General features: G+C 38.3%; 5 protein-coding genes and 2 long non-coding RNA genes across 9 annotated transcripts; 3 read left to right on the top strand and 4 right to left on the bottom strand.

Moving 5' to 3' along the window:
* Positions 1-5,388: 5,388 nt before the first annotated feature.
* On the bottom strand, positions 5,389-12,565 carry LOC137717701 (pleiotropic drug resistance protein 2-like). The gene is made up of 20 exons (XM_068457150.2): positions 11,988-12,565; positions 11,757-11,877; positions 11,569-11,657; positions 11,365-11,449; positions 10,958-11,248; positions 10,791-10,881; positions 9,666-10,566; positions 9,385-9,545; positions 9,129-9,232; positions 8,873-9,032; positions 8,696-8,770; positions 8,447-8,553; positions 7,903-8,235; positions 7,506-7,796; positions 7,332-7,415; positions 7,013-7,146; positions 6,701-6,928; positions 6,382-6,553; positions 6,050-6,304; positions 5,389-5,809 (listed from the first exon to the last, which is right to left on the bottom strand). The coding sequence occupies exons 1-20, from the start codon at positions 12,353-12,355 to the stop codon at positions 5,540-5,542; spliced, it is 4,320 nt and encodes a 1,439-aa protein (XP_068313251.2). The 5' UTR covers positions 12,356-12,565; the 3' UTR covers positions 5,389-5,539.
* Positions 5,742-6,633, top strand: LOC148694607 (uncharacterized). The gene is made up of 2 exons (XR_015965434.1): positions 5,742-5,869; positions 6,017-6,633. It is a non-coding gene; the product is annotated as an uncharacterized LOC148694607 (long non-coding RNA).
* An 8,324-nt stretch (positions 12,566-20,889) lies between the features above and the next one.
* Positions 20,890-22,369, bottom strand: LOC148694608 (uncharacterized). Its single transcript, XR_015965635.1, has 2 exons — positions 22,258-22,369; positions 20,890-21,989 (listed from the first exon to the last, which is right to left on the bottom strand). It is a non-coding gene; the product is annotated as an uncharacterized LOC148694608 (long non-coding RNA).
* Positions 21,308-23,582, top strand: LOC137717177 (glycine-rich domain-containing protein 1-like). Its single transcript, XM_088699082.1, has 5 exons — positions 21,308-21,565; positions 21,703-21,820; positions 21,910-22,164; positions 22,243-22,704; positions 22,806-23,582. The coding sequence occupies exons 1-5, from the start codon at positions 21,408-21,410 to the stop codon at positions 23,457-23,459; spliced, it is 1,647 nt and encodes a 548-aa protein (XP_088555208.1). The 5' UTR covers positions 21,308-21,407; the 3' UTR covers positions 23,460-23,582.
* A 2,696-nt stretch (positions 23,583-26,278) lies between these two features.
* Positions 26,279-30,127, bottom strand: LOC137717620 (uncharacterized). Its single transcript, XM_068457038.2, has one exon. The coding sequence runs from the start codon at positions 28,070-28,072 to the stop codon at positions 26,486-26,488; it is 1,587 nt and encodes a 528-aa protein (XP_068313139.2). The 5' UTR covers positions 28,073-30,127; the 3' UTR covers positions 26,279-26,485.
* A 5,609-nt stretch (positions 30,128-35,736) lies between these two features.
* On the top strand, positions 35,737-39,986 carry LOC137718407 (uncharacterized). The gene is made up of 11 exons (XM_068457949.2): positions 35,737-35,952; positions 36,024-36,239; positions 36,405-36,500; positions 37,109-37,197; positions 37,288-37,416; positions 37,827-37,947; positions 38,401-38,479; positions 38,580-38,689; positions 38,940-39,118; positions 39,212-39,308; positions 39,529-39,986. The coding sequence occupies exons 1-11, from the start codon at positions 35,872-35,874 to the stop codon at positions 39,823-39,825; spliced, it is 1,494 nt and encodes a 497-aa protein (XP_068314050.2). The 5' UTR covers positions 35,737-35,871; the 3' UTR covers positions 39,826-39,986.
* Positions 39,987-43,634: 3,648 nt separating this feature from the next.
* Positions 43,635-50,147, bottom strand: LOC137717441 (phosphoglycerate mutase-like protein 1). 3 transcript variants are annotated; one of them, XM_088698596.1, is made up of 11 exons: positions 50,045-50,147; positions 49,666-49,938; positions 48,985-49,046; positions 48,782-48,889; positions 47,583-47,662; positions 46,161-46,323; positions 45,568-45,642; positions 45,350-45,438; positions 44,467-44,586; positions 44,204-44,248; positions 43,635-44,119 (listed from the first exon to the last, which is right to left on the bottom strand). In XM_088698596.1, exons 2-11 carry the CDS (start codon positions 49,814-49,816, stop codon positions 44,005-44,007), a joined length of 1,008 nt encoding a protein of 335 aa, XP_088554722.1. In that variant the 5' UTR covers positions 49,817-49,938; positions 50,045-50,147; the 3' UTR covers positions 43,635-44,004. The 3 variants fall into 3 exon arrangements, with proteins under 3 accessions (XP_088554722.1, XP_068312917.2, XP_088554723.1); XM_068456816.2 differs by lacking the exon at positions 50,045-50,147 and having other exon boundaries at positions 49,666-50,028; XM_088698597.1 differs by lacking the exons at positions 49,666-49,938; positions 50,045-50,147 and adding an exon at positions 49,154-49,338.
* Positions 50,148-71,437: the final 21,290 nt, after the last annotated feature.

Raw genomic sequence — 71,437 nt, forward strand, 5'->3', positions numbered from 1 at the left:
ACACACACACACACACACACCCATCTCTCTTCGACGAACACCATCACCCATCACCGTTGTTGGGCCTTATTACCTCCCTCCTTCTCTATGAAGCACAGAGGCCACCTAAACTAGTTAAGTACACCCACACGCTAGCGAGATCCTATTTTTCTGACTAGGTGGGGCACTACTTCCCTCAAACCTTCCTTCAACATTTGGATTGTTTTTAAAGAAAATGAGTGTGTTTTTAGGGACATTTGTGATTGAAATAGCTCTGGGAAATTAATTCCCAAATTTCGACAAATACTCGGCAGTTTCAAGCCTTTTTCCGGCCAACTCCGACCATGATTGAGGAAACCAAAGGTATGGTTCGATTCCTTATCTCTCGGGCTTCAATTTGATATATGGAATGATTAGGTTTGGTTGAGTTTCAAGCTCGTTCGGAGCTCGACAATTTCCCGGCTAAAATTCCGGCCTTCTTCCTTATTGGGTTCAACGACCCACAAATCTAGCCGGGTTGACCCGACTTGTTAACCATTAACCCATGCAATCCAATAATCTAAAACTTAATCCACTAACATATTAACCCATTACCCAAACCTGGGCCCAGGCCTGGTTACTTAACCCAGCCCAAGCCCTTTTGATACCAGGCCCAAACACGAAACCTTAAGAGCCCAACCTAAGGCTTTGGGCCTAATACCCTTCGACCCAAACACAAGGAGAACCAACCCAACCCCTAGACCCAAATGGAATATTCCGTCAGGGAATATTCCTTAACGGAATATTCTTTGTGTTGATTTTTTCGAACTTTACCCGAGACCTTTCTTAGGGTAATTTGACATCCTGAATCTGTTTTTGGTGTTCATTTTCCCAAATTCAATCGTTTGAATAAAGTTTTATTAATTGGACCCTTTATGTGCTTAGGTGCATTTATTAGAGACGATTCCGTCATTCCTATTTCGTACTGCTCTTCGACGATGGAGTATCTGTGAGTGGACCCCTTCTAAAATGCTTATTTTAATAGTAGAAATGCATACATGAAAAGCATGGGTTAATAGTTACGCTTTATGAAACGTTTTATAAGTAAATTAGATTTACACTTTATGATTATCATGCTTACTAATAATATTTTGGAATATCATACTTCATTGAACTTATGTTCTTTGTAGTATATATCGTGGATGACTATATACTATTTATGAACATGTTTTCTTCACACTTCTTTATAGTATATATGATGGATGACTATATGCTATGAAGATGATTTTGAGATATATGTACTTATGTTTGGAAAGAGTATATTCAAGGTTTTGTGCGCATCTAGTGGTCAATGTTCTGCCTATGGGCAATGAAAACTTATCTATTGGCCTACGAGTCGGGTGATGTAGGGGCCTACATGTCGATTGAAGATTTATATATTGGTCTATGGGTCGGGAGATGTAGGGGCCTACGGGTCGATTATGATACCACTAGTTAGCATACTATGTACGATATATGTTTTATGAAGGTTTTATGGCATGCTAGGGTTTTCGAAAAACCTATTACATAGTATGTTATTGAGTTTTCATAAAACTTTGGTGGTTCGTATGTTGATAATTGATAATTGTTTCAGTATTTTGTGTGTGTGTGTGTGTGTGTGTGTGTATCAACTTGGTTCACTCATGTTTGTTTTGCGCCCCCTCAGGACCTAGGATCAAGGTGTACGACCCGCACTACGAGGCTTTCCCTTACCAGTGATATCGTATCATCATCTCTGCTTTGACATCATTGTAATAACGCCTTCCATTGTATTTTGAATTAGATGTATGCTCTAAACATGTCATGCACTATCACTATCTTCACACAGAAATGAATAGTCACCTCTTATTATTTTGCTACATTTCATAAACACCATATCGTACCCTAATAGTTCTTTTCGAACGATATATGTTGAATATTAGTATATTATTTTATGTTGTTCGAACAAAATTTATACGCATGTTTTACATGTTCTCAGCATATGCATTCATTAAATGGTTTGTGTCACCCTCAAGTGTCGACCATCACGTGGCCATCCCGATGTCCTCTGAACATTGAGATCAAAGCGTGTGACTTGGCCCGCTAAACCCTAAGCTCAACCCATTTAACCCTAAACCCAAACCCCTTTTTAATTAATTAAACCTCAAAACCCTTTATTATGGGTCGGGCCTTCAAGCCTAAGGCCCAATAAAACCCATCCCAAAACCCTTTTACCCTGGGCCGAGCTTTCAAGCTCAAACCATTTGACCCAAAACCCCTTTAAACCCCGGCCCAGTCCATTAAACCTGACCAACCCAAACCCCAGGCCCGTTTAACCCAGCTTGTGACCCGATCCGGTTGACCCGCACCTGTTGACCCGGTCTGACCCGTTAACTTTGGTTAACGCTGACCGTTAACTTTGACCTGTCAACGTTGACTTTTTTTTGACTTTTTTGAGTTTCGGTCGGGACCCCTCCTAGGCTAATTTCGACGTCTTAGATCTGTTTTTTACGTCCATTTTCTGAAATTCAATCGTTTGAGCAGAGTTTTATTAATTGGACCCCTTATGTGCTTAGGTGCAATTATTAGTGGCGTTTCCATTCCGACTATTTCGTACAGCTCTTCGACGACAGAGTATCTGTGAGTAGACCCCTTCTAAAATGCATGTTTTAATATTAGAAATGCATACATAAAAAGCATGATTTAATGATTACGTTTTGTGAAACTTTTTATGAGTAAAATAGATTTACACTTATGATTATCATACTTTACTAAGAATATTTTGGAATACCACACTTTAACGAATTTATGTTCTTTATAGTATATATGATGAATGACTATATACTATTTATGAACATGTTTTTACACTTCTTTGTAGTATATATGATGGATAACTATATGCTATGAAGATGTTTTTGAGATATATGGATTTATGTTGGAAAGAGTATATTCAATATTTTTGTGCTTATCTAGTGGTCACTGTTCTGCCTACGGGCGAAGATACTTGTTTATTGGCTTCAGGCCTGGAGATATAGTTATTGGCTTCGAGTCGGGAGATATAGTTGTTGGCTTCGGGCTAGGAAATGTAGTACCACGGGCCACTATGATACCACTACGTAGCACATTATACGATATATGTTTTATGAAGGTTTTATGGCATACTAGGGTTTTCAGAAAACCTATTACACATTATGTTATTGAGTTTTCATAAAACTTTGGGAGTTAGTATGTTGATAACTATTTCAGTATTATATATATATATATATATATATATATATATATATATATCAACTTGGTCCACTCATGTTTGTTTTGCGCCCCCTCAGGACATAGGAACGAGGCATACGATCCGAGCTATGAGGCATTCCCCTACTAGTGATATCATGCCATCATCTTTGCTTTGACATCATTGTAATAGCACCTTCCATTGTATTCTAGAATTAGATGTATGCTCTGAACATGGCATGCACTATCACTATCTTTATCATTATTGGCAGTTGAATATTAGTATATTATTTTATATAGTTCGAACGAAATTTATACGCATGTTCTCAGCATATGCATTTATTAAATGGCTTGCATCACCCTCTGATGTCGACCAGCACGTGGGACATCGGGATTGAGGCGTGTCAATTCAGCCGTCTGAATGCCGAACTTTTAAATGTACTTGCAAATATCCAATCATAAAATAAACTCAGCTTTCAATGTGCCGAGCCTGATAACACCTCACTTGGCCGAGAAAGCTTCTGAGATGACCTTTTCCAACAAGGACTCAGAAATCCTCGTTGACCGAGACTTGGATAGATAACCAGTCGGTCTCGAAGTAGTGTTGTTTATCCAAACTGAAGATGCTCGTTGGTTGGCTGATTCTATGGCAACACTGATGTGTTGGCGGAGAAAAAGAAAAATAAAAATCTCAAGATGTTTAAGAGGTTTGCACATGACAGTTGTGTGTTGAATTTATAGGACTATTGAATTATGATGCATCGCACTACAAGAGAATCTGACTCGTGGAATAATACCCTAATGCTAGCCGTATCATGCACTGACCTTTTTCCACACATCCCTAAAATGCATGCACTTGAAATTTCCCTTTCAAATAAGAGTAATGTTATTCTTACCACAATTGTATACCACATTTCTTTACCATCTTAGGTGGCACATGAGTTGGATAAGCTACATCATTTAATTTCAATCTTTTTATTAATTAAAACACTTAAATAATCTTAGGTGGTAGAAGAAGACTCCTCGTATACTACAGTCATCATTTAATTAACAATCTTTTTGTTAATTATTGATTAACATTTTGAAATTAAATGCTAATTAATTTAGATGATGTGGCTGTCCACATCAGATGCCACCTAAGGTGATATATAATTATCATACAAAAATATGGTAAGAAAAACATTATTGTTCAGATAATCTTCATGTGTATGCAATAATCTTCCACGTGGAGACCATAAAAGACTCCCCTTTTCATGTTCGTCTTGTCCATGTAAACCATTTGTAAATCAATTGCAAAATCTCCTATTATCACAAACTAATCATGATCACCATCATCCACCTGCTGCACTATTTCACCTTTATCCAATGCATGCATTGATTTTAAATGAAATTAATCCCTTTGTAGTTGTAATTGCCGCGTGAGTCGTACCAAACATCCCAAACCCGTTTGAACTGTACTTCCAAGTTGGAGGTATGATTTGTATCATCACTTATCTTTAAACAACCAGCTAGATATAGCTAATATTAGGTTTAGATAATCTAGTATATATTAAGAGATAATATCATGATTAAAACCACAATATTATTCTTCAATAATAATTGAAAATCATCTCAACCACTTTGTCATCCAACGGTCTAAAACTTACTCATCCAACAGCCTAAATTGCTCGGACCGATGGTGTAATTTTAGGTCCAAACAGTATGTTTCAATTAGGTTGTGTTTTCTGCAGAAGGAGGATTTGCGTGGTGAAGTATAAAACTTCTATTTCTAGCACAATCATTAGACACTACGTTTCACTGAAATTCAAGACGAAGGGGAAGGCGGGGGAAGGCGAAGGCGATCTCTGTATCCTTCCAAACATGCATTTCGGAAAGCTCGATAGTTCGCCTATATTCCATCAACAGTTTGTTCATTTTCTAAGTGGCATTCGATCATAAAATCTATTTTCTGAATTAATGGATTATGGTTGACAATGGTGTGACATTTTTTATTCTATTAGAGTTTGCCCATTTGGTTGATGTTCTTTTTAAATAAAGGAAAACTAACGAGACGGGTTTTGCCAGTTTGGTTGATGTTCTTTTGAAAATCTATGACGAGACGGGTTGTCTTTGACGATGATGTTTTTCCTGCGATTTCTTACTAATATAGACTAAATCTCTTACTACTTTGCTAATACCTCGTCCAAATGCAGCACATGTGCTGTTTTCATACGAACTCTTATTTGAAAAATGCATGACTTTTATTGATCATTCAAAGAATAAATAACTACACACAATAATTCCAAGGGAAAATGTTTTTGTGATCGTTAACTGACACATTTCTGCGGAGTGAAGTTGCTTATCTTCTTTGGAAGTTAAGGTACTTGATGCCGTAGGCAAAGAGAAAGAAGAAGAGAAGGACCCAACCAACATGAGCAAACACTACGGGGATTACAAAATCCTCTTCAAAGCCCAAATAGTCCTTAAGGAACTGATCCACTGGCTTAGACTTCTCACCAGGAATTTCGACTAGAGTCTTAACATCTCCCATTTGAGACGCAAAGAGGCCATAGATTGTCCAGGCGATTGGAGAACCCCAGTAGTACCACCTCCACCAGATGGGAATTAGCTGCAATATCGAGATTTAATTGTTAGGAATACACTAGTAACGGAGATCATCCGTAACAAGGTAAATAAGATATAAGTAAACTCCGATGAGCAATCTGCATATATTTGGCTTTTTTATGATCACTTGCTCAATCATGCAAATACTAATGACTTCTAACAACAATTTGTTGCATGTTGTCCTTATAATTCATTTGTTCAACATTCCAAGGCATAAAAGTAAGAAGAATAACTTATGACATACCGTTCGTGGGATGAGGAAACCAGAGAACAAGTTCCAGAAGCTCATGAAGAAGCCCATAACAATTGCAGCAATTTGGGGACCAGGAGTTAGGGCAACCGCCATCATCCCGTACATGGAGAAGTATGTGAAGCACATGAATATGAAGTAGTAGAAGTACAAAAATTTGTCCACCTTCCAATTGAACCCAATCATGCCATACAAAATAAGGGAATACGCAAAGGTTTGGATTAACACGTAAAATGTCTCAATAGCCACCTACAACACCAAAATCATGAATCAATACACAAAAGCAACCAAACACATAACCCTGAGCATAATTTCCAATATATTACCTGAGAAAATGCATAAGGCAACTCGGAATACATCCCAGCAGCTCTTTCACGGTAGAAAACTGTTCGTTCAACAGCAATAACAGATTGCACAGCAGAAGCATTGCCCGCTCCAAGGAAAAGAACAGCACCATATCCTGCCCCCAACAGATTCATAATGTCTTGCTGTGTGTTCCTGTTCACAAGTCAATATGCAGTTGAATATTATTTAACTAACAACTCTCAGAAATACAAAATTCTTAATTGGTGAAAGCATGCAAGTGGGTCAAAAAATCAAATTAAATTATAAGAATATAGGTGATCATAAAGTTCTTAAACTTACATTTTCTTTCCTTTGTTCCAGAAGATAATACCAAATATAATTCCAACGGAAACTGTCATGAAAAATCTAATCGCATTGTACTGCGAGTTCCTCCAGTATGACCAGTGTTGTTTCCAGAAGCACGCTTTGCATTGAGTTAAAAAGCTTTGGGAGAATTGGGTGGGGAAGTAAAGATCTTTGGAGCCTGGTTGTGGCGTGCTTAGTTCCTTGATAAGTTCCTGGTTTCTCCTGAACAGGTGAAACGAAGATGTAAATTTTTAAACACAAACAGAAAAGTGGAGGCTACGATTGAAATGTTTACACGTAACTTACCTATAGAGATCAGAGTCTGCAAATATTTCTGCAAAGTCTACGTCATTTTGAGCCTCAACGGCAGCAGAGCTAACATCTAACATCCAGGTAGCAGGATTGTAACCCTCTTTGATCTTCGGAACCCCTGGAAGAGCCTGCATGATGTTTTGGATAAGTCAAACATGTACCTGTTAATTACTTTGCTATATAACAAGTTTATCTGATGTTTGAAAATTTTTCTTCCTGAACTTGGCTTCAGCCCCGAGTCAGGATTCGATCAAATGGAGCAGTTTGGATCATTGGAAGGAAATTTAACATGAAAGCTAGTGTATTAACCTACCTCGAAATATTCAACGAGCTTGTGAGACCGATCACCTAGAGGTCCAGCATAAATCACACGTCCTCCTCTTTTCATTAGGAACAGCTGCAGCAGAAAACAAAATCGGGGTGAAATATGGCACAAAAAAATACTGAACAATGTTACAGATTTGATAGATTTGGGATCATATTATACCTCATCAAAGGCCTCGAAAATGTCAATGCTAGGTTGGTGAATAGTGCAAACAACAGTTCGTCCTGTATCCACAGTGTTTCTTACAGTACGCATAACAATAGCGGCTGCTCTAGCATCAAGACCTGATGTCGGCTCATCCATGAAGATGATAGATGGATTAGCAACCAATTCTACGGCAATAGTAAGCCTCTTTCTCTGCTCAGTTGAAAGTCCATTAACTCCTGGAAGTCCAACTAAAGCATCCCTCAATGGATTAAGCTCGACCAATTCTATGACCTCATCAACAAACATCTACAGAAACAGAAAGAAAAAAGTAAATAAAGACTGAATTGCAAGTGATCACAAATTAAATGGTAGAACTACTCAAAAGTCAAAGTGGTTAAAATAAATTACATACCTTTCGTTTATCCTTCGTGACATCCTTGGGAAGACGTAACCAGGCAGAGTATACGAGAGATTCATAAACAGTAACATATGGTGAATGAATGTCATTCTGTTCACAGTAACCGCTGACCCGAGCAAATGTGGCTTGGTTCTTTGGGTATCCAGAGATGGTAATACTTCCTTCAATGTACCCACCAGTCTTTCTTCCAGCTAAAACATCCATCAAGGTTGTCTTTCCAGCACCACTGACACCAACTAATGCAGTCAGAACACCAGGCCTAAATGCACCACTAACATCTCGTAGAAGTTGGAGTCGAGTCTCTTCAATCCCTTGGCTCTTCATTTCCTGGTAAGGAACACAAATATTAAGAGCAAATTGACCAATGACATGTGTTTGTCATCATATGTATGATCGATTGCAAGACTAAAACGGTCACTTCTTAACGAATGAGCACAAACTCATTTTTCATTTCGTTTAATGCCTTGTTAATTTATAAGTACTCACGTTGATTGCTTGAAGTTAGCATATCAAAGAAAATAGACGCAAAGTTACTTACAGGAGGCATATCCACGTAGTAGTTCATATGGTTGAAAGCAAGTGAAAGGGGCTCGAAGGGCAAAACCATTCCTTTTTTGGCTTGATTTCTCACTTGCATATCAGTACCTGACATTACTCATTTTGTATTAGACAATGAGATGTAAGTTTTATGCAGTAGGTTTTGGTAAATAGATGAATGAGAGGTGGAGTAATTCATTATTTATAATGCATATGCAAATTAAGATCCACAAGAAATATAACATTATACCTTCTGGATTGGATCGTTGCTTGGTCTTATTTTCAGCGTCGTCATTATCGATCATGGTTTTATTATCTACAATTGCTGCAATTTAGTTAAAAGAGAAAGCAAATAATTAGAACTTAAACCAATGATCCTGGTTCACTAGTACCAATGAGTAAAAAAGATGGAACATAATTCACTTACGGTCTAAGAAGGTCAATGCTGCAACGAAAAGAAGATTAAAAAGAATAGAAAACCCGAAAAGTGCGCCAATACAAATCCAAAACCAAGTCTCTGTGGTAAACAGGCCTCTTCCCTTCAGAAGGACCTTTCCAACTGTGTTTTCAGCGGCGTTGGGGACAGGCTGTGAAAAAGAAATCACGCACAGTTTGTTATTTGTTAAGCTCATTGTTAATATTACCATATAAGGAGAACTCAACTTAGATTTGATAGAACTTACAGTGCTCCATCTTTCGTCAAGAAATTCATTGATGGCAATCGCATTTTGTCCATACATCATAGGTGAAATATAGTAGCTCCATAGCATCCACGGCTCGAGGTCATCTGCACACCAAATTGAGAATATTGTGAACATTTCAAATCATAAGAAAGAAACTAGAACGTTAACACTTTGTTGATTCAAACATGGCAACGATAAAAGTATCAAGCTGCTACGTCCAGTGACTTAGGTTGGCAATTAAAGAGAGATTTCATACTTTTAGAAACAATAAAGCCTCCTAGGACAAACACTATTAGCAATGCAAAGGAACCAATAGTGTTCGCTCGAATCTCTGATCTTCCAAGGCCAGCTATGAAACGGAAGAGGCCGAGTGCCATTTGATGTATACCAAAGTAAGCCAAGAGCTGTTTGAAGAACCTGAACATATTGTACATACGTCAAACAAAAGAATAACTAGGATGTATATCTTTCATGATTCATGTAGCAACATGAAGAAAAAGTTTCTGATAATAATAAGATTGATAAATTAAAGCTTACCTACTGGCCGCAGGTGCAAATCCAATGGTGTAGTATGTCAAACAGATCCATATGAAGGATTCCATAAACGAAATGGGAATTCTGGTTAGCCAAATGGGCAAGGCAAAAGCCCATCCAGGGAAGAATAAGGCATCCCTTTGTTTAAAGAACACCGGAAGCCTGAAAACTGTCATTGAAAGCTCTGCCACTCCATTAAACATGACGTTAATGAGACTGAAAAATAATGCTCCCATGTATTTTGCCGAATCCCCTAACTGCCCAGGTTTCATTTCTGTTCTGAAGAATACAGTGAAAGTAATTGTAGCCATGATTCCTATCTGCACAATCTTGAATATGTACACAAATGAGTTACGCTGCATCAGCAACCATTCCCTTGCAAAGCATGCCTTGAAAAGCTCCATACTGCTTATTCCATACTTTTCCTTCACCAAGGCAGCAGAATGGGCTGTTGTTTTGTCATACGGAACTCTTAGGTGTTCAACAAGACGTTGGCCAACATGAAAGGTGGTGAAAGCTTGTGCAAATTCAGCTACAGAGACATATCTGAATGGTTCGCTCTTCTTAAACCAGTATTGTTCTTGATCCTTCTTTGAGGTCACTTCTTGCAAGAAATCTGCAACACCTTTTCTCTCGGGGCATCTGAACCCCATATGTTCGAAGAATTCAAGCACATTCTCTCGTGGGCCTTGGTACACAATCTGACCCTCAGAAATAAGGATAATGTCATCAAAGAGATCATATGTTTCTGGTGCAGGCTGCAAAAGAGAGATGACCATTGTCACATCGAGAATGTGAACCATTTGCCTCATGAACTTGACAATCTGAAAGGTAGTGGAACTGTCCAGCCCTGTTGAAATTTCGTCCATGAAGAACGCTTTCGCTGGTCCAACCAACATTTCTCCTGCATTATGGGAAACGACTTCCAGTTATAGTTACAGGCAAATGTTTGCAGATGACTTATCAGTCCTATTATTCCAATATGGATTGAAGAAGAATTTTGAGATACAAAACCACCATTTGAAAATAATGGGATTGGTTCCTAGGTTTCTAGTAAATCAAAGTAAAATACATTAATCATGCATTTAGCCTGTACTATCATGGTCGACATACTACACGCACTCATACCGGTAGTTACACGTTTCCTTTGTCCACCAGATATGCCCCTTTTCATGTCATCACCAACAACCGTATCAGCACAGACATCTAATCCGAGTATCTGTCAGAAGAACAAAAATAGTTAGGCTTGTACAATAAGAGCTCAACAACACATTCTTATTATTGAATTTACAAACCTTGAGAACGTAATCCGTGATCAAACTCGCTTTCTGGCCAGACAAAGATGTGGCTTTCATGACTGCATCGATTTCAGGGTCTGGTTTGATACCGGAATCTTTCTCCCGTCTAGACAACTCTACCAGCATATCATACCTGGTTCCAACTCCCAGGCAACGTCCGGAAAAGTCCAATGTTTCACGAACGGTCATCTCACCATAATGAAGATCATGCTGGCTAATGTAAGCTGAGGTTCTTTGAGGCACAAATTCCTCAAATTCATGGCCACAGTAGGTCACTTTTCCAGTTACCTGTTCATAACCCCTACTTCAATACATATACATGTAAAAGAAACACGAAACATGTAGGTGCTCGTCTGCAATAGAACAACCGAATAAAATGTAAGGACTTCGAGAGGATTACAAACCCTTAGATCCTTGTCAAGCTTTCCTGCGAGCGCTTTTAGAAGTGTTGTTTTTCCCGATGAAGGAGGTCCCAGAAGCAGTGTCATCCTGGAAACAAAGAAACCAAGCTCTTAAATTCTGTCGGAATAACGAATTGTTATTGATACCAAAAAAAACGTCACACCAGTCCAGGAAAGAGATTAAATCTGCAAAGATCTTGAGCATACCTCGATGGCCTCACGCTGCCGCTCACATCTTGGAGAATCTGAACATTTCTTTTCTTTGACGGTAAGAGTTTAAGCATTCCAATTATTCCCTATTCATATCCATAGAAATTTACAAATCTGTGAGCTCATCATACAAATTTAGAAATAAACAATGAAATTTTAGTATCAAGATATATTTTGTAAAGTACCTCTATCATGTTCAAGGAAGAATTTAGCAGTGTTGGAAGTGCTCTGCTGCCAACATATGCATCTCCCTCTATTGATACTTTCTCAAATCTAACCTCAACTTTAGGAACATCAATCCCAACCCTGTTTCCAATCGACCAAAAACATTCAAAACCGAACTCGATTTTTGCCAACCAAACAAGCAAAATATATCAAAACCCCACTTCAACAAAAACAGAATACAAATCACAAACCTTTCATTTCTGGCTTTCAGTTTCTTCAAGAACTTCTCATTGTCATTCTCCACAGCCCTAAGTATGCTGTCCATCAACCGCTTCTTTTCTTGCTCCCCAAGATTCGACGTATCGACTTCTTCAGTCACAAGCTTCCCATTGCTCATGGTCTGCCTCAGCATCCCCCTCCTCATCCTGTCATATGTGGGCAGCCTCTCTATGGCCGCCCACTTGAGCTCCTCCTCCTCACTCATCACCTGCTGCCGCCCACTTCGCTGAAAAGCGTCCGGCGCGTTCCACATCTCCCTCACACTCGTAGACCGCCAGCTCCCCCGACTGCTGGTCTGCCGGGACAAGTCCTCCCCAGCAAGCCCTGCCGCCATAGACATGGTTGCTGCTTGCTAGCTCCAATAAAACCAATCAAATAAGCCTCAGCTCAAGATTTCAGAAAAATGGGTTGATTTAAACCGCCAACTCTGGCATACAACTATTAAGGAAATTATGATTTAATTAAATGAACAATAAGATTACATTTGTGTGTATATATATTATATATATGAGGCTTTGGCATGCAGTTGTATTGACAGCTGATCCTAACTAAGAAACAACTAACGTAACAAATAAGTTTTATCTTTAGCAACAGAATTGTCCTTAATACAACTATTGAGAAAAAATTTACTTAATTCATCAAAAGTGTCCCGCTTTATGCTGTTATGTGGTCAATTATTGGTGTTGAACCAGATGTTTTTCTATTTGTTGGTTTGCGCGTGTTTCTATTTATGTCTTTTTAATTTTGCTTTGAACTCGTCATCAATGTGATGTGAAAATTGATCAACGACAAAGATTTTATCCTTATTTCTATATAATTAAACAAAAATGGTACTTTTATCACATTTTTCATACTACTTCCCAGAAAAATTATTGTCAATTGCTTGAAATGAGGAACAAAAAGTAGTCTAATAAAGACGTTCCTTGTACCACCTCTTCAATAGAGAAGGGACCCACACGTGTCGGTGGGCCCTACCTCTATTAGAAAAGTGGTACAAATGTGGTATGAAAAATGTGGTAAGTATAGCATTACTCTTATGCTAACTAGATGAGCTTGACTTGAGCACGTTAACGCATCTACACCCTAAGTCTATCATGATTACTATAAATAGAGGTTATGAGGTCAGGATTAGTGCATCGCATTGTAGCCGAAATTCAATTTGGGCCTCACAATCATTATCCAATATGCTTTTCTCCAATTCGATGAAATTTAAAAGTTAATTTTGTTGGATCAAAGGATAAAAAAAAAGAAAAGAAGAGAAAAAAAAAAAAAAAAGAAAAAAAAAAGGTCTGAACCTCCTGTGAGAATGATTTGGAAGATCAAAATGATTCGATTGATGAGATTTGGTATGATACTTATGAAATCGATGAGATTGATATTCAAATATTAAGAATTTCCCCCTCGTAGCCCTATCACAAATCTCTCCCAATACGTTTGGTTCATCACAGTAAAGGCGCAGACCCACAGGGAAACTCTTAGAGGAAACTTCATGTAGCTAACTCGCCGCACTACATCCTAGGTGTGTACACGTTGAGTTGGCTTACGTCGCATATTTTTGAATTTCAAACTTTCCTTATATATGCATCCCATCGTTGAAATGGGTATGCAATTGTAGTGACCCCAACTTCTTTAAGTTTTACACTAACTAACCGAACTCACATCTACGCATTTGATGATGATAACTGAACGAACTCACATCTACTCATTTTTTCTCACCTCAGCATAAATAAGATGAACACTTGTGGAATTTTCTTACCTCGTGTATGTATTAGCTTCTCTACAAAGTAAATAAAATCTAACCCTTCAGAGAGTTAAAATTTGGCAATTTCTGAGGAGATTCTCATGCTAAATGGAAGAAGAACTAAGAGAATCTATTTGAAGAATCTGATGATGAGACTGAGCATCTTCAGCAGCCAGAGAATGGTTCCCGGTATTATGTGTAGCTCAAGTTTGCTCGTCTTGGGAGGCATTTCACTGTAACTACACTCAACAGGAGCAGTTACGCTCGTGCCAGCCTGAAAAAAAATCAACTGTTACAACCATGGTGCTCAATAGTTTCGACAGTTCCAGGTTATTGCAAAAGTTTATTTCACCTAATGTGCAAGCTAAGTTTTTTGTGTCAATCCAAATGTCTCTTCTATGGTTGCAAGTTCACATTACAAGCACTAAATCAGAAGCCGGTTTTCATGTTCTACCAAATTCATATATGCTTGTTACCTATTGAAGTATCTATTATTATTGGTGGTAGGGTTTGTCTAGTTGTCATTGTTTAGTTGGTGATGGATAACAACTCATTGTCATCTTACTTTCGGCTAGGGTTAGCTGCTTGTTTGTTTACTTTAGGCTTATTTAAGAGCAATATTCCCTCATCATGTAAAGCTAGGTATTAGTTTAAGTTAGAGATAGTGGAGGTCAGGTCTTCACTCATGCTTGCTGAGCTGCCATCCCTGTCTGCACCATTCCTCCACTTTCTTTCTTGTATTCCTCTCCTATTTATGGTTGATCTTGTAAACTATTTTTTACATGATATATACATAAAATTGTCCATATGGTATCAGAGCAGTGATTCCTCTTGGACCTGCTTCTGTGTTCTTCCGAAAAACCCACCAAATCCAAACCAGTTGAGCCATTATGGCCATACCAGCAGAAAAAACTTCAAAAAACGAAACCATGGATACCAATCCAATTCAACGTTTGAGCTCTGTGCTTCTAAACGAATTCAACTACCTGCCCTGGTCACGAGCTATTTCTCTCGCTCTTGGAGGACGTGGAAAGCTCCCATTCATTCAAAAGGATGACATCATCCCCGAAACAACTGCACCGGATTATGCAGCATGGGTATCCCAAGATCAACTTATCATGTCTTGGCTGTTAAACTCTATGGAACCAAAGATGGCTGAGATTTTCAGCTACTCAGTATCATCTCACCAACTTTGGAATTCCGTACGAGACATGTATGGAGATCTAAACAATGCTGCGCGAGTCTTTCAGCTGAAGAAAGATCTTACGGAATTACAACAGGGAAATCTCTCTTTTGTTCAACATCTTGGCAACTTGAAGGCCAAATGGAATGAATTGGATCTCTACAGACCTCATACCACGGACACAACCATTCTTTTAAAGCGTGCTGAAGAAGACAAAGTGTTCCAGTTGCTTGCCAGCATTGGACCAGATTATGAAGACCTTAGAAGCCATCTCTTAATGACACCTGAACTTCCCACTTTACAGATGGTCTGCAACGTTATTCAACGTGAAGAAGTAAGAAAGAAGGTCATGAACGCAGACATGGTCGTTGGAGAATCAAATTTTAGGCCATCAGAAGCAAGAGCCTTCACCTTCTCCAGACCATACAAGGGAAAACGACCAGACTTAAAATGTTCTCACTGTGTGAAGATAGATCGTACAGGTATTGGACACATAAAAGAGAAGTGCTGGATTCTTTATCCAGAACTTAAACCTAAGTTCAATGACGATGGAAGAGCACCAAGAAACCAAATGAAGCCTTCCTACACTCCTAGAGGAAATCTTGTTTGCGACAATGTCTCCAATAATGTGATAAACTCTTCCTCTAGTCCCATTGCTCTCATAAATGAATTCGCTAACTTCTTGCAACAGAAACAAGGAGCAACAAATCATGAAACTCCTTCAGCCATGCTCGGCAAGTTTGCTGGCTTCCTCGAACAATCAAACTCAGTGTCACAAAATGACATGCCAGGTATTATTGCAACTATCTCCACTGCTTTGGATCTTAGTAGTAGTTGTGATTTTTGGATAGTTGACTCAGGAGCTTCAGATCACATGACTAACGATGCATCTTTACTAAATGATTTTCAAAACTTTTCCACTCCTTCTTTTGTCTCCGTAGCTAATGGCACCAAAGTTCGTATAGTAGGCAGAGGGAAACTCAAAATCTTCTCGAGTCAAAAAGAATCCCTTGTCATGCATGTCCCTTCTTTTCCTTTCAAACTATTGTCAGTAGGAAAAATAACACATTTGCTAAATTGTCTTGCAATTTTTTCAACTCACTATGTGATTTTCCAGGACCAAGTTTCGAAGGAAACGATTGGTAAAGGGTTCTTCCTCAATGGACTGTACTATGTCAAATTCTCTTCAAGTTTCCCAAAAAGTTTCTACGTAAACTCAAGCACTGTAAACAAGGAGCAGCTGTGGCACATGAGATTAGCTCACCCTTCTTCACATGTTATGTCTTTTCTTTTTCCTAGTTTCTGTAAAATGATTCCAGATTGTGAAGTTTGTCAAAAATCTAAGTTCACCAGGTTACCCTTTCCCCACTCTCTCTCTAGAGCTACCAAAGCCTTTGAAATAGTCCATTCTGACATTTGGGGACCTGCCACCTTAGAGTCCTTTGATGGTTACAGATTTTACATATGGTTCATTGATGATTTCTCTAGAACTACTTTTGTGTATTTACTTAAATTCAAGCATGAAGCTTTCCAGTGTTTCAAAAATTTTCATAAATTAATTCAAAATCATTTTAACTCTAAAATTGGCATCTTAAGGTCTGATAATGGGTCTGAGTACACTTCCAAAATCATGACAACTTACTTAAGTGAGCATGGAATTTTGCAACAAACAAGTTGTGTAGGAACGCCACAACAAAATGGCATTTCAGAAAGAAAGAACCGAGATTTGCTTGAAAAAACACGATCACTAATGTTACAAGCAAAAGTTCCAAAGAAGTTCTGGTCTCAAGCTATACAAACCGCTGCATACATCATCAATCGCCTTCCTAGTAGAATCTTGAAGTTCAAATCTCCTTACCAAATTCTCAAGGGGAGAGAAATTGACATAAGTCATCTCCATGTGTTTGGATGTGTATGCTATGTGCACATTCAAACTATTCACCGAGATAAACTTGATCCAAGGGCTATCAAATGTGCATTCGTAGGTTACTCAACTTCCCAAAAGGGATACAAATGCTACGACTCTAAGACCAGAAAGGTATGTGTATCCAGGGATGTGCGTTTTGATGAAACTCACTCCTTCTTTCAAATGCATGATGATGAACCTCAGGGGGAGCTCTCATATGAAGTGTTTCCTACCCCTCTCTTCCTTGATGATACAAGGCTGTCAACACCGCAAAATGAAGCTATTGAGATAGAGCCAGCTCCTGAAAGTATGGAAGCAGATAATGAAGAAGTCATTCTCGAAAGGAGAGAGCCTCAACTTGAACAACCTCCTCCTCCACGAAGGAATCCTTCTCGAAACAGACAACCTCCAGCCAGGCTTGATGATTTTGAAATCTACACGCCTAGACATCCTATTGGACAAATGGTTTTTCATAGCAAGAGCTCTCCATCTCATGCTGTCTTTGTGACCAAGTTATCCCAAAATTCTGAGCCTCGATCCTTCGAAGAGGCACACCAATCTCCTGTATAGAGGCAAGCCATGCTTGAAGAACTGAAGGCACTTGATGAAAATCAAACTTGGAGCATTGTTTCTCTGCCAAAAGGTCAACGTGTGGTTGGGGCAAGATGGATTTATAAGACCAAATTTCACTCAGATGGAAACATAGAGCGGCACAAGGCAAGGTTAGTTGCAAGGGGCTTCACACAAACCTTCGGAGTAGATTACAAAGAAACCTTTGCCCCTGTGGCAAAGATGAACACAGTTCAAGTGCTTCTTTCGGTGGCTATCAATTCAAACTGGTCTCTACATCAAATGGATGTAAAAAATGCCTTCCTACATGGAAAGTTAGAAGAAGAGGTATACATGCGACTACCACCTGGTCATGAACGAGAGAAGGAACAAGGAATAGCCTGCAAGCTTCACAAGGCTATTTACGGTCTCAAGCAATCTCCAAGGGCTTGGTACTCAAAACTTAGTTATGTCCTTATGTCATCCGGCTTTAAACGAAGCAATGCAGATTCTTCAATGTTCACTAGGATTGGTACGCATGGAAGATTGGTGGTACTTGTTTATGTTGATGATCTTATTGTCACGGGAGATAATCCAGAAGAAATAACTGCTCTCAAAGCCACATTACATTCAACCTTCAAAATCAAAGATCTTGGCAGACTTCGATACTTTCTTGGAATCGAAATGGATCAATCTCCAACTGGTTTGTTTCTAAATCAACAAAAGTACGTTCTAGATCTTTTAGAAGAAGCAAATATGATGCATTGCAAGCCTGCCAAAACACCACTACCAACAAATTTCAAGGATGAAACCTCAGGCATCCAGCTTGAAAATGCATCGGAGTATCAAAGGTTGGTAGGAAAACTTATCTATTTGACTATAACCCGACCTGACATTGCTTATGCTGTTAGCTTTGTCAGCCAGTTCATGCATTCTCCCTCATCTCATCATTTGCAACTAGTTAAAAGGATCATTCGATACTTGAAAAGCTCAATATCTACTGGGATTTTCATGCAAAACAACGGACACTTCACCATTGAAGGATACACAGACTCTGATTGGGCAGGCAATGTCCTTGATCGCAAATCCACAACTGGTTACTGCACTCTTGTTGGTGGTAACCTCGTTACGTGGAAGAGCAAAAAGCAATCTGTTGTAGCTCGGTCAAGCGCAGAAGCTGAGTACCGTGCAATGGCATCAACTACATGCGAACTAATTTGGCTAAAGAGGTTGCTACGTGATCTTGAAATCATCTCCTCCAAACCAATTCTTCTTCACTGTGACAATCAAGCAGCAATGCATATTGCTGCCAACCCCATCTTCCATGAACGCACAAAGCACATCGAGGTTGACTGTCATTTCGTTCGCAACCAAGTTCAGTCCATGCTATTACAAACTGTATTTGTTCGTTCCAGTGATCAACTTGCCGATGTGTTCACCAAGCTTCTGCCTTCTGCACAACTTGATCGTCTTCTCTTCAAGCTTGGATCCAGAAGAACTCTCGATCCAGCTTGAGGGGGAGTATTGAAGTATCTATTATTATTGGTGGTAGGGTTTGTCTAGTTGTCATTGTTTAGTTGGTGATGGATAACAACTCATTGTCATCTTACTTTCGGCTAGGTTATCTGCTTGTTTGTTTACTTTAGGCTTATTTAAGAGCAATATTCCCTCATCATGTAAAGCTAGGTATTAGTTTAAGTTAGAGATAGTGGAGGTCAGGTCTTCACTCATGCTTGCTGAGCTGCCATCCCTGTCCGCACCATTCCTCCACTTTCTTTCTTGTATTCCTCTCCTATTTATGGTTGATCTTGTAAACTATTTTTTACATGATATATATACATAAAATTGTCCATATTACCGGCTTTCGGTTGGCCATGCCTGTTGTTAATGACTTAATATCAAGGTGTCCGTTGTTCTCATGTTAAGAACTTGACTTCGTGAATTTGTTCAGATCCGATTCGAAATGGCACAGAGGAAGAAGAATCTGATTCAATGGTTCATGCCCCAGATCTCGTCAAGATTATTGAAACCTCAATCCACAGTTTTAAGCTTTTCCTGAAGATGGATAAGAAAAAACCAAGCTTTTCTAGTGTATGTTTTCTTTTATATTTCCACATCGACATCTTTATGCAAGTTATAACAAACTTTAATAGTAAAAGTGCGTTCGGGAAATTCCTAGCTAACTCGTTAAGGATTCTCAATTATGAAAGTCTACTGCTCTTGTTGATTACGTTGCTGTTAATTTCGTATTCTTTTACAGGTCAAAGGGAAATGATCATGTTTTATATGTTATGATACTCTCGTATTACTATTAGGACTGTTTCTTTTACTCAAATGGTTACAACATGTCTATTTGTGTTGAAAAAATGGATTAAATTGAAGGAACTGCACAAAATTAAAGAGGAAAGCTTGGAAGAAGATATGGTGGCCGCAATCACAACAATATCTGTTCAGCTTTTGTTTAGCCTCGTTGATGCCATGGTTCTTTCAAGGGATCTACGGCTTGTGTGAAAAGTTATTTTTAATCAGATTCTGATATAATTTCAGTTATATGGTTCATTAGTTGATTCCTTGTGCAACCATATTATGCAACCACGCAAGCTCGGATACCACTTGTTCGAGCCGACATCTGTCACTTCCTCTCAAACTCAAAGTATAGGGTTTTTGTCCCAAATAATCTCGGTGCAATTTATGAACAGTTCCTTTTTCGATGTGGGACAATGGTTCTGTTAGTACAAACTACGAATTCTCTCATTGAAATAATTAGCCTCGTTGATGCCATGGTTCTTTCAAGGAATAGGTAAAAAGCAGCTATTTTGTTGTGAGGAAAAGATGGAAAAAACTGGATTTGGTAGATAGCAAGTTGCGGAGAGACCTGTCTCTTGCTCTTCTCTTGTTAATAGCTTTAGGAATGACTTAAGCATGTATTTCTTTGATGGTTAGCAGCCTTTTCCAATGTAATGAAAACAGCAATCTATGTATGAATGTTGAGAGGAACTTTCTTTTTCTTTTCTTCCATTGAGACAATGTAGAAGACGATTGATCAGTTTACTATATGAAGAACAAGAAGATCCTCAAACCAAGTTTTCTGAGGAATTGTAGTATGTCATCATTCTTTTTCATAAACTAGCGTTGCTGGAAAATTTTCCTGCGTCCTTTACCATTCCTTGAATTATTTCAATGAGAGAATTCGTAGTTTGTACTAACAGAACCATTGTCCCACATCGGAAAAGGAACTGTTCATAAATTGCAATGAGATTATTTGGGACAAAAACCCTATACTTTAAGTTTGAGAGGAAGTGAGAGATGTCAGCTCGAACAAGTGGTATCCGAGCTTGCGTGGTTGCATAATATGGTTGCACAAGGAATCAACTAATGAACCATATAACTGAAATTATATCAGAATCTGATTAAAAATAACTTTGGTTAAAAATTCAAGCCTTGACACTTGACAGGCGATGTTTTGGATTAAGCCACACAATGGGTCGGTCATAATTTGGTATCAAACTTGTCATTCAAGAGGGTCAAATCTAAGACCTCCCACTTACAAGTTTGTAGGATTACCACTAGACTGTAATACTAATAACATTTAGAGTTAACATAAAAGAAATATTATTTTGATGGACTTCACACACAAGTTGTGAGCACTTCAAACAATAAAATTCCCACTAAAACCGTAGATTTCAAGGGAAAATGCCATATGTATGAGTGAGTGAGTGAGGTTCAGTGTTCACACAAATGAAACAAGGCAGGAAGGAGGCTAAACAGCCGTTGTGCCATGCTCCCTGGTTAGTGGTCACACATTTGAAAACGTCAGTATCTCCCGCGATGAAGCGACACCGTTCCAGAATCCAGATGGCATTCCATCGAACATTCGACCCTATAAAGGTCAACTCAAAGCAGCCCCCTAAACACATGACATTGACAAAGAGAATTCAAGAGCCTTGTAGGAGAAGAGTTTGATCTGACATTTCCAGCTAAATACCTCATTTTTCTTGTTCTTTCAGTGAGGAATGGAGAGGAAGCAAGAACGAGAGTGGGCCGAAGCACAAAAGATTGTGATAAGCAAAGACCTTGTGGCTGCAGCTAAACAGCAGCTGCAGTTTCTAGCAGTTGTTGATCGAAACCAGCATCTCTATGACGGTCCTGCTTTGTACAAGGCCATTTATCGGTATGCAGTGCAGGTTAACCAGTGATTTTTAACGGCTAGAACCTTCTTCTGGCAACATTATGTTCAAGAAATTTCAGGTACAAATAATCAGAATACTTAAATGTGGGTACTTAGTTTGTCAACTTTGGAAATTTCAGGTACAAATATTGTTGGCTTCCCTTACTTGCCAAGTATGCTGAATCTGAGGTTTCAGAAGGTCCTCTCGTTGTGCCTCTTGATTGCGAATGGATTTGGCATTGTCACAGGCTCAATCCGGTAGACAACTTCACGGATTAAAACTCACACATAGTTCTTCAAGTTCTTTCACGATCATCCCAACCTGCATTTCTTTGTTGGTTTTTCAGGTGCGTTATGTCACTGATTGTGCAAATCTCTACGGAAGAATCCTTGTGAACCACAACATTGTATCCTCCATTCAGGGAATCTGCAAAAAGAAAACAGAAGAAATTTGGATCAAACTATATCCTGAAGAGCCATATGAACTCGATATGAGTAGCTGCCTTTCACATGGCAGTGCCAAAAATAATTATGCAACTTCGGAAAGCACAAAGTATAATCTAGTCTCGGCTGTCAGAAGGCAGATTCCTTTCTTTTACCAGGTAACGGAACAGAGATGTCATCTGAAATTTGTTATCCTATCCAAATTTTTGCTCAATAACTGAAACATGTACAAACAGGTATCGAGATCTTACATGAATGACAACCTCTTTCTCGAGGGAGCTGTGGACAGGTACAAAGGGTTTTTGCATTTGATCAAGAGAAATAGGGAGAGGTCTATTACGCGCTTTTGTGTTCCGACTTATGACATTGACCTCATCTGGCACTCCCACCAATTGCATCCTGCTTCTTACTGTAAAGATCTTGTGGCAATAATGGGCAAGGTGTTAGAGCATGATGACACAGATTCTGACCGAACCAAGGGTCAAAAGTTAGATGTCGGGTTTTCTGAGACCGGCAAACAATGGGAAGAGACGTTCGGTTCAAGGTACTGGAGAGCAGGAGCAATGTACAGAGGCAGTGCTCCATCTCCTCTCCCCACCAATCTCAGCCAACTACAAATACAAACAGGGAGAAAGAAGGTTGGTCAATCTGATCGGAACAAGAATATTATTCAACTTCCAAAGACAACGTTTGTAGAGGTAGATTCCAATGTTTTCATCTCCCACATTTTTTCTACCACAAGTTGTTTCCTTGTCAAACTTTAAGGTTTTACCTTTTCTACTTCCTGATTCACATTTAGGTTATGCTGGAAATCGTGGCGGTCAAAGACTTACCAACCGGGCATAAAGGCGGCCTCTTTGTCACCTTCAGTAAGAAACAGCCAGACGTGTTCTTCAAGACTGGAAAAGGGATAAACATTTCTTCAGAATCAGAGCAGAAAGCGGTGTCTGTTGTTCAATGCGAACCTGTGGGAGAGCTTGTATTCGAGCTTATGTCGTATTCCCCTTCGATTCTGTCAATGTCAAAGACTCCTACACTGCTGGGAACTTCAACAATCACTTTAGATGACATCCTCAACCCTGTTTCTAAACTGCAAGTGGAGAAGTGGTTTCAGTTGACATCGAATTCTGCAGGTCCAGGTTCAAAGCCCATCAGCATACGCATTGCTCTCTCTTCAACTACTCCGATTCCATCACCATATGGTGGTGAAGACAAGGCAAATAGATGTGGTGGGGGCGGTGGTAACTGTGGTAGCCAGTGTGGTGGTGAAAATATGGCAAATAGTGGTGCTTGTGGTGGATGCGGTGGTGCATGTGGTGGTAAAAATATAGCAAATAGTGGTGCTTGTGGTGGATGCGATGGTGGATGCGGTAGTGGATGCGGTGGCGGTGGTGGAGGAAATTGTGGTGGTGGTTGTGGCGGCGGCTGCAGGAGTGCCCGGTTTGGGATATAAATCAGAAAATGACTAGATATGCTATACCTATATCCAAAATAAATCAGAGGCAAACTTCATCCTACAAGTCTACTTTCAGCTGTAATGTATCAGAAAATAATTCAATAAAATTTTCTTCTCAAAGAAGTTTATTCTCTCTATTTGGTTTCTTGTACTCCAAGCTTATACCTTAAGTAGTTACAGGCATGCACACGAAGTCTTAGATTGAATTTCTTCCGTCCAATATCGCTCGTTTAAAATAATAATAATAATATTTTAGCACGAAGCCTTTTTGCATAGTAAAACATAACATGGTTGCATCAAAACTCTGTCTCGTCAAATTTTCGCAATTTTTTTTTTCACTTCGGATGGATTGTCAATCAATTTTGTCTCATGGAAGTACCAAGTGACGGCCATTTTTGAAGCACATAACATCATTACAACAAAGGAACACGGAAACAACCTTCTAGATCTTTGTTTGGAGTAGCAATTTTCACACTACACTCACCCCTTTGTATATATTCTTTGATACAAAACAAAATAATTTATATCGTACATTTTAGCCATTAAATTCAGCAAATCAAATGAAAATCAAAGGCATCCAATTCTTAATCTTATTCTGATTTGATATATTTATTTTCCATTTCGGTTACCACCATTATTGTGATATATTTCTCATATTCTTTCACGTCTGTTGACCAACTTTTGGATGCAGATGCTCACTCAGGAAGAGGAGAACAACTTTACATGGTACACCACCACATGATCACCAGTGTAAATGAAATAAGTATATATGAATAAAAGTCATACATATTTTTATCTTATTAGAATAAGACATCACCATAACAATGTACCCGTGCCCTAAAATTAGAGGATCTAGTCTCTCCTCTAGAGTAATGATAATGAGGGAAGAGATCCTCTCCGGATCTCTCCCACCAAAGCTCACCAATCAATTAATTCGAATTCTTGAAATTTGATCAAACAGTTACAAACAAAGAGCCCTTTTAAAAATTATAATAATTTTAACCGTTTGATCAAATTTTAAAGATCTAAATTAATTGATTGGTAGGTTTTGATGGAAGAGATCTGGAGGGATCTCTTCCCAACATAATAAAGTCCAATTGGATGACAGTGGCAGACAAAATCAAAAGTGCAAAAACCAGGGTGGAAAAGGGGTATTCTACCTATTATTTAAACTCTCCATAACGTACAAGTTGCAGCTCCTTATTCATTGCAATTTTGCAATAGGCGCAGATTGTATGCCCTCCTGTTACCATGCATTTCTCATCCCTTTCTATGCATTTCTCATCCCTTTTTATTTATACAGTCACGATTAAGATACGTTAATATTTTATATTAATTTTTTAATAAAGATAATAAGACAAAAAGAAATAAGAATATAAAATATTGATATGACTTAACTATGACCGCACAAATAGAAGAATATGAAAAGGGCACGATATCAAAAGGGCAGAATCTGCCTCCTTTTGCAATAGAATAGTACTGCAACATTCTTCCTATTACCACATCAAATCGCTCAAAGGCTAAATTTAAAATAGTTATATATCCATCCATGCAGATCCCACCACAGTGGCAACAACTTGTCTAGTCACGTGACGAGCACTATACTCACACAAAATAACATATATCCCACCAGTGCTCGCAAGAATATCGCCGCCACAGCTGCTCACAACGCTTATCATAATCGAGTTAAAAACATTAAACTTAACATCAATGATATTATCTTTAATCCTTGTTACTTGAAATCATTCTTGGTGACCAAATGAGCAACTTGTTTTACACGAAAAAGCTAAGGCACACCATCTTTTACTCTACACTACTTCCAATGCAATGACCAACATTAAAAAAACACAAACACAAACCAATAATTTACACTAAGACAGCATATAAAATACGACGCAGATACCACCAAAACAGCAGCGCGCTTATCCACCTTGTCACGACACACTTATGTTATGGATTTGTAACTCATGTATAAGAATATATTAAATAATTCATTCTGTTATGGATTTATAACTCATCACGTCCAGTCTTATTCATCTCACATTTTGACATAACAAACAAGGGACCAAACTCAAGTTCATTTTAATTGCTCACAACCTATCTCAACCAACCCACCAAACACGTTGCGTCTAGACGGGGTCTAGACAGAATTGCAAAATAGAACGACATATAAATTATAAAGTATTAGAACATATTGCAAGCATTGGGAACAAGCATATACTAAGTGTTCATCTAAGTCCTACAAGTTTCTTACAATTTATTGAAAAAATAAAATGCAAAATGAAAATTATCTATTTTCTGCATAAGTGAGGCTCACAATCTAGGCGAGTCTAGTCGGGCGCCATTTCTTATTTTTTAGACGCCTAAAAGTTAATCGTGATTGCGGCCAGCCGCCTACCGGCGGCACTAGGCGAAGGCTTTGAACACTAGACATTGCTGCATTTGATAACAATTTATAATAGAACAGATCCAACCACACCTGCAACACCCTTATCTAACTTGAAATGGTCTACAAATATATTCATCATTCAACTTTAACACCTAAAATATTTCGACCATCTTTATACCTGTTCTTGTCACATGTGTTTGTAGTCTCTTACTACCAAACCAAAGAACAATATAAAGAAAGAGAGCAAACACAGAATTTAAACCAAAACTGTGGATTAATTACGAATACATGCCAAAATTCACCACGTTTTGAATAAGACAGTCATATCGATACACTAAGCAACTTTTCAGGTAACCAAAGCAGCTACATGTTACGCGAAAGGCTCGAAGAAATTCAAGACCAACTAAAATCCAAAGAGACGCAATAATTTGCACCAAAACAATTGCTTATATACACAAGAAACAATGTGAATTGTCATAGCAGAACAACCCAAAAGGTTCCAATTTCAAAACCAGAGAGATGTATCCACCACAAAGCCATACAATTAGATTCTTATTTCTTCTTATTTAAACTATAGAACCATTAGAAGACAAAACAACAAACACATTATATATGAATTTATTATTTATTTTTGTCAATTAGCAGACGCTTGGGGTGCCATGGAAACAACAACTTTACCGTCTTGAATTTGATTCAATACACCAGCAGCAGCTTGTCTTGCATCTACAGCCACCGGAGCCACCGTCTGGTATGAAGAAACGACACCTCCAGCTGCAGTGTAGTATACCTGCCTCCCGACGGCGTCATACCCAACCGGTGCAAACCCTTCACTATAAGCTGCAATATTTACCTGTTGTGCCTGCTGAGCCTGTAGTGCCTGCTGAGTTTGCTGAGCCTGTAGTGCCTGCTGAACCTGTTGCGCCTGCTGAACCTGTTGCGCCTGCTGAGCTTGCTGAGCCTGTAGTGCCTGCTGAGCCTGTTGCGCCTGCTGAGCTTGGTGTGCCTGCTGAGCTTGCTGACCTTGTTGTGCTTGCTGAATTTGTTGTGCTTGCTGTGCTGCCACTGCATTATTGTACACCTGAGCGTCCCGGTACACCTCCGGTGCCATCCTCTGCGGTACTCCATAGTATGCCTGACCAACTGGTCCAGTTGCCGGTCTAGGAGCGGGAGCCTGGTACACACCGGTCGGAGTCGAAATGAGATAAACGGGCTGCTCCGGTCCAGATGGGGCAGCCGTCACCGGATAACCCCCAGTGTTCATGTGCCTTTCTGGCATATACCCAGTTGAAAATTGCATAGGCGGTGGCATTGCCACCGGAGACGATCCTTGCGCCGGTTGAATGTTGTCCGGAAGTTTTTGCGTGTAATAATCGCCGGTGTAACCCCTAGGGTTTCCCATTTCGTCGCTTTTCCGGTGATATATGGTGGTCGGCTCGTGACTGGCAGCGATTTGCAACCTCTGCAACTCATGGATCTGCCTCTGAATCTCCGCCGGAGATATCACCGGTTCTCCGGTGTGGCGATCCTCAGATCCAACCAGAGTGCTTTTCACAAGCGAATCGGGAACCGTAGGCGGAGTGACAGAGTCGGGAAATTTCGGAACCGGCACAGCCTTGTATCCCTTATCGAATCCGAACAAGAAATCGGGGTTCGTCGGCGAGGACGTGACGGGAGCCGTCGGAGAGGAGCCATCGGGAGACCCGATCTGAACGGAATTCAAAGCGTCGACGAACCACTGGCGCTCGGACTTGGTCTCGCTGGAGCCGAAGCTAGCGGAAGGGTTGGTGCCAAGAGGGAAGAGGAAGAGTCGAAGCCTGGCGGGCTTAGCGGAAGCGCGGTAGAGCCGGTCGTACTCGATCATCATGTGGTCGAGGTCCTCGTCGTTGGTGACGGAGATGAGAGCGTCGAGATCTTCGCCGGGGAGCTGGTACTTGAAGCAAACGTCGTCGTTAGAGGTGTCGCAGAGGGAGGAGAGCTTGGAGATGAAAGCGGAGAGCTTGATGTTGCGGTCGACGGTGAGGATTTTGGTGTCGCCGCCGACGTAGGCGAGCTGGTGGTCGTGGGGGCGGGGCTGGATTTTGCCACCGTAGCTGCACATGAACTTGACTTTGTAGGAGGAGGCGGAGGAAGGGGGTTGGTCGTCCCATGAGGGGGTGTCGCAGTCGATTTCGCGGGAGCGAGGGGAGGAGTCGCGGGAGTCCGGGTAGGGGCAGTTCTCCATCGGAAATTGAGAAATGCGGGAGGACCCGGAGGAGTGAGGAAATCAAATTAGGGTTGGGGATTTGGGAGTCATTGGAAATGAATTTGGGATTTCGGTGGCGGATTTTCGGATTCGGTGGGAAATGATGACAAAATATGGAAAGAATTTTCTTTTGGGGCGTGATTTAGTTTACTGGAAATGTGTAAAAAAAATGGAAAGAATTCACGCTACAATTCTTGATTACGACGGTACATTTTTTTAATATGGAAAAAAGATGGTGTTATTCACAAAATTTTTTTTTTTTTTTTTTTTATGTACCCTTGTTAATTTTTTTTTTTTTTAATATCCCTTTGCACTCTGCAAATTATGAAAAGATTCTTTCAATTATTCTCTTGCATGATAGAGAGAAGAAAATTTATAAACGCACAATTTGTTTGGCTTCTCACACAACCATGTTTAGTCACATATGTTGCGTATGTTTAATTTATTAAATCCGTTGATAAAAAACAAAAAATAAAAAGTGTGAGAGAAATTAAAAAGAATGAAAATCACTTCGAATAAAAGACTCTCATCTCTTCAAACCCTTAAACGCTAAGGCGTCTTTTGGGGATCTCTGGACGTGGTATGTCAACAACTTTTTTGAGTGTTACATGTCGGGTACAAGGTTGAATGTTTTGCACGACCATTCATAGTTTTCTCATCCAAAACTCAAAACAATTCTCAAAAATTTTAACCTCAAACGTTACATTATCATTTTATTTAGTAAATGTAACGACCCGTCCCCAAATATTACGGTTTTTATAATTTTCAAGCGTGAGTTTACGAAAATGCCTTTCGAGGCGGAAAATGTTGACTTTTGTTGACCACTTATAAGATTTGTTTCCTTGGCATATCCTTGCACTACTCGTTGCTACGAACGCGTGGGCGCAAGCAAAATTGAATTTGGAGCTAAAACTAAGTACTTATGGAATGTGGAACGTTAAGGGTATTTTGGTAATTTTACATTCCACGAGATATTTTCATGTTTCTTCTTTTCTTACTTGTTTGCTATGCTAGTGGGCCCACCTCTATCCTCTTTGTCTCCCAGCCCTCTCTCTCTTCTTCCCTCCCTTTTTCCATATTTTTCTTCTTTTTCCCGTGACATCTCTCACATTTCTCACTCACAACTCTCATTATCTCCCTCTCATCTCTCTCTGCATTATCTCTTTCACCCTGGGCACACACACGCGCACCACCAACGACCACCAGGATTACCTCTGTAACGACCAGTCCCCAAAAATTACCGTTTTTATAATTTTAAAATGTGAAATTACGAAAATGTCTTTCGAGGCAAATGCGTTGACTTTTGTTGATCGACATGTCGTGTCACGTAAGATTTATTCCCTTTGAGTGTCCTTGTAGTACTCAACATTACGGACACGTGGGTGCAAGTGAATCGTATTTGAAGTTATAACGAAAGAGTTATAAACGATTGAAGTTGAGGGCAAAATGGTCATTTAACATAAATCTGGAATGCTCCAAATTTGTTGGAGCATCAATCTGGTGCCACATGTGTGGCCATGATGGAAGGATGAAAGGAGAAATGATGGAAATGAGAGAGATGGACGGAGGAGAGAGTTTGCCCAATTAGGAAAGAGGAAATGAGGGGAAAGAAGGAAAAAGAGAATGAGAGGAACCGGTTGGGTTCTCCTTAACCCTCATGACCCGATCCGGTTCCCTTCAAATTTTTTTGGCAGTTTCTTTTCGGTTTTTTTTGCAAATTGCAACCATTCACCACCATAAATCAACACAGAGACCTCCCATCTTCATTTCTCTATCAAACCAGAGCTGTTTTGATCATTGTTTCACGACTAACACCCACGTCGGTCCCCGGATTCCACGACAGCGATTCCACCGATCTTGCAAACTCCAACGACAGTTACCACCCTCATTCAACTCCTTTTGAGGTCAGGAACAAAGCCCAAACAAGTTTGGGGGTGATGGAACTGCGGATTTGATGAATCGGGGTTAACCCATTTTTGGGGTTTCTAACGGATCGAGGGTGATTTGAGGTGTTTCCCAGCTGAATTGGACTTCGGCCCATATATGAAAGTTGTTCTTCTCATTAAGATCTACATTCCTGTAAAATTTAGGAATTTTTTTAGTTGATTTTTCCTGCGAGTCGGGCCTGCCAGCCACCGCCTCTTGGCAGCTTATGCGGTGGATCATGGGGGGAAACCCCAGATCCCTCCTTAGGTTTTTTGACATGCCAAATCCGAATTCACCGTTTGTTTTCCCAAATTCTATCATTTAGGTATAGTTTTACTAAATGGTCTCAAATTGTGGTCAGGTGCATTGGTAGGAAGTGACTCCATCCTTGCTAGCTCGAGCGGTTCCCAGGCAACAAAATATCTGTGAGTGGACCTTTTCTAAACTTGCACGTTTTCATAAAATCTTATATTTGCATGCATTGCATATTTCATGAATGGAGCATGATTTATAATATGCTTTTGCGGATTTCTATATTTATGATTTGCAAAGAAATTATTATTCATTTAAATTGCTTTTACGAGATAATTACGATTTATCGAATTTATGTTTTACAAAAGGTTATAAATCATTGGATTTTCGTAGATGAAATTCTATGGATTTGTGGATACGATTTATGAAAATGAGTTATGATGGAGTTATGAGATGAGACTTTGAGCTTTTGAGCTCCGAATTTGAGATGAGATTTTGAGATATGCTTTCGGTACTTATCTAGCAGGTTATCATACAATACATCCAAACAACAAGGGTATGTAGACGTTTATGGCCATAAGACACAGTTGAGGATATCTATGTATATATTTCTTCTCCGGTGTAACACAGAGTTGTACAGCTTCACCTTCGGGTGATGGGGCCTACCATGTTTCTTCACTAGCGTAACCCAGTGTCATACAACTTCACCTTTGGGTGATGGACAAGTACTACCTTTAGGCGAATGAGGAGTGAGATATTTATGCCATACCCCCAACTTCATTGGCGAAACTAGCGTCTAACGCCTTCACTAGCCACAGTTAGTGTCGGTGTGTGATGTTATATATTTCTTCTCTGGCATAACCCAAAGTTGTACAACTTCACCTTTGGGTGATAGGGCTTACCATGTTTCTTCACTGGCGTAACCCAATGTCATACAACTTCACATTCGGGTGATGGACAGGTACTACCTTCGGGCAACTATGATACCCCTAGAGAGTACAACATTGATGTGATTTACGAAGGTTTTACGGATTTGCCTTCAAATGGCTATATTATCATTTCTACGCACGGTTTTATACGTACTGATTTTATGAACGTTTTCATGGCATGTAGAGTTTTTGGAAACTACTATGTAGTATTATATATATATATATATATATATGCGTTTTCAAAACAGAGGGTTAGTATATTCATAAAGAAAATGGTTTTCTTATTATTAGCATTATTAAAAATTTCAGTCCACTCACCTTTTCTATTTTTGCGCCTCCTCAAGAGTTAGAATCGAGGGACACAATCCCGACTTCAAGGCACTTCCACATAGGTATATTTGAGTCTTCTCAGTGTATGACTTTTCCCTTCGTTCATACCTTTTTATTATAATTCTTTGAAATTATTCTTATTTAGTTGTATGCTCTGAACATGTTCCTGCATTAGCATTTTCGTTCTAATTACATATTTTATTCATAGGCATTTTAAAAATAGTTTCATCACCCTTGGGTGTCGACCAACACGTGCCCATCCTAGTATTAAAGGAATATCGGGATCGGGACGTGTCAGCCTCCTCATGACTTCTAGGAGCCCGCAAACCATAATTCATAGACAAAAACCCTTATAATACTCTTCCCCGTGTTGCACTGTAGTAACCACCATGCTTGTGTCCTCCGACGAGTTCCGCCATCTACGGTGGAGGTAAACCCCCTTGAACCTTTTAGATCATGTTTTAGTGTTAGATTAAGCTAGTGTTAAATGTGACACGCCCCGACCCCGAGGTCCTAGGGACATCGAGATGGTCACGTGCTAGCCGACACCCAAAGGGTGATGAAAGCCATTTAATTTAAACGAAAGCTGAGAAAATAAGCTAAAAAATGCAATAGGGGCTAATTACACAAATAAAAGTTCAACTTCTAAGTATTGAAATTAGGTAAATACACAACGCGTCCACAACATAAGTCTATCACAAATTACAAGCAGAAACTAAGATAGAGAAGGGTTATTACAATAGCTGGCGAAACAGAGCGAATATAGCACAATATCACTAGTAGGGGAATGCCTCGTAGCTCAGATCGAATTCCTCGTTCATAGGTCCTGAAGGGGGCGCAAAACAAGCATGAGTGGACCAAGTTGATATATATACATAATAAAACAGTTATCAACATACTAACCCCCAGGTTTTATGAAAACACAAATATAATGATAAACATAGGTTTTTTCTGAAATCTAGCATGCCATGTAATGTCTCAAATCGTAATTCATATAAATAATAAACACTAGTGAATGTCTGATAACTCTTCAGGCCCCATGCCGGCTCCCCGTCTCTGAGCAGACAATCAAAGGAAAATACACTTCAGGCCCCATCCCGGCTCCCCGTCCCTGTGCTAAATAGCCAGAGGAAACACACTCTAGGCCCTATGCCAACACCAAATCGTTGCCCGGGACGGACCAGATCTATCCCTACGTCCCATAGCCGAAAAGACCACTAGGTAAGTACAAAACCAGTGAACATACATATATTGAAAATCAACTTCATAGTATAAAGTCATCCATCATCTATACTATAAAGAGGTGTTCTAAACATGTTCTAAATATAATATCGTCATCCATCGGATATTCTATAAGAACATGGGTTATAGGAAAAATAGTAATAATTCAAACTAGCCTCAGTAAGCATGTTATCTCAAAGCGTTTCATAAAACATAATCATCAAATCATGCTTTTCATGTATGCATTTACACTATCAAAACATGCATTTTTATAAGGGGTCCACTCACCGTACACCGTTGGTGCAAACCGTACCCAACAGGAATAACGGAATCACTGCTATGAATCGCACCTAATCACACAAATGGTACCTTCAGTCAAACTCTACTCAAACGATTTAATTTGGGAAAACGGACATCGGAAACGGGTTTAGAACGTCAAAATTAGCCTAGGAGGGGTCCCGCATGAAAACCTAAAAAGTCAACTCCGAGGTCAAAGTCAACGTTGACCGTTGACTGGTCAAAGTCAAAAGTCAATGCTGACTGTTGACCCGGTCAACGGGTTATGGGTTAACCCGTCAGAGTCAACCCGGTTTAGGGTTTGGATATTGGATCCGGGTTTAGGCCCTAGGGTTTGGGTTAGGAAAATGGGTTTAGGTTTTAGGTGGGCTGGGTTAGGGTTTAAACCACACGGCCCAAAGGCCCAAATATAAAGGGTTTTGGGTTTGCTAACACGGCCTTAAGGCCTTTGGGTCTTAAAGAAATAAAATAAAAATAAAAAAGAAAAGGGTTAGGGTTTTTGGGCTGAAATCAAAACAAGCCTAAGGCCCGTAGGGGAGAAACGGTCTAAAGGGCCTGGTGCGAACCAGAGGAGAACGCCGGAGCTTCCACAGTTTCGGCCAACTGCAAACGTGCACTCTAGACCCCGATCTAGGTAACAAAATGAAGCACTAGACGAGAAGAGTATTTTTATACCTTTGGTTCGCCGTAAAACGCTTGTGGTGGTCGGAAAACTCCTCGACAACCACAAAACTCGCCGAAGATGGGTGTGCCTTCACCCGTGCCGATCTCACTCTAAAACCTTGGAAATAACGAGCTCAAACTCAGTAAAACACATCCAGTCAACAATTAACACGAATAAAAGGAAGAATCAAAGCTTACCAAACCGGAAAAACAAATGAAACTCGCCGGAGAGTGCTCGGTTCCTACGTCCTCACGGCGACGAAAGCAAGGGAGAGAGAGATGAGATTTGATGGCGATGATAATGACGATCTCCCTGTGCAGGTGTAGCTATGGGTGCGTGTGCATGGTCACGATGTAGGAGAGGGAGAGAGATGAGAGGCATTCGAGAGAGAGAAGGAAGAATGCTGAGAGAGAAAAAAAAAAAAAAAAAAAAAAAAGAAGGGTCACGGCAGGTATGGGACAGAAGAGAAAAAAAAAAAGAGATGTGTTGGGGTACTGCCACGTGGCAGCTTAGGGATAGGGACAAATCTAATCTCCAGATCTTGATTGGGTGAAAAATTAAGGACTAAAGTGATAATTCTATAAATTTTTAGGGAGAATTACAGAATTACACTTATAAGCAGGGGCAGGTGTAACAAAATGAGTAATCATACACACAACATGAGTATGTATACGTCTATGGTCATAGGACACAGTTAAGGATATTTATGACATACTCCTAGCTTCACTGGTTAAACCAGTGTCAGATAGCTTCACTAGCTATGGCTAGTGTCAGTGTGTTATGTATATGTTTCTTCTCTAGCGTAACCCAGAGTCGTACAGCTTTCACCTTCAGGTGATGGGACTTACCATATTTCTTCAGTGGCGTAACCAAGTGTCGTATATCTTCATCTTCGGGGTGATGGTTATGCCTTTGGGCGACTATGATACCCCTCGTTAAGTACATCATTGATGTGATTTACGAATGTTTTACGAATTTACCTTCGGGCGACTATATTACCATTACTAAGCACTGGTTTATACTTACATGTTTTATGAATGTTTTCATGGCATACTAGAGTTTTTAGAAAATCTACTATATAGTACTATATGAGTTTTCAAAACAGGGGGTTAGTATGTTCAGAAAGAAAATGGTTTTCTTATTATTAGTATTATTATTATTATAAACTTTGGTTTACTCACCCTTTATTTTGCGCCCCCTTCAGGATTTAGAATCGAGGCGTACGATCCCAACATCAAGGCACTTTCGCATAGGTATCTTCAAGTCTTCTCAGTGTATGACCCATTCCTTTGTTTGTACCTTTTTATAGTAATTCTTGATTAGTTGTATGCTCTAAATACGTTTCCGTGTTTGCGTATTTCTTTATATTTACATATTTTATTACTTTTTTTTACCGATACCACTTGGATGCATGTTAGAATGGCTTTGTCACCCTTGGGTGTCAGTTAGTACGTGTCTATCCTGGTATTTCGAGGTTAGGGCGTGTCAGTAAATGTTAGTCACAAATTCATATTATAACCTAAGAGTAAGAATTTATCTATATTATTATTAAGAAAACCCTCATTGTCAACTTTTTGCTCATTTTTTTCTTATTTTGCCCTTACTTTTGATACACAATACTTACATAATGAGGGAAAAATATAATTTTGTATCTTTTGAGAAAATGACAATCATATCCCTATTTTTCCTATTTTATCCTCACTTTTGATACACAATATTTACATAAAGAGGACAAATAGTAATTATGTAATATCAAGATAAAATATGCACTTATTAAAAGAAATTGCCTCATCATTATTTTTTCATACTCTTTTTAAAATTTTAAAAACTAATCTCACTCTTTAATAAAAAAATGAAAAACAAAATGAAATTGTTTACACAAACAGAATATATGCACATCGGCTAGTATCAATAATTTAAACACAAGTACGAATGAATTCCTTGAACCCAAACCCGAATTAATTCCGACTGGTTGACCTCCCAACCCGCCAAAATTGCATACCCGTATCACTACTTGATTTTGATTTAATAGGCTGACCCGTGATCATGCATGACTCGCAAGCCCGGCCCGGAAATTAACAAACCGGAGTTATGGTCAGTCAACTGACTGCGAAGAAGCTCGCTGATCCAACCAGAAAAATCACAGCTTCCGTACAACAATGGTGAAAGCCGTCGTCGGAGAGGAAACCCAGCTCAAATTAGCCGAGGATCGCCTCCAGCAATCCTCCACCGCCGTGCAGGTCCTCTCTCTCTCTAAAGATTGATGCTTCTGAGTTTTACGGTTTTTGATTTGTTTCTTATGAAAATTCAGGTGGGGCTCCTCGTAGGCAAGCTCAGCTCGTCTCTAGACCGAGGTTTCGCCTTCGATTTGGTCCCAACGCCACCGAACGACGCCGGAGAGCCTGCTTGCTCCGTCGTGGAGCCCGCCAGGGACGACAAGAGAAAGGGGTTTAAACCCAAATCTCAGCCCTCCGATTCCTCCTCTCTCTCCATTGACAAGGACTGGGTCGCCGAACATGCCCGTCAGGTCAGTTACATATACAAAAAATGTTCCTCTATATATATGTATGCTTGTATATTTGCATTCCTATTTGTATATATGCATACAATTAAAGTCTAATATGTGATCTGGTTTCTGGGTTTTTCTCATTGTGCTTGAGTAGTTGTAATAGGAATTTGTTTGATGTTTCAGGTGTCCCGAATGTTAGTGGGTGGCATGAAGGTGGTTGGCATATACATTTGGGCTAGCGATAGCGCTTTTAAGAATTCGAACATCGTGCTTTGCCAGGTATTCTTTTGGCCCGGATTGGATTTGATATGTGGATGTTTCTTTGTAGAGCTTAGTTCTGATTGCTAAAATGTTTTTATCAAACATTACTCAGTGGCACTGTTGCTCTATGAGCTTGGTTTTGTCGAGAAGGATGGGTGGCTTTAACTGTGCTTAATGCCCTGCTTAGTCACAGAGAAAATGTGTAGGAAGGATTATACGGGATTGATTGTTGAATGTTTCCATTTTCAGCCTTTGACTGTTGATTTTTTATCCGGTCTGAAAGGCCTATCAAGTAAAGTTTGAAATTCATGAAATTAGGCCTAATACAACCATTCATTTTAGTGGATGCACCCTTTTCATTTCCGAGAACTAATACAATATAAGGGTTGGCAACAAACTCTCGTGGTTATCTCAATAATGTTTTATAGTTACCAACTTACCATAAATCTAATGGAAAACAAGGAGGTTATTTCACTTTAAACTCTCTTGGCTGATTTACTTCCAAATAATGGGTCAGCTATGACCAATATGGGGGACTGCCTATATTCACTTTAGAATTTGAGTTATCGTATGCGTATTTTGTGAAAAAATGATTTTTTATTTATTAATGGAAAAGACCCCTGCAGACTGTAATGGGAGTTGCCAAAGCAGCACCCCTCTCAGAGAGTGATTGGGATGAGAGACTGCTCATTCACATTTGTTATAGTCCAAGGAGGTGTGTTCCCAACCTGAACTGTCCCACTTTATTCTCTCTTAATTATTGTCAAATGTTATTTCACGCTGATTGAAGAGGTTATTTCTGTAGGTGGACATGTCGAAATTGTGCAGTAGCTTCAAATATTACGTCAAGCAGCCTAAGACCTTGCGACTTCAAAATGGGAAGGGTCCTAAATTCCCTTCAAAGATTTAGGTGCATGTACAACTTTGATATCAGGTACTGTCTGCTTTTCTTATTAATAAGCCTTATTTAACCGAAGATAGAGGATTCTTTTATTTATGGCTTCTGAAACTGCAGGAATTTGTTTTTCCTCTCAGTGGTCCAGGCTGTTGTAAGTCCTGCCTACCAGAGTGCTCTTGTGCTATATTAATATATATTCTTAGAACTTATAAATATACTTTTCCTGTTATTTTTACACACACCAAAGCCAACACTGAAGTTGAACCTTAAATCTAAACCCTTTGCTTATATTGAGCTTCTACCTCCCCAACGTGATAGATATTGAGCTCTCATAGTACCGAGGGTCATATCCAATTTACTAATAGTATTTTTGTTATTGATGCTTCATTACAATACTGGTGCTATAATGGTGTTTAGGTTTTCTCATGGTAGTTATTCTTTCCCAGATTGCCCATATTTCACAAGAATTCATCAAATCTCCAAACTGTTACTGAAGCTCTACGTCATGGTATTTCAGTTCATGCGAAAGATTTAAAAAGTGCAAAAGCCATGATTGATGGAAATTTGGTAAGTTGCTCATTGACTTGTTCGGTTGTTCCTTTGAAAATTACTTTACAGCTTTTTGTTAATTTGCTGGATACTTGTGTGTATGTTAGTGCTCTGGGCGGTGTCTATTTTAATGCTCTGGATGACCTTGAATTGGTTCCATCGAATTCTTATGTTGATATCTGTTGTGATGTAATAGTTTACCAATCAACAGAAAAAATAAACAAATAAAACCTCGAGTTAAGCTTGCTTGCGTGCAATTTTCTCTGAGTTTCTGCTTTTTCACTTGTGCCTGCATTACTGAACAATTCCAATACCCACATCACATGTGTAATCAATCATCTTGCAGCATAAAGCAGAGTGTTTGATTGTGCTTTCCCCTTTTATTTGCCAGAATCAATAAGCATGGTTTCTAGCTTGCTACTTTTAACCTCAAGTTCTCATCTAGATTTTTCTATCTTGCATAAACTTTAGGTTGTTAACAATGATCTATGCACATCAGATGGTCTGCATGAAGTCGAGTTGCTTCTACCTTTTATGAAAGATACTGAAGGTGTGTTTATGCATTATTTAATTTTTCTCTTCATTTTTTTTCTTGAATTTCGTTTTCCATTTTGAGATTCTATCCTAATATTCATCTACATTGTGTAAAGCCTGCAGCCAAAAAGATACTGCTGGTATTCTTGATTTAAGCGGTTCGGTGTGTTCCTTTGCATACTTAAATCCTAAAGAACCAATTTCACAAGCTGTTGCTGATATAAAGGTATACAAGAGACAATCACTTTTAATTATCCGTTCATGATGTTAGACTGAATATTAATTATTGGTTTTAGTTTCTAAAAGCCATTTGGAATTCACATTTTATCATTAATTGACTGTACTACCTTTTTAGAGAATTCAGATAAGAATTGATTATAGGGATTCTGTATCGACAATGTAGTTTTTGCTAGTTTAATTTGCATAGTGCTCATATCCTGTAAAATCAAGGATTGTTTTTATGTTTGTACTTGTAGGATGACATTATCACGAGTCTGCAGAGTAGACTAGATATTATCTGTGATGAGGCAGATGGCGAGGCAGTCACAACTGAAACTAGCGGCCAGCAAGCAAAAGATGGTGCTGATACTCAGGAAGCAAGAGATGGGATATCCAGTGAAACACCTGCTTCTCATATTGTTCTTCAATCATTCAGGTCTGTTAGGGATGTTATGTTTTAATAAAATGAGATTTTCACATTGCTGACCGAGGTCGCCACTGACCATATTTGTTATGTATTTTAAAACAGAAAAACATGTAGTCTTTCACTTCCCCGAAGAGTCTTTGTTCCTTGGTTAGCGGGTACATTTGTGTGTGACTACCTACAACCATCTGAGACTTTTGAGGTTTGTACTTATAGACTAAAGACATAAAATTGGAATTTTTTTTGAAGTTTGTACTTATAAACTAAAGACATAAAATTGGAAAAAGATGATGCACCCTTTCCGTCTTTGGCTCTTAAGAGCTCTATTTGGACTAAATGTTGAGCAAATGAGCTTTTTAGTTATTCTCTTTATAGCTCCATGTCTTGGTAGCTCTGACATTTTGCTTTCCATGCTCGCTTAGGTTCTGAAAGATCGATGTGTCGAATTGCTGTCTATGGAAGCTACAATAGATAACGCAACAATCTTGGAGCCAGAAATATATGCCCCATCTGCAGTGACCAAATCTTTTTGGGATATGGCGGTGCCACTTCCCTTGGCATCTAACTCCCATTCAGAGAAGAGCGGACTTGACAAATTGAGGGGAGAAGGTGGCCAAAAATCTTCACAGTCGTCTCATGTCAACATCATGGCTGCTGTTATATTCCTTCTTCTCTCTATAACTGTAGGGTACATTCTCATATTCGTCAAGAGATCATAGTTAAAGCAAGCCTCACTTGTTCACACTGGTTAACTTTTTTTTTGTCCTATAAAATCAATTGACCTCGTCCTTTGAATTTCCTTTTACTTTTAGGGTAAAAATATGCAGCTGAATTATTGAACAATTTATATGATAAATCCATGGAATTCCTTTTGTTTTAATGTATCTTTCCACACGTATAAAATCGAGCGAATGATATGCAGATCAAAGTTCGAGATACCCAGAATTCCATTTGATAACCATTTTGTTTTTAGCTTTTCGTTTCACTTTGTCTGCCTCAGGCAGACAGAGAAAATAAAACCCACTTGAGATTGTTTTCTGCTTTTAGTTTACTTTGTGTACCAATCCGTGCATTTATCTTCTGCATCTTTCTCACCACCATTGCTTCGCAGACCTGAGCAATTCATCCCTTCTTTCTCCCATGTACTTATCATGCTTTTAGCGAAAACTTGAAAACTGAAAACGAAATGGACTATTCGAAGTGGTATCAATAAAAGAACATCTTTATACTGCTTCATATACTAAATTACAAATACAACAGGAAAGGAAAACCTCAAATCTCCAACAGCCCCTGAAAAATTAAGGCATCCGAACAATCGTATTAACTGTGTAATTCTTTCCATAACCATGGCCTCTAATTACTTGCAAGTAAGCATCCTTCTCCAGATGCTTCTCGCAGTTCTGCAACGTCAGCAGGAGGGTCAAGCTCGTGAGGAATTTTTCCCGGATAGACTCCATCAAACTGCCAAGACAAGACCAAAACTTACAGTTCTGCAGAGGTTTTCCAACGACAAGCTCACCTCCTATCAACAACTAGCACTGAACGAAGCTCACAGTAAGCAAAGCTGCATAGAAACAACAAAAAAGACAACAAGAAAGGTAATCTCCTTCGTCTGGACTTTAAATATGAAAATTACATATGGAAAATAACATAAAAAACAAGTAACTTGTAAAACAATCAACAATTTTCAGTTAGAAGAAGAATATATTCAGTTAGACAAGCAATCAAAACCAATCACACTAAATCACTTGTCAGTAGAAGATCATTTGCAGGAAAAAGAGGCCGATACTCAGTAGTGTTTCTTCTCTGCTCACATGGATGATCACCCTGCAGCTGCAGTGCCAGAGGACACACACATTTAAGTGCAAAGTTCAATTAAAATGCAGTGGTTATGTGAACTGTGTGCGGAGGAATTTTGAAATAAACCTCTTCACAGTAGTGTGCATATAGGTATCACAATTTACCAGTTGGTGAAGTCTCACTGGCATGGAACAGCTTCAAAGTAAAATTGAACTTCACCAGGTTGAAATGTTAAACATTTGCAAAGGAAAAATAACTACTGAAATAAGGATTCTCAATTTCTCTCGCCTCACCTTCGGCACAAAATTTTGCACAGCTGTTATTAGTTTTAACATAAAATGAAGTACCAGATGGTCCCGGCAAAGCTCAACACCTATAAATGGTGGGTGTTTAGACTTAAAATTTTTGGAGGGTCACAGTTCCCTACAATGCTACCACTAATCAAAACTAATTGTTTTCTCTTTTCTCAACTTCCACCAAATGTAACATCATGACTCTTATTCGTTTCAAAGAACATTGACTCACCCAATCAAGTATTCAATCAATTAATCAAGTACATAACTGAAACAACTAAGATTTAACACCTTTCCACATTGCCAAAAGAGCTGAAATCTACCACTTAAGTCAGTAACACGAAAGTTAACGAAATAGTTTGATCTTCTAGATTTATTGTAAAACTTAGAATTACATTATCACTCCAATCAATTCCAGAGAGTCGTCAGCTATGAAAATTGAAATGGGAAAACATGTAAACTAAGTGTTCAGATGCTAATCAAGATTCAATCAAGTGATTTCAGTTACAAGGGGCAACCACATACCTACTTAGTAGAATAAAGATAAAAGCCTAAGAAGAGTATTACAGAAACAGGACCCTGTTAATAACATGACGTACTAAATGTTCCCGGCAAAGCTCAACCACTGTACATCGTGGGCTGATTGCACTTGAAGCTGAATGATGGTTACTGCTCCCATCATTGCAACCTGTATACGCTTTCCGTCTGCATTATCCTACAACATTGCCATTGGTCAATACTCAATACACGTTGCTTTCTAGATCTTCAACTTCCACCAACCAAGTGAAACGTTTCGACTCTTATTTGTTTGGTATATAGGATACTGTCTCTTCAAGAGTTCCAACATAACAGTGCCTTAACAAACAGCAGCTAAATGTTTCGAGAATCATAGGCTCGTACACAACTGAAACAATAATTCCTAAACCAAACATAAAATTCACCCTATATACTTAAAAGTCGAGAATCATAGACTTCACTGCCGGATCCTTGACCACATACAAAAACTTGGAGAAATTAGGGATTCATATCTAATAACTAATAAGTGAAGTTGAAACTTGAATTCTACCAAAAATAAAGCTATAAAATTGACCGAACCAACACGCAAACCTGTCTCGTTGTAGTAAATTAAGGGTCGTCAGTGCTCAACCACCACGGATCGGATCAACGAACTTCTGTTTCTTCTGAAGAAGAAACCCTTCATCCCCATCGTTGTTTGTAGAAGATTCACACCCAGAAAGCCGCTTCCTTTTCAGATTTTTCGATGTCATATCCAGAGATGCGGCTGCCCTCCTTCTCAGCGACCTCTTCTTCTTGGGAAGGATGATGGGGACTGACGAAAACCCGAAACATGTTTTCTGGTTGGGCCTCCTTCTCAGAGACGACCGTTTCTTTCTCGGAAAGATCGGGAAGGAATCACGACCAGATTTCGATTTCTTGGCAGCACAGAAGCGGATGAAATCTGCAACAACAGAAAATTCATCAAAAACCCACCTTTTCTCTTCCTCCCATTTCTGAAGGACCACCGCAACCTCCGAAAAAAGATTCAAATTCGAATTCATACTCACAAAACCAAATCAATTCAGCAGAATGACAGAGTGAATTTAGGGTTTCAGATCAGTAGTCAACAGAATGAGAGAGAGAGAGAGAGAGAGAGAGAGAGAGAGAGAGAGAGAGCTTAAGGCTTTAGGGTCAGAATTCACAGAGACGGAGAGAGAGAGAGAGAGATCGATCGATCGATCAGGCGCTGTTTTCAGAGACAGGGATAGATAGACAGCCGCTATAAGGCGGTTCAACGGTCGACACGAGAGCATTTAGATATCAAATTTCAAATTTCAGAGTCAAACGTGGTCAACTCCCTCTCCACCTTTTTTTTCCTTCCGCGTAAAAACCCTAAAATCATTTTACCCTCTTCATGTTATTTCAGTGTAATTCACAATTTCACATAAACCAAATCCAAAATTGTTTTGTCATCAAGCAATAACAAAAGATAACGCAACTTGAATTATTTTAGAGAGAATTCTTAGATGCAAATTTATAAACTAAACAATTTAGATTATTAATCCTCGGTAGTGCACTTTCATTCATAATTTTTAGTCCGTAACAATATGATCTACGTTTATTTATTTATTATTATTTTACAAGATACGCACTTTACAGGAGGCAAGTGGTCAGACAAAAAAGATGTGCATGGTGCTCCCCTTAATTGTCAGCTGCGCACACAGCGGCTACTTCAACAGCTCTATGAGGCGTGGCACAATCATGTCCTCCCAATTCCAACAGCCATAAATTTTTTTTTAAATAAAATGTTGTTAAAATTTTGGGAGAAAAACAAATTCTTTTCTAAATAAAAAAATATCGAAAAGATAAAAAAAAGGAAAATGAGTTACCACACAAGTTTCATATTTGCATTTTCTTAACAATGAAAACAAAAATCATTATCAAACATGGTCGTAATGGTTTCCATTGAAAATTTAACCTTAAGTATTCACCTTGTCAAGTTTCACTGGGGCATACTATAAACCTTGCCCTTCAAGCTGTCGCTTATGACACTAACAAATAAGTATGTTCCAATCAAAGAACGTCTGCTATTTGTGTCTATCTGACAACGAAGACAAAGCGTGATCTAAAAACAAGTAAATTGTAAAACAATCAACAATATTCGGGCTAGCCCGAGACTATCCGAGGCTATCCCGAACCTTTTAAAACGACTAAATTTCCATCTCCGGTGTAAAAATGAGCCAAGGCTTCAGAAGAATAACATTACTTATGGAAGACTGTCCATCCATCATCATGGACTGGCTATAATTACTTGGAAGCACCCTTCTCCGAATGCTTCTCATCGGCAACATCACTAGGAAGATCAGGCCCGCGAGGTATCTTCCCAGGATAATTAGTTGTTGAAGAATCAGACCCCAGCAAACTGCACACGGAAGACAAATTATTAAAAGTTCCGCATAAGCTAGATGTGTGTGTGCGCGCTGTTAAAATTAACGAAGAAGCTCACCTCCTATCGACAATTACCACTGAACGAAGCTCACAATTAGCAAAGCTGCATAAACAGAATTCCACTCTTAAGCTTAGCATCCATCCAAAATTCAAAAAGAGAAAAAAAAGGGACTCGTTCTCCTTAGTTTAAAGAATAAATATATGAGACCAGTAGAACGATTTTTGTACACATATGATTATAAACATTATCCCGTGCTGTGGAATGTAATGTGCATGCTCTTGAATTAAAAGTTGGGATAAAACAACCACCATAACACTTACTGAGTGCATATTTCGTTCTTGATAGACGGATGGCAATCATTTCCAAAAGCACTCAAGGTATGAAACAAGAATCCACTGTGCGAAACAATTGCAATGTCTTTCTCTTTACGAGTCCACAACCTGGACCAATTGAGAGCGGGAAAAGAAACAATTAACAGTTTAACACCTTTCCACATTGCCAATACAAGAATAATTGTCAAAATAGCTGAAATCTATAAAGTAAATCATTAACAAGTAACTTCACGAAATAGTACGAACCATTAGATTTATTGTAAAACTAACAATTACATTAGTACTACAATCTATTCCAGAAAGGTCAGCTACGACAATGAAACAAATGTAAGCTAAATGTTCAGATGCTATGCAAGATTCTACTCGGTAGAATAAAGATAAAAGCCTAAGCAAGATGCTATGCCTGACAGAAACAGAATGATGCTAACAAAATTTGTTGCACTGGTAGTTGGGTCAACACCTATGCAATGAACTCATGTGACACATCCAGCAACTATAAACAGATTTCTGGAATAAATTAAATCCTGAGTTGCTTGAGGTGAGAAAACAGCACAATAGCCGATAGGTGTATCACAACACTTATAATTGAACTCCGGAGAAAACTTGGATTACAAGTCAGCAAAGCTAAAACCTCCATAGGACCATGAATTGGCATAGCATACCCACAACACAATTTTCCTATAGGCACCAATAAAAGAATTCATGTTGTTCACGACATCCTAGTTAAATTTAGATATCATTCTCCTGTCCTCTGCACCATAGGTTTCTTATCACTTTTACTTTTCCTCAATGATTCTTTTCTTGGTGATGAATAGTAAAGAAACCAGTAACCAAAAATGCAATGTAACTTAGAGAGTAATTAAGAGATCACCAGTTCAAAAACTTCAGTCCCCTAGCTGCCACTTCTTCATTTTTCTCTCTAACGTCAGGCGTCCACAATATGTCATCCTCATTCTCTATCTAAACAAAGGGTGAACCAGAATACATTCCAATCAATCAAAGTTGATGGTTAGACAAGCAACCAAAACCAAAGTGACAAGTCAAATGACCGCATAGCTTTTCTCAATGTAATTGCAATAAGTCACTTGCCAGTGAAAAATCAATTGCAGGAAAAAGAGGCCGATACTCGCTAATGCTTCTCCTCTTGTCGCATGGATGAACACCCTGCAGGAGAAGAGAAAACATACATTTAAGCATGATGTTCAATTAGAACCCAGTGATTGTGTGAAGGGTGAATAAGGAAATCAAATAAACCCACTTTAATTAATTTATGTGAAAAATTAATGAATAAAATATGTTCAAAAAATAAATATCTCATAAGTTTGTAATTCTGTACGAGCAAAAGGGGGCCTGCTCAAAGGCTCTGTATATAGTAGTATGGATCCGGGTATCAAATTTATATTCAAATCTGACTGCCTAACAGGGTAACAGGTCAGAATAAAATAAAATTCTTTTAGATAACACTGAGTGTGTTGTAAAATTATACCATTTGCAAAGCAAAAATAACTACTGAAATCAGGATTCTCAAATCCTGTTCCCTAAGGTTTTATTTTATTTTATTTTATTGTTTGCATGAGTGGAGTCAAAATTACCCAAACCAGACTCCATCTCTCTGCGTTTTTGGTACCTTCTATACAAAGCTTACATAGCTGTTACTAGTTTTAACTTTTAACACGACATACCAAATGTTCCCGACAAAGCTCCACTGCTATAAATGGTGGGGAGTTTAGACTTGAAATTGCAGGATGGTCACTGTTTCCAGCATTTGCAACCATTAGAGGAGGTACATCTATCCCGTCTGTGTATGCTTGACCACCAAAAACGCCCACTGCTGTCTGCATGGTCCTACAAGGCAACAATTGGTCAAAATAGAGTCCTTTTTCTTTTTTCAACTTCCACCTATTGAAACATTCACACTCTTATTTGTTTGGCGTATGTACTGCATTCTCCTAAAAAAAAAAAAAACAAATGCACCTTAGCAGCAGCTTAATGTTTCAAGGGACATAGGCTTTACAGATCACTCAATAATTAGTCACGTGCAAAAATGAAATAATAATTCCAAAAGCAAGAACAAATGTTCACTCTATTACATGAAACCACAAAAAGTTAAATTTCTCTAGAGAGGGGCAAATTATCATAGCTGTTATGAGTTTTTAAAAGAGATATCTAAAAAAAAGGACCATATGCTTAGCAGTCTCAAGTTTCTGAATCATTTCAACGGCACCTCATCATCTTAATGTCTATTTGAATCCAACTCACTTCAACAAATGTAAATTCTTATCTAATCCACTGAAGCAAAAGACCTGCAGCTGTTCATTTTATTTTCTTTACAAAAAACTAGAAAGAATTGTTATAACTATACAGTGCAAGGTAAAAAGCTCTTTTTGACACATGAAAGGAGCCCAGCCAACCTAATTGAAAAGGTAGTATCATTCCTCACTCAGAAATGGAAGCAAAGATGACATTAAGGATGAAATAGTAAAGGAATAAAGGCTTGCAGCATGTCCCCTCTTAAATTAAACTAGTCCATAATTTCACCTATTTCTCATAAATTCTGGGGAAATTGGGTTCGATAACCCTATTGCAAAGGCAGCAATCAAAATTAGTGCTCCTCCTGAATTCAATCTGTACTAGCCCTCTTTGACAAATATACCCTTAGTTTTAAAGACCCTTTTATCAAGTATCCATATGTTGTCCAAATGTTGTTGATATTCATTGATATGTTGTCCACCTGTTATTGATATTTCGTTGATATGTTGCTCATATTTTGTCGATATGGATAAGCCCCAAGTGAAAGGCAATTAATTTCGCCAAAGAGGGCTATTATTGAATACATTTTTGAAGCAGGGCTATTTCGTCAATATGTCGTTGATATAATGCTATTGGTTATTTCTTCTCACAAAATAAACGGGTTCTTCTTAGCTTGTGTATTAGAGAATGCATTTCTTCATCGAAAATTCTATCATAAAAGTAAGCGTCATGCAAGTTCACAATAAAAGATAAACAGAAGAAAAGGTGGGTCTGCTCCACCAGAGTGAAGTAAAGATCCATGCTGAACTTGATGATAGAAATTTTAGGAGAAAAAAAATTTGAAAACTCGATACCTTAACAAAGGAGATGTTATGACCAAATCAATTTTCTTGGAAAGTCCACATGCTTGAACATGCTTGTGCAGATTACCAACCTGTTGTGAAAGCACAAAATTATTACATGGTATTTGTTGATCTATTATGAGAAAAATAAAAAGAACACTTAGCGGCAGACACAAGGAACTTAAAAGGAGAAATAACTCCAATAAAATCCTCCTTGTAAAACTGTTCTTTTGATGGAATGCCAAAAAAGTTCATTAAGACCGTGTTTTGTACACCCAAATTGAACTAAATAGTCCAAAATCAGTGTTTGTACAACTCCTAGCTCTTTAGCAACAGGATTAAAATCATTCAGTTGCTTAAGATCAGTTCACTCCACTTGGAACTAATAACCCCATGTGGAACCTTGGGACTAAAACACAACAGCACCCTTGCTCTGGTTAGAATGACTATGCATTCATGGTATATCTCAACATCACATTGAAACTGGAAAAAAATGTATTCCAGTATTTTGATTATTATTCTAAAATACTGATTAAGAACTTAATGATGTGTGTCGGGTTGACATGGTCACTACACCATCAACAGTTGGATGTTTCCTGGACGTGTACCTAACATTGCATGGGGTTCTATCTGTGCAGAATCAGAATGACGCAGTAAAGGTTTTTTGGTGGCATTACATTAAAATACTGGATTCATGTTTCATGTGAAGTACACCTTTGTGAGCATTTTGGTTCTTAATAATCTAATTTGTCAGCAGTAATAGTTACTTTTGATGGGATAACTATCCATTATTGGCTCGCTCTTTTGAGATGATGCCAAGATCTCAAAAAATTTCTGTCCACTTTTGTGTTGATTTTGTACTTTCGTTAAAATATGAACACTTCAGACTTTCATAGATGTTTACATAATGTGCACAACTTTCCTCATATGTTAATCAATAAAATAATAAATCTGTTAATATTTGAATGTTTTAAAACTGTAGTTAAGTTAGGTCTCTTATTATGTTTGGAAACAAAATCCAGTACACCAAGATCAGACTCTCGGTTCAGTACAACATTAAGCTTACAGAAATATCAGTATATCTAGTACAGCCGGCAGATACTGAACAAACCCTAAAACTCTTATCGGTGTAAAAAGTTCGAAAAGATTTACAATGATAGCATTCTTTTATACCAACATAAACTCAACTAACCAATTAGTTTAGCAATTACCTGACTCCAGCCAAGAGGGGTAAGATGTGCATCAAAAAGATCATAAGACATGTATGCCGCATGATCCTTCTCGCCTTCCACATTGTGAATCCCTTGTGCATGCCTTACCTGGATATATGATCATTTTGTCAGAAAAAACCTGAATGCACTTCAAAGACCACAGATTAAACGAAAAGAAAACGCGATTTAAGCCTGTAACAAACCAGGTGAAGAGTTTTAGTTCGGTGCAACGGGTAGAGACTTGGACCTGTAGCGGCATCCATATCTGCATCAATCAAACCCCCCCCCCCCCCCCAACCCCCCAGAACAGTTAAAATTAAAAAATAAAAAAAAATCCACAAAACAGAGATGAGCATATCTCAAAGAATATACCACGAAAATGAATGATGCCAATATTTCAAAAGAATATGGACTAACATTCGCGTCGCACAAAATACAAACAAGGGGCAGAAAACCAGCATAAACTACAATTATTTTGCTTTATAACTGAAAATAAAAGGAAAGAGAAAGATTTCACCTTTTTGACTAGTCATTTTCATTTTAGTCGATCGATATTTTAATCAATCTAATCTAAATTACCGAAAAAAATATTTAACTTGTGCACAGATACATTGCTCTAACCAACTTGACTCTGCGACAAGGGATCTTATATCTTAGGAAGGAATAAATTGATGGATATCCAATCGCATTACTACCTAATCACCCAACAAAAATATTAAAAACTAAGCAATAAAATAATAGAAAAATGGTTAATTGTGGCGCCATAAAGCAAAATCCTTGATTAACTAACTAATTAACGCTAGAAATGGAAGATCAGAATAAGAATCAAAACGCACAATCGAAATACAGGTGGTGAGAGTTAAGGAGGAAGAGAATTGCAGTACCTGGAGGCGAAGAGAAGCAGAGAATGGAGGAGCGCCGCGGCGGTTTTGGCGGTGGTGAGATGACTTTTGGGAGCTTAGAAATGGGAGTGGGGACAAAGAGGGGATTTTCGGAGAAGAGAGGGGTATATATAGCAGAAATGGAAACGGTCATGGCTGATGGCTAAATTAGGGATTGGTTAATTTACAGGGACACGTATGAAACCCAGGGAAGGAAGGACCTTGAGATACGTGAAGGGTTGCACTTGCACATGCCGCGGTTCAAGCCCCCTCTCTCTGTAACATCAAATTCAAATCAATCACAATCAATGAGATCAACCAAAAACTTGGAAGTTGGATAAATGTAGTTGGTTTTTGACCCAAGAACAGTTGATTTACTTACTTCGGAACACCATTATGACAATATTCTAAATTAATAAAATGATATCTATGACAAATGTGATCTTAAGTTATCATCAATTCTCGTTACATTTTTTTATTTGTCTTTTCTAATTTATCTTTCTCGCTGATCTTTTATCATTTTATATGTCCAATTCTCTGTTGTTTATTTATTCGAGATACCATTGTGGCATTCGATCATTCAACAAGAAGACTTTTCCAAAATGCACAACTAATTCATATATATCCCTAAAATTGTGAACCAAACGCAACACAAATGTTTATGTGCTCATTTGGAAATACTTTCAAATTGAATTAAAGCGTTTTGGTCAAATTGATTTTGGGTTCTAAAAATACATTAAGCGCTTTTCGAAGAAGTATTAGACATGTGCTTTTTGTAGGAACTTTTTTAAAGATGCGTTTGTTGCACCGTACTATCTTGAACTAGATTAGTTTTAAAGACTAAGTTGGACTGCCTTAAATAGACTAAAATTAGACTAACTTAGTGAAGCATTTCGTGTAGTGTCAGATTAAGAAACAAGATAATTAATAAATTCTAAGATCCATATCTATTAAAATTTTTTTTTCTTTTGAAAACTCTTCCTCTTCTTCGAAAACCAATTCCACACTTTGAGATCAAATCAAAATCAACTTCATACAATTGCATATCAAATCAAAACCAACTCCCCACAATTACAGATCATATCAAAATCAACTCCAGACAATTTTAAATTCCACAATTTGAGATCAAATCCAAAACCAATTCCACAATTTGGCGTCTTAGGCTGCTTAACCCATCTTCATCGTTGTGCAACCCCAAGCGACTATCGTCCCAATCCAAGACCTTCGCCGTCTTCATGCCGTCGTGGGCGCCAGCGTTCTTAGCCTCCAATATTCCTTCATCACCTTTGTTTTCCTCACCCACCATTAGGTTCACAAGGATTCCGTGATTTGGGTTTCAACGGCCGTGTCCTCAACCATCACTAGGTTCACAAAGATCCCGTGATTCGGGTTTCAACGAAGACCATCGACGGCAATCTATGCCCACGACGGTCAGAGGTGGTGCAGTTATATGGGTCTTGTTGGAGGATGAAGAGACGGAAGAAAGCAGAGAAGGAAGATGGTCTTAGCTAGTCCCCTCCATTTCGGGGGCTCTCGCTAAGAACTTCTAGCAAGCTTGTTAGTCCACACAAGCCCCCTTTAGTCTCATTAAACATAGTCCCAATATGTAACAAACATTGGATTAAAATCTAGTCTAATCCAGTGAGAGTTAAGGAAGTCAAACAAACACATTCTAAGTGCTTTTCTAAGATTCACTTAGATTTTCAGTAAGAGTTGGTTTAAAAATTATTTTTACTAAAAATGTTTTCAGTAATTTTAAAGCACTTCAAAACAAGCCTTGTATTAGGAGTGTGAGCTGTTGGGGGAGGAATACATATAGGAAGTGAGCTGTTGGGGGAGGAATATATATATAGGAAGGAGAAGGGGATTTTTGTATTTCTCAAAGAAAACAATTTTAATGTTTGGAAAAACCAAACAATTATCATGCTAAGGGTGGGCTTTATTTTAAATTCGAGGTCCAATGCTCTGCATGTGGAATGCTGGACTTTTGAAAATTTTGAGACCGAAACGGTTTTGGTAGAGTGCCTAGCCCATACTCAAATCTAAGGCATTTTGGCACACTTGTTCTAATTTATTTGGGGAAGCATTTTTGCCCACCATCATAAATTATGATATATGCTCATTATATATCTAATCATTTGTTATTGTCTTTTCACTTAAACTTGGTTAATTTTTTTCAAAATTGAAAGAGTAACATTCAATGTGAAGTATAGTTATGTGAAAATGATATATGACAGATGATTAAATGTATGGTGAACATAAAACATAGTTATGATGGTGAGTAAAAGTGCCCTTGAGTGACATGTCTTACTACTTAATTTGTGCAATAACTATTATCTAATATTTTCTGATTCTGAGATGGAACGAAATGGACAACAGATGAATTGTTAATTTGACGATCTCCATTGATTATGTGTTTTCGTTTACCAACACAGCAAACTATATGTTTGAAACCGACTAACTCTTGCAAGCAGTGAATTGTCTTGGTGATTACTGCATCATGGATTCGCACCCTTCCCCCTCCCCCTTGTTAAAATTAAGAGTTTAGTGTTTATCAAATAATCCAATTGTATTATTCCTCTCCAAAGTTAGAGCATTTATAAACATATTGATTCAGCTAAGTCTACTATTATTAAAAATTCCCAAGTAATTGGGTTAACACTTCTATATTATTCTTAGACAGCTAATAATTTAATTACGTATATTCCTAGCTAAGGCAGAATGATTTTCTAGCAATGTTAAACACATTAATCGTCTTATAATTCAATGCGTGGCAATTTTTCTTCACGTGTTTAGTGAAATGACAACATTATGTAGATGCAGATTTTATACATGATTGATTTGACGAAGTTCTACCTAAAAGAATAAACATCATTAGCCTAATTGACGAACAACCTAAAAAAGGGAGATGATGTCTGCCAAAGGGCCTTCGATGGCTAAGTTAGAAAAGTAGTAGAGAGAAAGGATAACTTGAGAGAGTTTTGAGTTGGAAGTGGTGATTATAGTTTTCTTTGTTTGACCTGGCTATTTATAGGGAAAAACCCTAGCAATCAATTGGGAAGGGAGGCCGCATAGCATTCTAGGCAATCCTTAATGATGCATGCGAATCTCTGTAGTCCTACCAGATATCAGTTCTGAAGGTCCTTGTTGGTGAGAGCGCGAATGCACTGGACACCCAAGGGGAGACTCTGAAGAGTTAGTGTCTTGTGGACAGTTGGGCCGGGTATGGCCCGATGGCAGGATATATTATGGGCAGCCTAGAGAGCCCATCATATGTGTCATGGGCGGTTAGGAGAGCTCATGGTCCGTTAATGGCATGAATGCCCATTACCTTAAGGGTAGACTACGTCTTATTCCCTTAGGGTAATTTTGTGATCTACTCATGACATCTAGACTAAACCATCATATTGAGTATATTTTTCATGTGTCCTTATTCTATTAGATGTGGTTAATTTATGTCTCCACAAGTTATTGTTAGAAATTAGAATAGAATTACTTAACCGAAATCGTCTTCATAATTATAGAAAGGTAATTTTATAAGGGAAGTGTTATTGACACTCCAAAAATCTTATTCTAAACTCCTCATAAATGTATTTTTCTTTCTAAATATAGAAACTTTGGAGTTTAGAATGAGAAATTTGGAGTACCAATAACAATTCCCTTTTATAATTGTATTTATTTCACGATCCTTCCACCATCCACATATGGTGGTTTTTTTTTTTTTTTTTCAAACCTATATATTGTAACTATTGGGGTAAATTATTAAGTCAATGAGCTTGCACGTTAAAATTTCCCTCACTACTTTCGATGGCTCTCTTTTGGCTTCTCCTACTCAGTATCGCGAGTTGCTTGACTCTTATAGTATCTCACTCTCACTCACCTTTATATTTTTGTTGTTGTCAATATTAATGATGCCTAATTTATGAGCTAACCTCACACTACTCATACGACTATGAGTGCTACCAAACGGATTCTCTGATGTCAAAGGTACAAAGGATTTTGCCTGACATTGACTCTGCTTGCTTCTGCTACCTTATCTGCATGATTGGATAGGTTATTTGGATGCTCGTCGTTCCATCACGCTTCATCATTGGCTACTTTATTTATCTTGGCTCTAATCTCATATCTTGATGCTCCAAAAACAGCTGACTGCGTCTCGTTCTACCGATTCAGAATACCACGCTTTTGCTAATGCTTGTGCTGAAACTACGTACTTGGATTTGTTTCCTCCTACAAGAGCTTGGTGTTCGTTTATCATTTCATGGTCTCCTGCACTATGATAATCTTAGTGTCACTTATGTCACTTCCAATCCGGTTCATCATGCTTGCACATGCCATATTGAACTTGATTATCATTTTTTCGTGAAAACGGGGCACTTGACAATCATTGTGTTTGTTATATTTGTTCTACTAATCAGCTTATTAACCTCCCTGCCAAAGCTCTTCATCAACACTGTCACTAGGAGAATGTTATTCCACGGACTAAGTAATAAAGTTGTCTATTATCTCATTCCCATACTCAAACCACAGAAGTCTACTTCTCATTCTCCTTATCTAGTTGCATTTGTGGGTCAAAGAGATTCATCTACATTGTGGCATTGCAGATTAGAGCATCCTACACATTCAATAGTCACTACAGCCCTAAATAAATCTCATATTTCTTTTCCTTGTAATTCTCAACCTCACATCTGTAAAGCTTGTTTGCATGGCAAGTTTACAAAACTACCTTTCCCTGTAATTGCTTCAAAGTCTGTCACTCCTTTTGAAGTAATTCATACTGATGTTTAGGGTCCCTCACCTAGTATGTCTATAGAAGGTTATAAGTATTATGTTTCCTTTATAGATGAGTGTACTAGGTATACCTGGATATTTTCATTAACTAATAAAGCTGAAGTGTTCAATGTTTTTGTCAATTTTCTTGCTTTTGTCTCAAATTATTTTGTTCATGTGAGAATATTGCAAAGTGATGGGGGTGGGGAATATATTAGTACTCAATTTTAGCAGTTTCTTCTTGACAAAGGCATTGTTCATAAAAAATCTTGTCATCATACCCTAGAACAAAATGGGTTAGCTGAGAGAAAAAATAAAAATATTGCAGAAACAGCCATTACACTTTTACACCAAGCCTCTTTACCTTCAAAGTTCTGGTTTCATGCTTGTGCTACTGCTATTTTTTTAATAAACAGAATGCTTACACATGTCCTATAAATGCAGTCTCCATTTGAAAAATTATATCATTCTCCACCTAAGCTTGAACATTTGAGAATTTTTGGATGTTTGTGTTATCCTACCATGAAACCCTATAGAACCAATAAACTTGAACCTAAAACTACTAAGTGCATCTTTCTGGGGTATGCTACACAATACAACAAGTATATCTGTTTCTCTCTCAAGATCAAAAATTGTTGGTGTCTAGACATGTTGTCTTTGATGAATCCAAGTTTCATTCATTCTCTAATGTTTTATCTTTCACTCCCAAAGATGTTTCTAGTCATTCTTCATTCCCAGTGCCTATTGTGCATTCAAACACATTCATTCACACCCCTAGGGTTCCAACCACATTTTCATTTCTTGGTTCCACAATCCTACTCCTCTTCCCCTCTTAATCACCACATGTTCTTCCCATAATAGCTCTGGTGATCTCGTCTCCTCATCCACAAGTTCTAGTTCTTCTTCAGAGATCATTCCTTTTGTGTATTCAGAAGATCATCTAAATATTATAGTGTCTCAAATTGATGATTTACAACCAATATGTATTACTTCTCAAAATTGTCATCCTATGCAAACCAGGTCTAAGTCGGGGATTGTTAAAAAGAACGTGTTTTTTGTTCAAGTAGACAAGGAGTCTGAAATCAAGGAACCTCAGTCTTTTGCTAGTGCAATTAAGTCCATTCAGTGGCAAACTGCCATGAAAGAGGAGATGGATGCTTTAATTCAGCGACAAACTTGGAAACTTGTACCTCTACCCCCTGACAAGAATCTTGTTGGTTGCAAATGGATTTACAAAATTAAGGAAAATCTAGATGGTTTAGTGGCTAGATACAAAGCCAGACTTGTAGCTCAGGGGTACTCTTAAGAGGCTGGTATTGATTACTATGAAACCTTTAATCTTGTGGTTAAGCCAACCAGAGTTCAATTAGTTTTATCCTTAGCTACATCTCACAACTGGAAACTTAAACAACTCGATGTCAAGAATGCTTTTTTGCATGGTTTTCTTAAGGAAGAAGTTTACATGTCTCAGCCTTAAGGTTTTGTGGATTCTAGTTGTCCAGATTATGTGTGCAAATTGGAAAGATCCTTATATGGTCTTAAGCAAGCCCCTAGAGCCTGGAATGACAGGTTTTCAAGTTTTTTACTTGAGCTTAGGTTTAAATCCTCATATGTTGACCCTTCTCTATTTGTCAAGTATGATAGTTTTTCAATCATTGTTCTACTATTCTATGTTGATGACATCATTCTCACTGGAAGTGATAATGTGAAGGTTCAACATGTTATTACTCAGTTAACAAGAGAGTTTGAAATGAAAGATCTGGGTCTCTTGCATTATTTTCTTGGCTTACAGATTGAGTATCAGCCTCAGGGTCTCTTTGTTCATTAGGCCAAGTATGTCAAAGAGTTGCTTCAAAAGATGCACATGCTTAATTGTAAACCTTGTCTCACACCATGTCATCTTAATCAAAAGCTTTTGAATCATGGTAGCGCACTTGTTTCTAATCCTAGCATCTACAGAAGTATTGTTGGGGTTTTACAGTACCTCACCTTTACAAGGCCAGACATTTCTTTTTCTGTCAATCAAGTGTGTCAGTTTATGCACTCACAATTAGACACTCATTTTGCTACTGTCAAACGTATTCTGAGATATCTCAGAGGTACCATGCATTTGGGATTGTCTTTTAAGTCAAGTTTCTCTCTGTTAAAAGCATACACAGACGCTGATTGGGTAGGGGATCCCAATGATCGGCGTTTAACTACTGGCTTTGTCATATTTCTGGGTGATTCTCCTATCTCTTGGAGTTCTAAGAAACAGCACATAGTGTGTAGGTCCTCTACTGAAATTGAATATCAGGCAATGGCTACAACGACTGCTGAAGTTATCTGGATACAACTTCTCAGAGATTTGCATGTTCATTGTTCTCATGTTCCAGTCCTTCATTGTGATTACATTTCTGCTATGGCTCTTGCTACTAATCATGTTCTACATTCAAAAGCCAAACACATTGAGATTGATTGCCACTTTGTTCATGAGAGAGTTCAACAAGGGACAATTCTTTTGCAGTTTGTTACTTCTGCATATCAGCATGCAGACATGTTCACTAAGGGCCTATGTTCACCTCAGTTCACTCGAAATTGTTCCAATCTCATGCTTGACATTTTGTCGCATGAGCTTGAGGGGGGATGATAGAGTTGATGAGATTATGAGTGCATAGGATTATGACAAGTGTCCTTGTATTATTAGTAGTGACCTTGGTTAGTTAGAAGTGAGGTGTCTTACTAATGTATAAATACAAATAGTTGTAATTATTCTACACAAGTGAATATTCAGTTTTAACAAACTTTCCCTCTCTACTTTCTCTCCCTTGTTTACTTAGTTCTTAAGTTTTTACATAATTGACAACACATCGCTTGGCAAGGTATAGCTTTACTATAACCAATTGTTTAATATGGTTTGAGGAACCACCAGATTTGATTTTAGATTCTCTATTTGAGGATAGTAATTCCATTTTGTAATTTGGTGCGGGACGCTTTTTTTTCCTTAGACCAGGTTAAATCTACCGGCAAGGTTTTTATTGAGACCCTTAACATGCACCTTAGTCTTAGCACTATACGTATTCCCTCATTATTAATGAATATCGTACTTCTTCTAAAAAAATGTTAAATTAATTTTAAAAAGTTTAATATAAACAAAAAATGTGCACCTAATTAAATTATTACATAAAATTGTAAAAACTTAAAATTTGGAGATTCTACTATAAGGACTCTTCCATTTGAGATAACATTCCTTTAGGGACACAAAGATTCCTTTTATATCTTTGAATGAATACTCAAAGATGGTGGTAGGAGTCCCTAAATAGGACTCCTATTGGAGATGATCTTTAGATCTTGTTGTCGACATGTCTGGGCTTATTAATTTTCCGTGAACCAGGTATATATAGATATTGATATATGTTGCAGGAAGACCGTTGGATTTAGGTCCAAAAATGTCGGGACTTCAAATTTTCCTTAAAGCTGCCCCCGCCATTGACAAATATTTTCGCACTTCCAACTAATCTGTTGAACCCAAACTTAAAAAACCTAGCTAGACACCTGATGTTGTATACTAACTAAGCATAGATTTTTCAATGATTTGCGACAAGTGGGATTAGATTTGTTTATCTTAAACCATCACCATGCATTCTATTTGCAGTTCAAGTACTTGATCAACAACAAAATCTTTGCATTTATATTCCATTAACCTATAGCTAGCTAGAACATATATTATATTCCATTAACCTATAGCTAGCTAGAACATGTAATATGTGTGTGTGTGTGTGTATATATATATTATTCAAGTTTCAAGCGCATATATAAAAATATATATGTTATTTTTGTCTTTAACTATAGTGGGGTTATTTTCTAAACAATGTTATTATTTCCATCTCAAGCTGGGCGTTTAATATTTATATTAACCAATAGCTGGGGTTAAGTTTAACTAATCCCTTGTAAATGTAGACTGAACATGCAATCCATACAATGCATCTTTCAACATTAGTACTCTAGTTACCTTTATCCTACATTAGAAATAAGTCGTCTGGAAATTGTTTTCCGAGTGTTAATCAAGGCGCAATCTGACAAACTAGAATATCATATGTAATAACATGTCGATGAATTCAATCTAAGGTTGACAATGATTGAAAACTTTGTGACTTGAAACCCCCATCCCAATATTCGTTCTTCTGGTTACGTGAATCCTTGATCACCACATTTACATGACGGACAAATTAGGTCATCCAGGTCGTGGGTCGTGGATGTGACTAAACTGCCCACGAAAGAAGAAATTTTTCAATGTGACTGAAACATGAGTGGTGCACCATGTGTTTTTATGTAAGTGGTGAAAATTTTTATTTTTAAGTTATTAACTTTTAGATACACAAATCTCACCATTTGTATAATAACACGTGATGTTCCACCTCATATGTCCGTCATACTGAAAAATCTCTCCCACAAAAGGCCTATCTTTAGTGATATTTTTGGCGGAAATGAATATGTATAATTACGCACACAGATAAACGTGGAGATGATATTGATCGATTTGAAATGTGAGGGACAAAAGTTATAAGTTGCCCGAACGTCTTGAATTAGTTGCAAAAGAAACCATTAATTAATTTTTTTAAATGGAGTGTGAATATTTTGATGTGTAGCAACAACGTCACCCTCAACCAGATTTCATTGTTTTTGTTCCTTTAAGCATTGGATATCAACACGATTCGTTGTTTTTGTTCCTGTAATTAAGCGTAGTCCTGATATATATTTTCTTGTAACATTAAACAAACAGCTGCTTGTTCCAGACGGTTGTTTTGTTCCTGTAATTAAGCATAGTCCTGATATATATTTTCTTGAAACATTAAACAAACAGATGCTTGTTCCAGACAATTCTGTTGATATTATTTTTATAGGTATAGCACTTTGCATGCTGTATTTTTTGTATTTGACCATGCCAACCCTAACAAGAGGAGAACCCACGAAAATTATGCATAAAGATAAGACGCACCAGTGCTGTAAAATTAACATTCTTACACCATCTCATTATTTCAATATTTTGCTTTACCTTTTCATTTCTCAACAATCGATTTCAATAGAAGCTTATATATATACGGACATGGTTCTACATCTCAAATCCAAAAGTGATTCAATTTTTCAGAGTATAAATATATATATACACACACACATATAGGAGAAACAAATTTCTTTAAAAAAAATTAGAGCATCCAATATAAATAGATGAGTTAATAATGAGTGAAGATCTGCGATATTTCATCATCTTGTTACAAAATGAGTGTAATATCGATGTAAAATTTTATGTCAGGAATTGTAAAGTATCTAATATTTACATAAAATGTGATATTTGTAATATGTATGAATAATATATAATACCCAACAATTAAATTGTTGAAAAAACGGAATTTGCAGAAAGTTATGAGATGGTTTAGTAACAACTTTTCTTTAGCACTATTAAATTTAACATCATTTATCAACAATCTCTTAACCTGTTGAAATTTCTCTTTCCTATGTAAAAAATAGTGATGTGTTTAATTTGCTTCTCCCCTTTAGATCATTTTTTGTGTTTACACAATTCCTTCTTGAATGGTGTGTGTCAATAATTTTTACTAGGTGACAAACAAGAATGTATACACTTTTTAAGTCGCAGTTGCATGTGATGGGTCGTAAGGCTTGTGTAAGCTGCTTTTTATCTACTTCTATAGTTTTCGATCAAACCAACCTATTTATATAGTTTCTTTTAACCAAGAAATAAAAACAAAGACAAAAAACAAAAGAGAATGTCACTAATAAATTAGACTAGCTAGCTAGATGAAAAGCAAACTTTACACAGAAGCAAATGAAGTGTGGACATATGGAAGTGGAAGAGTGTAGAAGCATCACTTATGTTTTTTTGTATGACTTTCGTGTATAAAATCAAATGAAGCAGTAATCAAATTGGTACATGCATGTAATTTAACGTTACATAAGCAGATCGACTGGACTGCAGAGAAAGACATGGATATTTCAATACTTGAATTGACACGCCTTTTGATGATGATGAGTGAATCTGCGGAGGATCTGTGTGAAAATATGAATATGTGGTGGGGTTGCCATGCATCTGGTTTTCTTGCCAGGAAAAGACTCAAGAGTGAAGACTCAAGGATTTCCTATCCATGGAAACGTACACAAAATTTGATAGGGCCAACCCAACATCATGCTTTATTTTTGCAGTGCATCAACTTTTACACTGTAACGATAATATTAAGCTCACTGACTGGTTCCATGTTGCCGGATGAAGATTTTCAGTGCTTGTTCATTATTGATAATTGGTCAGCTGTGTGGATGAGCCCACGGTGGTTTTCTCTTGGCTTAATTGTGTTTTGTGTATGTTTTTGCCATCTAGCAGTTTGTGTGGCCTCGCTTTTAGTAATGGTTATGTGTGTTCTTTGGTTTTGAATCTGTCATCACTAATCTATTATGACAAATTGACACAGTTACTTTTTGTGCGTTTTTTGTTTACTGTACGTAGTTTCCATGTAGAAAATTTATTATGTTTGCTAATTGTGCGTTTATTCTCTCGAAATCAAGAATTTGATCACTAAAGAAAATGTACTCAGTTGACACATTTTTGTAATCAAGTTTCTCTTATTTATGGATTATCATCGCTTCGGTTATAAAAAAAAAAATTGATATTTGGTCAATTGCTAGCACAAAATTTATTGCTATACTTAGTGAAAAAATGGCGCAGTTGATGAGCCATGGGATCCGTGACTATTAGTTATAACTTAGACGGTGCGTAACTGCTGTCACTTTATTATTAGTCACATAGACCTTTTACGTATATTGTTCACTATTTTTATGGGCACAAATTAGGATATCAAATTCAGGCTTAAAGATATATAGAACTAATGATTGAAACAAGCGGTCAGTGGTAATAAACAAAAAATATGGGAGGTCTTGTGTTCGATGTTTCGAGTTGGTGAGTCCACTTGACTGTGGCCACGAACAAGGTGAAATTTCTCATAGCCTCTTTGGGCTCGGAATAGATGGATAACCATGGTTTGCCACTAATTGTTCTCCTTTATAGTGTAAAAAAAATGATATTTACAAACACTTATTATCATTTTTTATATAAATCGTATTTATTTAATACATTGGTTTATGTTCGGTCCATGTTTGAGTGATATCGTTTAGGGACTCGAAAGTTAATCTATCTAATATTACTCATGTTGTAGGTGATAGAAAGAAATATGATTCAAGGTTATCAATATTTTATTGATATTAGGGGGCACCAAACACTTTTTTCCCTAATAGTAGGGATAGCTAATCTCTAATTTCACATGGGCCTCTATGTATAATGGTTAGTTTTGTAACTCACACATATATTATACTACCACAACAGTCATACACAGAGACACAAGGAAGCAGCTTCTGTCTCCAAAAAGGCGAAAAATGACGACCTACTTCTCATCCATAGAAAAAGGCTGAGTACGCAGAGCTAGAACTGTAGCACCTTGGCCTCCTCTGCCCCCCCTTTGGACCCCCTACCCACTGTGAATGGTGCTAACGAACAACCCATAACAAGACAAAACTAAGTGAGAGAGAGAGAGAGAGGGAGAGAGAGGAGAAGACCAGAAGTGGTTTGGAGACGACCTCACCACCTCATTCCGATATTGTGGGCTGTCAAAAGTTGTATTGTATTCTGTGTGATGTGCGTGCATGCATTATGCAAATCAAAACCGCTTTGGGAAACCGCTTAGTGTCGGGGTGGTAGGGGAAAGAAGCCGCGGTTTTCTCACACCACCCATAAGAGCCCTGTGCCTCTCGTGGCCGTACCAGTCTTGTCATATATAGTTTGATTAGCTTAATCATAATTTGATCTCTAGTCGTTGTTAATTAATCTCTCAAATCTCTGGACCTGTTTCTTTGATGTTGAGTTTTTATTTTTTATTTTTTATTTTTTATGGGTAGAGCTATACGCATTGCTTGAACGAAAACTTGTGACCTCATGTGCATGGCTTAACCACTTAATTAGAACAGTAAATCTCTTCAAACAAAAATTTAATTTTTATTGCAAGTGGTGGATTGTCTATTTGTCTTAGTTTTCAAAGCATTTTATTCAATTTTGCACTCTAAGTTCAAACATTTTCCCTTTCTTTAATTTAAGAGTAAATTGTAGCAATGATCCTTCAATTTTAATCAAATTGGAGCAATGATTCATCAACTAAAAATCCATTATTATTGGTCCATCAACTCATCAAAATGTGTAGTTATGGTCCTTTTCGTTAACATCGTTAGAATTTTGTCAAAATAAGTTATATTAGAATGACCATTGCTACAATTGGGGTCCCTCAACTCATCAAAACGTGTAGCTAAGATCCTTTTCGTCAACTTCTTCACCATTTTTGTCAAAATGAGCTATGTTGGAAGGACCAATGCTGCAATTGTATTAAAGTTGAGGAATCATTGTTCTAATTTGGTTAAAGTTGAGGGACTATTTCTCCAATTAGATTAAAGTTGACGGATCAATGGTAATGAATTTTTAGTTGAGGGACAATACCTGCATGTTTTGATAAGTTGAGTGACCAATGGTAATGGATTTTTAGTTAAAAGATCATTGCTCCAATTGAGTTAAAATTAAGGTACTATTACTACAATTTACTCTTAATCTAAATTAGAGTAGTATTATTATAACAAAAATAAAATAAAATAACTTAATTTTAATCCTACACATTTTTTTGTCACTTAATACTACAACCTAGTGGTATTTCTCTTCACTTGTAAACGAGATGTCTTAGATTTGATTCTCGCCAAAGGCGAATTTGAACAAGATTATTGCTAGCTCATTGGGAGGCTAAACCTACTCCCTCCCCCCTTAGTATAGATAATATCGTTTGTTAAAACTAAAATAAAAAATAAAAACAATCCTACACATTTGTGTACAATCAAAGTATATTAAGCGTTAAGCGAGTTTGGGCGATAGTAGTACTAGGATGGGTGACTTTCTGGAAAGTCCTCGTGCTTCATCCCCCTACCTTTTTTTTGACAAAAATAAAAGTATATTAAGCACCACATTTTAATATCACACTGTTTAGTAAATATTGTGTAAAGACCATATCCTTCTCCCTATTGATAAATAAAATTCTTTTTTTTTTCTTAAACATAGAAATAAATTATAACCTTTCTTTTTCTTGTCAAATTCCTCTAAGTTTATGTTCCTTAGAATTTTTCAAACGATATTACTTTTACCGAAATATGGTGATGGATAGTTTTTGTTGTTATTTAAGACATATTACTTCTGCCACTTAGTACTACAGTTTAGTGATATTCCTCTTCACTTTTAAGTGAGAGATCTTAGGGTCGTTTCTCGCCAAAGGTAAATTTGAATCACATTATTGCTAGCCTTTTGTGAGGCTAAGGCCACTCCCTCCCTTTTAGTATAGATAATATCGTTTGTTCAAAAGAAAATTAAATACTATTACTTCAATTTTGTATTTGGTCTTGTAATTTCCAGCTACTTAATTATATTTCTATAGATCAGATTGTGATATTAAATTATGATACTTAAAAATTAACATTAAAGCGAACAATACGATACTAGAAATCTGAAGTCAAAGCCAGGTTTCTTAATTAGCACGTTATATTTTTAAAATTGGCGAGGTGTAATGCACGTATATAACATATATAGTTTTGCGTGATTTTTAGTATAGATGATTTTAAGGAAAAATAAAAAATAGACAGTCAGATTATTTGAAATACAAGTGATGGCTCAAATAAGCTTATTTTAGGAATCCAATCAATTGGAGGGAGTAGTAGCATATTGAAGAAGTTGACATTCTACTATAAAACTAATTGATAATATGAGAAGTAATCCAATTACTTATAATCATATGCAAAGCCTCTTCCCCTGATGTCGGATACATACTCTCAAGACGTCCCTTCATGTGTGGTTAATTTTCAAGCTTAACATGTTGATAGCACAAATTGTGACAGCTCGTCCCGAGAAATTCTAAAAACGTAGCGTGAAAAGACAATTTTGCCCCTAGCGTGATTTTTCGTTGTGTAGTTGTTCTTTTTGGCTTGGTGTGGCTGGTTTTGCACCACACACTCACCCTCACTGTTTTCTCCCTTTCCCTGCACTTGTCCTGAGCCCCATTCCTTTCCCATTTTTCCTTCCATTGTACGGACACACACCCAAACCCATCAAACCTCCACAGATCGAAGAAACCAAGACCATATTCAGACTCGTGAGACTTGTAGGAGTCCAACCATACCCATTTCAGGTAAGAATACCTTCGTTTTCACGTCGAACTCACGATGCCCGATTTTGGTACTGTTCATGCACATGTGATTTCTCACATTTTAGGGAATTTCAAGCTTGTAGGAAGCTTGGTGAGGTCCTTAGGAGGCTCAGGGTGGTTCGTTTGAAGGTTTTGGACGTCGGGATCACGAGTTTCGAGGTTGGCCGGAGTTGGGGTGATTTTGCAGGTGAGATTTCGTGGATTTTAGCCCTTGAAAGTAGTATGATTGTGTTCCTCTCGTTGTAAGCTTCATTTTGGTACCAATTTTGTGAAATTTGGTTGAAAAACGAAGAAGATATCAAAGTTTGAATTTTTCCCGATTTTCTGGCGCCGTCCGAAGAAGACGACGGAATATTCATGACGCCGTTAACGGAATCCGTTAGGAATAACGGAATATTCCTAACGGTGTCAACTGACGCCGTCAGCGTGCCAGGCACGTGCCTGCGCGTGGCCGGCGCGTGCGGCGGTGAAAAATTATTTTAAAAAAATGGGGATGTTCCTGAGGTTGAGTAGATCACGTTGGTGTATTCATACACTACATTTGAGCATTGTATGAGAAGTTATTTCTAAAGGTTTGGTTATGTGCTTTAAAATTGACGTTTTTGTAGTTGTTTCGCATATAGGTGATACCTATCCCGAGGACGAGCGTGGTCACTCGAGGCAGGGGGGTTACGACCCTTCCACGTACCAGTGAGTGGGCTTTTGGTTTTCTGTATATACCTATATACTTATATTTTCCCATAAATTGATTTGAATTGTTATTTGCCATATGCCATGCATTATATTATCGTTGGTTATGCATCGTTAGTTGCATTATTAATCGTTTATATATATATATGCATATTTGGTGCTGCGGACGCACAGGTAAGTGTTATTCATGTTTACATTCAGTAGCGATTTGAGATGCTTAGAGAGCTCATAATCTGCACCCCCGGTGTTAGTGCTCCCGCCCAGAGTTGGGCCCAGTCCTTCACGTGATGTTCACCTCCCGCACCACACGCTCAGCTTGGATCCAAGTTAGGTGCACAGTCCTGTCGTACAGACCACTTTAGGTGGTTCCGACTCGTAGGTGACCCGCGATTATTCGCCCAGCCTTCACGTGATCGTAGCACTTGAGCGTATATATATGTTACACCCAGGCCTGTCGTACAGACCACTTTAGGTGGTTCCGACTCGTGTGTAGGTCTAGTTAGTGAGATTGAGATTTGAGCTCTAGATGCAGCCGTACAGGTCACGTTAGGTGACTCCGGCTGCCAGATTATATGTTATTGTTATGATTATACCTGAGTACTGCATTTTATCTTGAGATGTTGGCATGGCATATTTTTTAGCATGATTGGTATATATTTATATACGTATGTCTATTTTCTGGGAAGTATACAGGTTTTACGGCGAGGGGTTAGAACGTATTTATTAAATGGTTTTCGAAAAGCTTTGTTTTTGCCCACTCACGCTTTTGTTTTGCGCCCCTCCAGGTTCTAGTTGATTAGCAGGTTTGGTGGTTTCCCAGAGGACTTTCCCGGCATTTCTGACAGACGATCACCAGCGTAGGGCCACCTTCGGGTGTACTGTTGTCGCATCATTTTCATTTGGACTGCTTTAGGCTTTATGCTCTGAACTAGGCGTCGCACTTATGTTGCACTTATTATTACTTTATGTAAAATCAGTTTTTATTTATTCGTATTACTATTTCCATTTTTATTTTATTAGCTTCCGCACTGTGCACATGGTTACGTCACTTCCACGTGACGGCCAGCATGCCCTGATCTCGGTCGGGGTGTGTCACAAATCATGTGACGTAGAGCACATATATATGGGGCCATTGGGCTTCCTACAAAGGACAATTTTCTCTGATACTATGGAGAAAGTTGAGGTTCCACCATAAAACTAATTGACAATATGAGGAGCAAGGCCGCTCCTGAGATTTTGGAGGCCCTGTGCGAGACTAAAACGGAGGCCCTTGCATGGTCTAAAATTTTAGTTGCTATATTTTCTTTTATATTTTTATTTTTTATTGTGTATAAATTGATATAACGCAAAATAAAATAAAAAATTAAAGAAAAATGAAGCATAGTGTTGTACTGTGGTGGTCATGTACCTATATGCGTTCTCTATGTTTTTGGTTTGAGTCTCCTTACTTTTTAAATATAAAAAGCATGATGTGATGATTATGTACCTATCATATCACCGTACAAATATCATAATATGAACCATTCATGCTCTTCTTATCATCTAGAGTTCATCTCAAGAAAAATTATGTGTTAAACGAATCACAAGTTATAATATTAGTAACATCTTCTAATGAACATTTTTTATTGCATTTTTCGTCACGCCCTAAAGTGAGGATGATTCTCACTCCCCCTCTCCTGTTGATTGCCATTAAATTAGTTAAAATTTTAAGATTCATGTTTTAAACAATTAAAGCAACTTAATCTAACGATAGGTGTAGTTGTACTATAATTTTCTTTTTGATATGGATGACTAAATAGTCTTCAAATGGAATGAAACATAAATGACTTTTAAACGGGGACCAAAAAAATAAATGATTTTAATTATGAAATATATTCTATTAAATGATATCATATAAGAAAGAGGGGGGTTTTTAAAGATTATATCATATTTAAGAATTTTAATTTATTATGATATTTCTAACTACATATTTATTAGCAAAATTATCTTTTGTAATGAAAGATTTTTTTTTTTTTTTTTTGAACAATATAATGAAAGAAATTAAACTACAAATATTTAAAAATGGAAAAAATAGTGTAGCTCAAAAATCCCAAAATAGTTACCCCGCACATACCCTATACATATATATATATATGTATGAGAAAGTAGGGAGTCGAACCTATAAACTACCACATGGAAGAATTAGTGCTTGACAACCATGCTAGGAAAACATCTATATATTATTTCCCAGCTTACATACATACATACATATACATATATATATTAAGAAAATATTTAGAGTTCAGGTGCCCCAGAAATCGGGGGCCCTATGCGGTCGCACTCCTCGTACCCCCTCAGGGCCGGCCCTGATGCGGAGTAGCCCAATTACTTATAAGTACGTGCAAGGTCTCTTACTTTTCCGATGTGGGATCCATATTCTCAAAATATATATACTTTTTGTGGAGTAAAGAATAATCAAGAAAATTATGGAAGTGACACTTGGACTTTTGGGTTAAAAGAACAAAATTACCCTTGAAACACACTGGGATTCCTACGCACATGCAACGGACAATAACGGCTCAATCAAGGAAGAGTCAAAGGTGATCAAAATGATATTCATTCAAATCTCTCTCATCACTCCTCATCAAATCCTTATTCAAAAGGTAACTCCCAAATTTCCTATTTAATTTAGGATTAATTATTCACGTAATATCTTGCAATTATTTTCCAATTACAACATATATGGCCGGCCATTATTCTCCAAATAGGGTCGGCCACTCCCCTATAAATAGCCTTATTATCCCACTAAAAAGTGAAGCCATTTGCTACACACAAACTCCTAAACACATTCTTTTCAGAATTCTAACTTTGGCATCGGAGATTCTTCGGTCAAAGACCCCTATTCATCGTGGGCACGTGAGGCTTTTGGCCTTAATTTTAGGTGTTATTATTTTGCAGGTGCATTTTCGTCAAAGGAGAAGATGGCAAAAATTTGCATCCACAAATTGGTGTTTTCATTGAGAGTTTGATTCATAAGCTCAAAGAAAACTCTCGCATTCATAGTTTCTCATTTCTCGTTCATTCGTAAATTTTTTTGTACTTTCTTATTCCTAAATTTTTTTAATTCTTTGAACAGAAGTAAGGGAAAAATATAATGACAAGTAATTCGAAAACCATGATGAACGAAACTTCTTACGTTCAAAGATCCAGATCGAATGATAGAGGATGAGACGTAGCCCCACCACGACGATCCACGAAGCTCAACGCAATGGCAAGATAAGCAACTTTGCCACCATGGAACACCACCACCATGGCGCCATGGAGACCACCGTAGTAGTGAGAAGTGGGCCAGCTTCATGGCAGTAGGCCTATAGAGAGCAGGGAGCAGCTGCTCTAGCAACCCAGGAGGCGGCCCAAGTCGCTGCCCCAGCAGCGCATGCCCAAGCCTTGTTAACAATCATCTCGGCGCAGGCCATAGCCCCAACAGCGTAGATCCAACACGCTTTCATCGCCGTACCACGCCCACGCGCCCCACACATGGCTTGGCCCACTTCCGCAGCGCAACCTGCTCCCGTGGCCCACTTGGCAATCCCTACCGGTCCAAGACCAGTTCAACCATCCCAGCTTTAGATTTCTAGACAAACGATTGAACCGGGGGCATTTTCACCTTGAGTTTTTGCATATTTGACTATCCTAGCTCAAAATTTTGCACACAAAGTCTACTACACTTCTACTACCTATGGAGAAACCTACCATCTAAGCTTTTCCAACCCGCATGGCAAACAACACTTGTCTTGACAAGTTATAAAGTTGACAAACGTCCTCGCGCAGCAAACGATCTTGGTGAATTAACGTGCCCCAGAAGAAATGTCTCGAAGCAGGATAAGGGTAAACAACGAACATCACCAACAACGTCCCAGCAAGCAACTCTTCAATCAGTCACGAACCGAGCCTTCTAGCAATGTACACTCCCGCCTGGGTCTTCGAGATAGTGTATACTTTCATCTTAGTGCGCGGAGTAGTGTGCACTCCCGATTAAGCCCCACAGATGAGCATACATTCATGGTTAAGGCCACATTCCAATTATCAACATGGTCAATCTTTGAGGCAAAGTGTTCATTTTCATCTAGGCCTACAATGAGCATCATTCACTTCACATCAGTAATAAACCACATCCACCGGCAGCCTACGAGTAACCCGCTCGCCTACCAGAAATGTACCACATCCACCGCAGTCGCGACATTGATGAGCCAAGCATATGGAAGAACATAATAAACCAACAGGTTACAACCAGAGGTAGCTGGAAACTCTGCTGCCCCAACAGAGATTAATTCAGGAAGAAGTTTAGAAACTCTCGACCAAACAATTACGCGATTTCAACACAACGAAGATACTAACGGGGCCCTCCGACGAGACATGACCAACATAAGCAGGTCACATTTCATTGACAAGATTGAGCAAACAAAACCATCCCACATGCACTTACGGATACAAAGATTACTTTTGTTTCGACAAATGAATCAACTCAGCCTAATAGCGCGTCGAGAACCTACAGGTACCAGATAGACACATTAGCCTAACCACCAAGAACCAGAGGCATGTCTTGTTTTCATCACAACTCCACACTGAAAGTTGTGCCTACCTGCTCCACTATTCTCGGCCGCCCTTGATCTGTCACCATGGCTCCTAGTCGTGCCACCTTACATATCCTATTAGCGTCATCCAAGCCCATGACACTTCAAACTTCAAAGCATCCAACGATTGAGCAGAATATGAGGCTTTACTAGCAACCTCTACTAGCAAAAGACTTCGCGGTGGAGAAACTTGCAATCCATTCAGATTCTCAACTGACCACCGACCAAGCTTTAGAAGAACACATGATGAAACATCTACAAATGACGCAATACTTGGAGAAGGTCCATGAACAACTTATTGTGTTTCCCACTTCCACAAGCATTTCGAAGTCTCAAGCAGATTGCCAAACAAGACCTCACAGGCTGAGGATTATTTCAGTTGTCCAGCTTTCCTTAGCTGCGCTCACAACAACGACTTACATGCTCTTCAGTGCGAAGGGTAAATCAATTCCCCCACACCTATCTAGGTATGTTCTCCAGTGCGAGAGGGTACACTAATTCCCCAACATTCATCTGGGTAAGCTCTCCAATGCGAAAGGGTAAACCAATTCTCCGACACCTGTATGGGTATGCTTTTTAGTGCGAGAGGGTACACCAATTCGTCTCTAGTGTGAGAAGGTAAACTAATTCCCCGACACCCATATGGGTAAGCTCTCCAGTATGAAATGATAAACTAATTGCTCTCCAGTGCGAGAGGGTAAACCAATCCCCCGATACCCATCTGGGTAAGCTTTCCAGTGCGAGAGGATAAACTAATTGCTCACAAGTACGAGAGGGTAAACCAATTCCCCAACACCCATATGGGTCTACTCTCCAGTGCAAAAGGGTAAACTAATTGCTCTCCAGTGCGATAGGGTAAACCAATTCCCCGATACCCATCTAAGTAAGCTCTTCAATGCGAAAGGATAAACTAATTGCTCTCTAGTGTGAGAGGGTAAGCCAATCCCCTGGCACCTATCTGGGTAAGCTATCCAGTGCGAAAAGATAAATTAATTGCTCTTCAGTGTGATAGGGTAAACCAATTCCCCGACATTCATTTGGGTAAACTCTCCAGTGCGAGAAGATAAAATAATTGCTCTTCAGTACGATGGGGTAAACCAATCCCTCGACACCCATCTGGGTAAGCTCTCCAGTGCGAGATGATAAACTAATTCTCTGACAACGAACTCAACAGCTCAACGCCCAAGAAGCCAAAACTTACGGCCATAATGATTTTGTGGGATCTTCAACTTTTTTCAAAGCAGCGTGCCTAACACCAATGGTTCTATGTCTAAAAGTTTTGCAAGACGCTTCAAGCAAGCAAAGTTTCAAGAAAAATGAAGATGGAGTAAAGCGAAGAAAACAATTTATTTCTAGCAACTTGATAAACTTATATGAAGGTTGTCAAAATCCGACACAAGCTAAATAGAGCAGACTACTTATTTAGTAGCTTGC

The sequence above is a fragment of the Pyrus communis genome, chromosome 8, assembly GCF_041283825.1.
Source record: "Pyrus communis isolate YQ-2024b chromosome 8, ASM4128382v1, whole genome shotgun sequence".
NCBI classification, from domain to species: domain Eukaryota; kingdom Viridiplantae; phylum Streptophyta; class Magnoliopsida; order Rosales; family Rosaceae; genus Pyrus; species Pyrus communis.

Excerpts from the sequence above, each read along its gene's own strand:
- LOC137718407 (XM_068457949.2), top strand. The coding sequence starts at position 35,872 with ATGGTGAAAGCCGTCGTCGGAGAGGAAACCCAGCTCAAATTAGCCGAG. Across the intron at positions 38,480-38,579 it reads TTTTATGAAAGATACTGAAG|CCTGCAGCCAAAAAGATACT; the intron begins GTGTGTTTATGC and ends CATTGTGTAAAG. Across the intron at positions 39,309-39,528 it reads AACCATCTGAGACTTTTGAG|GTTCTGAAAGATCGATGTGT; the intron begins GTTTGTACTTAT and ends ATGCTCGCTTAG.
- LOC137717177 (XM_088699082.1), top strand. The coding sequence starts at position 21,408 with ATGGAGAGGAAGCAAGAACGAGAGTGGGCCGAAGCACAAAAGATTGTG. Across the intron at positions 21,566-21,702 it reads TTGTACAAGGCCATTTATCG|GTACAAATATTGTTGGCTTC; the intron begins GTATGCAGTGCA and ends TGGAAATTTCAG. Across the intron at positions 22,705-22,805 it reads CAAAGACAACGTTTGTAGAG|GTTATGCTGGAAATCGTGGC; the intron begins GTAGATTCCAAT and ends ATTCACATTTAG.
- LOC137717441 (XM_088698596.1), bottom strand. The coding sequence starts at position 49,816 with ATGACCGTTTCCATTTCTGCTATATATACCCCTCTCTTCTCCGAAAAT. Across the intron at positions 46,324-47,582 it reads ATAACATCTCCTTTGTTAAG|GACCATGCAGACAGCAGTGG; the intron begins GTATCGAGTTTT and ends GTTGCCTTGTAG. Across the intron at positions 45,643-46,160 it reads AGCTTTGTCGGGAACATTTG|GGTGTTCATCCATGCGACAA; the intron begins GTATGTCGTGTT and ends CTTCTCCTGCAG.
- LOC137717620 (XM_068457038.2), bottom strand. The coding sequence starts at position 28,072 with ATGGAGAACTGCCCCTACCCGGACTCCCGCGACTCCTCCCCTCGCTCC.
- LOC137717701 (XM_068457150.2), bottom strand. The coding sequence starts at position 12,355 with ATGTCTATGGCGGCAGGGCTTGCTGGGGAGGACTTGTCCCGGCAGACC. Across the intron at positions 11,658-11,756 it reads CTTCCTTGAACATGATAGAG|GGAATAATTGGAATGCTTAA; the intron begins GTACTTTACAAA and ends GGATATGAATAG. Across the intron at positions 6,305-6,381 it reads TGCCTTATGCATTTTCTCAG|GTGGCTATTGAGACATTTTA; the intron begins GTAATATATTGG and ends TTGGTGTTGTAG.